This window comes from Equus przewalskii, chromosome 9 (genome assembly GCF_037783145.1).
Source record: "Equus przewalskii isolate Varuska chromosome 9, EquPr2, whole genome shotgun sequence".
NCBI classification, from domain to species: Eukaryota; Metazoa; Chordata; class Mammalia; order Perissodactyla; family Equidae; genus Equus; species Equus przewalskii.
In genome coordinates this window covers 16,013,185-16,083,033 of record NC_091839.1, presented here as the reverse complement: position 1 = coordinate 16,083,033, position 69,849 = coordinate 16,013,185, and the positions used below count along the sequence as shown (strand labels likewise).

The 69,849-nt window shown below is 49.7% G+C and overlaps 3 protein-coding genes across 5 annotated transcripts; 2 read left to right on the top strand and 1 right to left on the bottom strand.

Moving 5' to 3' along the window:
• Positions 1–24,027: 24,027 nt before the first annotated feature.
• Positions 24,028–25,602, top strand: LOC139073707 (insulin growth factor-like family member 1). 2 transcript variants are annotated; one of them, XM_070559549.1, is made up of 4 exons: positions 24,071–24,134; positions 24,688–24,741; positions 24,846–25,107; positions 25,354–25,602. In XM_070559549.1, exons 1-4 carry the CDS (start codon positions 24,110–24,112, stop codon positions 25,361–25,363), a joined length of 351 nt encoding a protein of 116 aa, XP_070415650.1. In that variant the 5' UTR covers positions 24,071–24,109; the 3' UTR covers positions 25,364–25,602. The 2 variants fall into 2 exon arrangements, with proteins under 2 accessions (XP_070415651.1, XP_070415650.1); XM_070559550.1 differs by lacking the exon at positions 24,688–24,741 and having other exon boundaries at positions 24,028–24,134.
• Positions 25,603–34,408: 8,806 nt separating this feature from the next.
• LOC103544421 (MHC class I-like protein MILL2) lies at positions 34,409–44,056 on the top strand. The gene is given in 8 exon segments (XM_070558045.1): positions 34,409–34,641; positions 34,853–34,945; positions 38,352–38,615; positions 38,865–38,909; positions 38,912–39,139; positions 40,272–40,550; positions 40,669–40,805; positions 41,512–44,056. Coding segments are annotated over 7 exon segments (1,146 nt in total). The 5' UTR covers positions 34,409–34,508; the 3' UTR covers positions 40,773–40,805; positions 41,512–44,056.
• A 7,431-nt stretch (positions 44,057–51,487) lies between these two features.
• LOC103544419 (insulin growth factor-like family member 1) lies at positions 51,488–53,054 on the bottom strand. 2 transcript variants are annotated; one of them, XM_008511263.2, is made up of 4 exons: positions 52,974–53,054; positions 52,369–52,422; positions 52,003–52,264; positions 51,488–51,736 (listed from the first exon to the last, which is right to left on the bottom strand). In XM_008511263.2, exons 1-4 carry the CDS (start codon positions 52,996–52,998, stop codon positions 51,727–51,729), a joined length of 351 nt encoding a protein of 116 aa, XP_008509485.2. In that variant the 5' UTR covers positions 52,999–53,054; the 3' UTR covers positions 51,488–51,726. The 2 variants fall into 2 exon arrangements, with proteins under 2 accessions (XP_008509485.2, XP_070415648.1); XM_070559547.1 differs by lacking the exon at positions 52,369–52,422 and having other exon boundaries at positions 52,974–53,012.
• Positions 53,055–69,849: the final 16,795 nt, after the last annotated feature.

Here is a 69,849-nt window from a genome sequence, read left to right as displayed (position 1 = left end):
TTCATGTGCTTTAGCAGAGGTGACGCATTGGAAGACTCATCACGTATAAAAACACAGCATTCAGTCTGAATGATTGTACACGTGCCACCTTGGGATGCAGTAAGAATATCTAAGACCATTCTGTTTTGAAGGACAGCCCTTCTCATTAAAGACATTTCAGTATTTAAATAAGGGTATTCCTGCTTGACTTTCATTAAGGGCTTCTTGAGTAAATTTACTCAGAGATTCCATATGTAATAATGACATCTTTTAGCCCCAAAGAAGAAGCACATATAGTTGCAAATATAGCCATACCAGTGGAACACTGGACAAGCCCATCTGGCCTTAAAGAGAGGGAGATTGGCAAGAGGTTTTAACTCAGCCTGACTCCTTCTCTGTTTTTAAAGGAAACTCAGGGTGCAGTGTTTTAGCCATCCAGGCAGTAGCCAAGGCCAAAGATTTGTTCCACATAACCATTGAGTTCCATTAGGAGTCACTCGATAAATTCCTGGCCTTCAAGACCAGTGTGTTCCAAATTAATCACTTTAAGCATGATAGTATTCCAAACAAATTATTACAAAGGTTTACAGTTTAAGCATAACAAATGTTTAAATGAGGAGATAGAAGGTTGGGAATACAGGCCTGGTCCGGAGTCTTGGGACAGCTGTCTACAACAGATGTCGTCTTCTTCTCCTCCTGGTATGGTCCTTTCCAACTGGGCTGTACAGAGTCTTATTTGATGTCTCTTTCAATAAATAAATTCTTCAGGTTATAGTCTGTGATCCTTAAGTTCTGGGAGTTCTGTGAAAGAATCAGCTACCAATCTTTCATTTTACTTTAAGTATCTCAATAAGACCGTGACAACAATGTAATACATCCCTTAAGAAAAGCTGGTTCATATATTTCTTCATCTAATTGCATAGGCTGTTTTATTATCATTTCAAAATGAGACAGCCGATGTTTACAAAAAGTATAGATCTAAGATTAAGGAGCACTAGCACAAGAGCTTTTGGCCGTGAGAGAGTAAACGCTTCTGAAAGCTTGCCAATTAAGTTCTAGTTGTGCCATTAGTTTTACCAGTCCTGAGGATCGAGGATGGTAAGCACAGTGGAAATGCTGCAATATTGGCCAAACATTACGAACAGATTTGAGTTCCCCAGTCACTGTGTAACTCGGGAGGCATTCCTCAAACAGGAATTATTCTCTCTAATAGTAATTTACCTACTGTTAAAGCCATTGCTCTTCTGCAAGGAAAGGCCTCAAAACAATGTGAGAACATGCAGATCATTACAAGATATATTTATCCTTGAGATGGTGGCATTGGGACAAAGTCCAATTTTCATGCCTCAAAGGGTCCCTTAGGAAGGGAAAGTGGCCTCATGACTCATGAAGTGGCTTCTCTGGATTATGCTTTGGGCATATAGCACAACAAGTAGATACTACATGAGCCACTGGGAGAAAGTTGCCAAAAGTATTATTTTCCCCTTTTCTTGCAACCTACATATATTATTTTTTCTTCTTCCATGGTGATTTCTTAAGCCTGTAGAAGGAAATCTTTTTACTGGATTAGCAGAGTTAACAGAAAGTAGCAGGCATTCTTGAGGCTGGACAGCATATCCAGCTTGATAACCATCCTTGTTTATCATTTAAGTAAGACCCATTTGTAAACCAAATTAAACAATAGAATGCAGTCGTGGTCTTCTCCCCTTGTGATATTGGAAGCAACATAGGTGATGCGGGGTCAGTGAGCTGAGGAGTCAAAAGAAGAGTTTTTTTGGACTCTCTCAAGGTCTGGCAGTAGTGCTCTCCCATCTGGAGAACAGCGTGGGGACAGGACCCACGGGCAGGAGGAGCTGCCGCTGCAAACATGGGTTGACAGTAGAGATAAATCTAAGGCGTAGGCACGTGAGTCATCTCTTTACAGGACAAAGGAAAGAATATGTAAAAAGTTAAAATGGTATCAGTGCAGGTGGGGTCTGGCTATTGGGTGGTCCTATAACTTTCAGATAAGAATCAAATCGGATTAAGTAAATGCAAGAAGCCACCACCCTAAATACTATCTTTAGCTAAAGACAAAGGAGGATGTTGGTGGTGGGGTGAGTCAGCTACATGAGGTCACCAGACAAGCACAATAAACAATACTTAAGTCCTTGCCACCCCCATTAAGAGTTGCTGGAGATAAGGTCTTCCCCCCATTCCTCCTGGTGCAGAGAGGGAAACACCCACAGATGGAGACTTCCTTCACAAATGCAAATGTCTCTCATCAAAGGGCAAGCAATTTCCACTTCTCAGTCTCCTTCTTGTCTGCAGTTTTAACAGTAACTAGCCAAAAACAATCCTCATCAGTAGCAAGGTTAAAATAGTGAATACTATTTACTTACTCAATATAACCTAAGGTTTATTATCATTTACTTGACAATGCTTCTCACGCAATTTAGCATTCCAAACAAGCCTAACTAATATCCCTCCTTCTTAGGAAGAGAGAATAAATTTCTTTGAGAAGTTTCAGGGGCCCTCTGAAAATCCTCAGAGAAATTCTCTTCCTTCATCCCGGTCAAAGGAAAGCCTTTACTCAGGACTTGACTATTTGTTTGAGGGAGAAGCTTGCCAAAAATATCAAAAGATTTTTAAACTCTTAAATAAGATCAAGAGGTTGCTGACCTTGTCATCGTGAAACGAGGGTCAATGAAACAGTGCTCGTAATATTTAACCAAAGTGACAACAGCAAAAAAACCTTAATAGAGAGACCCCTGTCTTTTTGCACCTGGGAAATTACCTTAACAAAGCATAGATCTTCTGTAAACTTACTCAGAAGGAAAAACCTTTTATAACTTCTTTATCAAGAGCAGACTAAGAGTTTAAGAAAATTATCCTTTTAAAAGAGAAAGTCAAATTTTAATTTCTACACCAGCTTATTTTTAACATTAAAACCCAATCACTTAGTTGGATTTACTTTAATCTTAGCCAACTTGACCAGGCATAAAACTCCTTTCAGAATTTCTCCTTCACAAACCTTCTACAACTTTCTTCTTGCCTTCAGAATTTGTCCCATGTCCTTTTTTTTTTCTCCTAGTACTTTAGGACAAATTTATCTTTCTTAACCCAACAAACAAAATATCCATTCTTTTTATACGTTCTTTACTGAAAACTTACACCTTACTTTCCTTGAATACAGAGCTGTTTTTCTTATTAATTCCTAGCAGCTTTAATCACATATATTAGAACTCTTTAACCTTTAACAAACCGTAGTAAACACTAAAAAGGTAAGCAATTACGAATTGTCTTTTATCCCAGCATTCTAAACACATTTCATAATTTCTAGAAACGTGCCACACTTTACAGTAAGAGACCCAAAGACTTTTAGCCTCTCTGCAAGAAGCCAAAAGTAGATAACTTAGATATGTTTAGCAATGTTTGTGTTCTATCCAATCCAAAATGACCCAGATACTCAGATTTTTGTCATTTAACTTAACTTGGCAAAACTCAAGATTGTTCCAGAAAGAACTTGGAAGCTGTTTTTTCCCCAAGTATACAGACCATAAAAGTTATTTTACTCACTTTTGTCTATTTAAATCGTTTGTTTCCAACAGTTATGTTCAGATTACCTATGAAAACTTCATGAGGCATTAGACAAACAGCTGTCATTTAAAGCTATTATTTGCTGACAAATTTCTAACAGACGACCGTGAACTTATTTGACTAGTAAATCCAGGCTGCATATGTGCATCATATTCAAATACCAACAACTTTTGAAAAGGACATGCCTTTTCAATCAAACCAACGACTTGAACTTTCATTAACCAAAGATCAATCTATATCATGTTAACTTGAAAGATATTTGGGTTAGAACTTTTAGAAAAACTTTTTCTAAGCACTTACTTTAAGTCAATTGAATGGAGCTCTTTAGAAATTGTACCATCCGGAGGTAAAACATGAAAACTTTTGTAACATATATAGACACACACAGACAGACAGACATATAGACAAACATTTTCCTTAGATTTGACTTTGGTGTTCTCATAGCAGACCGCGTTTTTTTTTTTTTTTCTTTTCTCTTTCTTATTCTTTCTTTTGGCCTTAGCAATCTGGCTTGGGATCCCCCTTTGTTAAGCAATTGCAATCACAGCATGAAGCCAACCGGAGTCTGGAGGAAAGGCTGCCCATTCAGGAACTGATCGAGCTGTTTTAGAAGCTCGATTTCCCGCTTCTCTTTTAATATTGTTTTGTTATAAAGTCTGAACAACTTCTAAGGACAGTGTCGTGGGTCAGAAAGTATGCTGCTTGTGAGTGTTACTCCCTATAGAAAGGTCGTAAACACTCTCTTACGTGCCTCGGTTTTTCCCTCTGGCCGCCTAATACCGCCGTGGGGGCTCGGAGCGTGGGAGTGACCAGCCCTATGTGCGCGTCCCCAGATGAGCCTGTAGTTAATTACTGTGAATGAGAGTGGAATTCCCTATGGGACTGCTGACGTCTCGAGGGTTGATCCTCTGAGACTCCCGCTGAGGTCCTTAGTCGCCTAAGGGCGCCTTTTGACAAAGGCCGGGAGGAGCAAGTGTCCCTTTTCTTCGGAGCTGAACACGTTCAGTCTCTCATTTCTCTATCAAGCAGTTTGTTCAGACTTTATAAACACAATTCTTTCCAATTTAAAGCCAAATTAAAAACGTCAGCCTTTCCCATTCACTCCCAAGTTCCTCTAGGCTCCTCTGACCTAGGAACTTCCCTCTAGGCTCCTCTGGCCTAGGAACTGTACCGGTACCCTCAAACCTCTAGTCTTAAGACTTTACCCAGCTCATATAAACTCTTGGACCGTCAATTTAAAATAAGGAGGTCCGGGTTTCAGGAGAACTCACCAGGGTCACCTGAAGAATGCAGTGATCCGGGGGACTCAATGGGCCCTTATTGGTACCGAATGTGGGTTCAGTGTAGATTCCAGGTGGCCTCCAGTGGGTTTCTCTGAAATCCTGCCACAACTACGCCAAGAACTGTCAATGACAATAATCCATAACCAATCTATAAATGAAAATTTGGGAGAGTTTATTCTGAGCTGAAATCTGAGGACCATGGCCTGGGGCCTTTCTTCCCAAAGGAAGAAAGGGCACTGAAGAAGTGAGGTGCACAGAGTGGTTATATACCCCCAAACAGGGTGTTTCACATATGATTGAAATGTCCCTCCCACAATAGTCACAAGATTGCCCTGTCGGCACAGCGCTTGATGGACACAGCAGGTAGTGGGTCTGCTATCTTGGAGGGCATAGCAGGAGGCAAGTCTATTGTCTGGAGCTGGGCGGTCACAGGTGAGTGCAGCAATCAGTTTCTAGCCTAAGGAAAGATGCTTAATCCTTAAGGAGATGCCAACGTTGGGAGGGGGAGGGAAGTTGCACCTTTATTTCAAAGACCTTTGTTCCTGCCATAGGGAACATCTAAAGCAGATATGCAATGCATGCTCAACGGCCTCCGTCAGGCCCTTTTGGAAAGACAAGGTCAGGCCGAATTAGGTTTATACCAAATGGCTTCCTCATATTCTCCAATATATCCTATTGCTTGCCATTTTTATTTGTCAGATAGCAGACCCACTACCTGCTGTGTCCATCAAGCGCTGTGCCAGCAGGGCAATCTTGTGACTATTGTGGGAGGGACATTTCAATCACATGTGAAACGTCCTGTATGGGGGTATATAACCACTCTGTATACCTCACTTCTTTGGTCCTGGCCATGGTCCTCAGATTTCAGCTCAGAATAAACTCTCCCAAATTTTCATTTATAGATTGGTTGTGGATTATTTTTGTCGAGAGGAATCTTTGTGAAGGAGATCCTGAAACAAGCTGAACACAAATCCATGACCAGGAGCTATCAGGGGTTGGAAGGGATCGGGCATAGGGCAGGGTTAGGGTCGGGTCCCAGGAGAAATCTGCTTGATGATTTGTTGACAGAGCTCGGATGTTGGACTAGCCAATATCCTTTTCCATTTGGCCTTTTCATGGCCAGAATGGGAGTGTTGAACAAACTGGAAGTGAGGATTAGAAGTTCGTTGTCTAATAAAACATGGATTCTTGTGCAGAGCCCCCCAGGTCCCTCCAGTTTCAAATGATATTGGGGAATCTTAATGCAGTGCATGGAGGGATCCTATTCTACCTTAAGGAGTCCTGTCTCCCATATACATCCAGCATCTGTGGAGTTTGTTGCCCAGAAAGGAGGAAGATTATTGTCTAGCAATATCTTTAAATTCTTAGGCTAATGGGTACAAGGTTGGAGGGGGCACAGGAACTCAGGGAAGTCAGATGAAGAGCATAGGGGACGTAGATGGAAGGAGGAGTGGAGGACCTTTAGAAGGAGTCTCTTGAGGGCACGAAGAATTTTGATCCCCCCATCCATGAGAAGATCCCTTCCTACCAGGTTTATCAGGAGGTAGAATGGAGAGGGAAGTTGTGCTGGGCTTCACGAGGTCCCATAGGAACGCAAAGAAGTTGAGAAAGGGGCCAATCGTGAGGGAAAGGATCAAATCCCAGTACTGGTAACATCTAGCAACTCCAAGGAAGGGGAGCAGGAAACGAGGCAGCGTTCGGGGAAGACTGTGTCACCCTGGGATTGACAAGAAACGTAGTGGGTGCCCTTCAGTTCGTAGGGTTGAGTCCTCTTGCCAGTTTGGGGGCAGTTGAGGGCCTTGAACGTTTACTTCCTGGGAGGGGAGTCAGTGATTTTCCTCTGGGTGGGGCGGCTCAGGTTTCTTCCCTCCTCGTGAGGGTGGGGCAGTCATGGGCCCAGTGTCCTCTCTCCTTTCAATATGGGCAAGTGTCCAGATGCACAGGAGCCCAGGATTGAGGAGCTTGCCATGCATTAAATTTTTCAGTTTTTTCCCAATTGTTTTAATCACAGTGGCATAAGCATGCCTTGTGTATTGCCTACGTTTTTCGGAAATACCATCTTCATAATATTGGCCTATGTCTTGAGTTCAGACGTGTCTACATTTTGCAAGTTAATATTATTTTTTTGGTCATGGATCCTGAAGCTCCTACTGAAACCACTTCCAAAACGTGTGGCCAAACAGAGGCTGTCTGGGGAGTCACTTCGTGCCCTGAATGCTCCTTGCATGTTGTCTCCATCCACGGCCATAGTTAGCCACGGTTTCACCCTGCTGCTGTTTACAATTTTGAAAATATGACCAATTAATTTTTGTGGGATAGACTTAAGGGATGGCTCCCAGTAATTTTCCTCTTATTTCTCAGTCCCCAACGGGAGGCAGGGGAGTCTGAGACCCCCTGAAGGTCCTCAGGGATCATGGTCCTGTCAACACAAATAATCCATAAGCAACCTATGAATCAAAATTGGGAGGAGTTTATTATGAACCAGAGTGAGGATTACAACCTGCGAAGGCCTCAGAAGGTGTTCCGGAGAAGCATGGGTTTCAGTACAGTCTTATATCTTTTTAGAACAAAGAATGTACGTTAAACACACCCAGGATGCATTTCCATCAAAATTTCAGAGGTATTCAGTTGCAAATTGGCAAGTCAATATGACCCCGAGGTCAGGAAAGCAACCAATCCAGGTGTTTCCCTTAGGGCATAGGAGGGGAAGTCTGCTTTATTATCTTGAGAGAATTGCATTCTTTACTTTGATGACTAAGCGGATGTACAATGTATGTTTGTACTTCAGGGACATGATGTACCTGATGACAGGCAGTAAATCAGGCTTGTTAGTTCAAGCTGAATCAGTTTTGAACTCAAATAGTTACCCCATATAGCTCCATATATGACAATCTCTTGTCAGTCCTGCATTCGTATTCATACTTTTGTCCATTAGATGAGTTTTACATTAAAACTTTTCAATAAACACTTAGAATATTTTCCACAAAATATTCATCGAAAACACTTCACGTTAGAAATGTTCTGTCAAACACTGATGGGAGATTCTGATGTGGGCTCGGCGAGCCGAGGAGTCAAAAGAAAGATTTCTTGGACTCTCAAGGTCTGGCAGTAGTGCTCCTGTGTTCAGAGAATAGCATGGAGTAGCACGGGGACAGGACACATGGGCAGTGAAGGGCTTCAGGCATGGGGACAGGACCCATGGGCAGTAACAGCTGCAGGCATGGGGACAGGACTGTCGGGGAGGAAGACGTTTCCTCTATCCAAAGTGGGTTCATCTGGCTGGAGAATGAATTAAATTCACATGAGACAGAATAGCAAGAGAAAATTAAACAAAGCTTCATGAGGACCATGGCCTGGGGGCCTTTCTTCCAGAAGGAAGGAAGAAAGGACACTGAAGAAGTGGGGTGCACAGAGTGGTTATATACCCCCAAACAGGATATTTCACATATGATTGAAATGTCCCTCCCACAATAGTCACAAGATTGCCCTGTTGGCACAGCGCTTGATGGACACAGCAGGTAGTGGTCTGCTATCTTGGTGGGCGTAGCAGGAGGCAAGTCTATTGTCTCGAGCTGGGTGGCCACAGGTGAGTGCAGCAATCAGTTTCTAGCCTAAGGAAAGATGCTTAATCCTTGAAGAAATGCCAACGCTGGGGGTGGGGGGGCGGGGAGTCAGTTACAGGAGGTTACCAGACAAGAACAATAAACAAATGCATATTTAAGTCCTTGCCTTCCCCATTGATTAAGAGTTTCTAGAGACAAGGTCATCTCCCCTTCTTCCTGGTACAGAGAGGGAGATACCTTTACAGATGGAGAGTTCCTTTACAATGTAAATGTCTCTTACAAAGGGTAAGTAAATTCTACCTTTCAGTTGCTTTCCTGTCTGCCAAGTAACTAGCCTCAAATAATCATCATGCCAAAGAGACATATCTTGGGGTGGCCATTTCCAGGTCCCCACAGGACCCATGGGCAGTGAAGAGCTGCAGGCATGGGGACAGGACCTGTGGGCAGTAAGAGCTGCAAACATGGGTTGAGGGTAGGGCTAAATTTAAGGCATAGGTATGTGAGTTATCTCTTTACAAGACAAAGGAAAGATTAAGTTAAAGAGTTGTTATGATGGTATCAGTGCAGGTGGGGTCTTGTTATTGGGTGGTCCTATAACTAACTTTGGATAAGAGAAACTGGCAAACAGCCATTGATGATTAAGTGTCTAGGTACTAAAATTTTTTCCTTTTGTTGACGAAAATAATCCATAACCAATCTATAAATGAAAATTTGGGTGAGTTTATTCTGAGCTGAAATCTGAGGACCATGGCCCGGGGCCATTCTTCCCGAAGGAAGAAAGGGCACCAAAAAGTGGGGTACACAGGGTGGTTATATACCCCCCACACAGGGTGTTTCACATATGATTGAAATGTCCCTCCCACAATAGTCACAAGATTGCCCTGTCGGCACAGCACTTGATGGACACAGCAGGTAGTGGGTCTGCTATCTTGGTGGGCATAGCAGGACGCAAGTCGATTGTCTGGAGCTGGGCGGTCACAGGTGAGCGCAGCAATCAGTTTCTAGCCTAAGGAAAGATGCTTAATTCTTAAGGAGATGCCAACGTTGGGAGGGGGAGGGAAGTTGCACCTTTATTTCAAGGGCCTTTGTTCTTGCCATAGGGAATATCTAAAGCAGATACACAATGCATGCTCAACAGCCTCGGTCAGGCCCTTTTGGAAAGACAAGGTCAGGCCGAATTAGGTTAAATGGCTTCCTCATATTCTCCAATATATCCTATTTCTTGCCATTTTTATTTGTCAATTTTCGCAATTACTGATTATAGCTTTGAGCTGTTTAACCCATGCATTGTTAACTGTGCTGCTTAGGCAATGTGCTATCTGACTCCCACTACATTCCTATAGATAACATCTTCGTGGAGCCTGGATCACCATGGTAATGGGTGTGGAAGCTGTTTTTCAGGAATTAGAACTCCTTGTCCACTTCAGGCCGGTCGAGACCACCAACTCATCAGCTGGGCCCCTGTAGATGTGTGATAGGTGACCTTATGACGTCAAGAAGCTAAAAACCCCACCCTCAGACCATGCTAATGCCGCCATTTTGTGAACATGGGTCCTATGAAGAGGCATGATGTCTGACTACGCGTGTATCGATCATCAATTGTCTCACCTCGCCTCACCTCGAATCACCTATCTGCACATTGCAGACCACCTTGCCCCCATCCCATAAATATCCCTGAGTCCCTATTTTCGGGGAAGGGAATTTGAGGCTCATGCTCTCGCTTCCTCACGTGGCTGCCTTGTGAGTAAACTCTCTCTCTGCTGCCATCTCGTTGTCTCAGTGTTTGGCTTTCTGGGCAGCGGGCAAAAAGCGAACCTGGTTCGGTAACAGAAGCATCAGATCGGGATCAGGTCAGGACATCCTACGCTTCCCGGAGGATGATATAGATCAACATGTAAGGCAGGACGCCTTGGGCTTTTCTCCCGAGGGCAGCCTTGACTCTCATCAACTCTAGGATCACTGTGATTGCAAATATCGGTTTTCACCCACTGTCGTTGGATTACTCCCTTTTTCCTAAAATAGGAGACTTTGCCATATTGTGGTCAAGAGTTTGCTTATTTTTCTTTCATAATCTTATTTAACATTTTATATTTAATCTTTGTATCTTTTACTTTTACGTTCTTGTTCTCTTGGTACAGCTGAGGTTTTCCATTATTTTACATGTGTGAAACGTGCTCTTTGTAAATCTAAATAGCACAGAAAGAAATCCAAGGGAAAGCAAAGCTCCGCCCCTATTCCTAGCCCTTCTCTTCCTACCCTCAGCAAATCCACTCTAATTTTGGATGTGATCTTCTGGAAGTTTCTGTCTAGGAAAGCATGTCTGCATGGACACGATGGAGGTGGGAAGTGCAGGGGAGCAGGCACTCTGCAGCTGAGGAGCCCGGATGGGGCCCTGACCTTGCCACTCACTGTGTGACCTTGGGTGAGGGATGCCCTCTGTGCCTCAGTTTCCTCACTTGTAAAATGGGGATGAAAACCAGACCAAGGGAATCCTTATTTTTAAAGCATTATGAACGATGCCTGAAATACATTGAATATTTTGTCAGTGCTTGTTGCAAAATGAACTTTTTGCTGTTTTCTCATTCTTTTCCTTTTTTTAACGTAATAATTTGAAATATTTTTGTATGAGAGAATATTATTGCAGTATCTGAGTGCGGCACGATGTACTAGGCCAATGTCCTTATTTTTTTTTATATAGATTTCAAGGATATTTTAAGAGAATGAGAATGAGAATGAGAAAGAGAAAGAGAAAGAGAATGAGAAGAGAAAGAGAAAGAGAGTGATATTTTAAGAGAATAAAAATCAAAGATATTTTATAGAGAATGTTCGAAATATAATTTTAAGGAAAACAAACCAGGATACAAAAATGTACATACACCACGAACCAGGTTTTTAAAAATGTGCTTGTGTGCTCACATTGGTTCAGTTTTCCTTTAGGGCCACTGAGGTGTGGCTGGCCTGTGCTCCAGGAAACTTGGGTGACAGTGTCCTTGAACTCATACATCTGGGGCTGGTCAGAGTTTTTTCAAAGCTCAGTTTTTCTAATTTTTATTTTTCTATTGCTATAACATTCACATTAACATACAATCCACCCTTTCAATATTTTTAGCATTTACAACTCAGTGTTTTAAGGTGGTTGTTTTTTTTTTTTAGAATATTTACAATGTTGCGCAATCATCACCTCTATCTAATTCCAGAAAATTTCCATCATGCCTAAAAGAAATCCCATAACTGTTGCAGTCACTACACATTCTCCCCATCAACACTCCTCTGGCAACCATTAACCTACTTTCTGTCTCAGTGGGTTTGTCTTCTCTGGAAATTACATGTGAGTAGAGTCATACAACATTGGTCTTTTGTCTTACGAGAACAAAATATTCTGGTTTTCATTTACCTGTTATGGCCAGAAAGGTATTGTTATCTAGCCCGTTAGGGGCATAAATTAGTAATGAACATCTTGTCAAAGATGGTCGTATCACTCTTTCTTTGGTGATCCACGATCTCTCCTTGACCTGAATAGTCACTCTAAGGGTGTCAAGTTCTCCGTGATGACCTCGTCTCTCTCCCAGTGACAATCCTGGAGTCCAGCTGTTAGGTCCGGTTCTAGAAACAGCCATTCTTTGCTGTCTTCTTGTCCGGGTTGCACTGCTTCTCTCTCTTCAGTCCTGGTTTGCTGCTATCCAGGCGCCAGGTCAGCTCGGGGCTCACCGGGTGGGGAGTCTTCTGACCATCAGCCTGGCCTCCGCTCCTCTTGCTCTGCGTCATCCACCGCATCTTCCTTTCCCCCAGTGCCTCCCCTTCCGTGGGCACAGGGACCACACTGAGCCTGCCGGTCGCTTTCAGGTCAGGTGCGACTTTTGTGAGTGTAACTTCTTGAATTTCCCGTCCTTTAAAAATTACTGAGGTTCTGTATTAGTGGTCTACTGTCTTGAAATATACTACACCCGTGGGACTGTCTGCGGAATGCACTGAAATTCCAGTGGTGGGACTTAGGTCAATAAGAGCCAAGATTACCTAATGGCTCAAGGGGATTTTTGGTGAAATCTTCTGGTTGTCACGTGCCCCTGTTCCTTAGAGTGACTGTCCACTCCTCGTTGTATTTCTATGTTCCTCTGGGGGGAGGGAGTTGAAACCTCTCTTTACACAGACCAGGTGATGGTGAGAGTGGAGGTCACCTGTGCACAATGTGGCCACTTCAGAGACGTGTCCCCAAGAAAAGGGACACTCAGTCATCCCGGCATGCACACAGGGCGGGTCCTCTGTCTAAGTCTAGTGTCTCATTGAAAACTCTCCTTTCAGATTCGAAGGCAGGATTACTCTTCTACTGAGGGCACTTCTGTATTGTGTATGCTGGAGGGTTTCCACTTGAATTTTTTACTAAAAAAATGTGAGGTTTCCAGTAGAGGTGTTGTTGAGGGTCATTTCTGGGGTCCTGGCATGAATTCATCAATGCTGCCCTTCCACAAGCTGGTCAGACTCCATTCCCTGTACTAAAGCTCCTTCTGTTTATAGTGCTTTGAGTGCATTCTTTTTTCTGCAGCTCTTGCTGCTGCTGGGGTCGCTGCAGAGCGTGTGGAGCAGGAAGGCATTTGGCCTGACCCTCCAGGTGTTGGCGTGTGGTGACCTGTTGCGTGGAGCCGGGACCAACCTTCCAGCTTGCAGTGTGCGGGTGGAGCAAAGAGCACCACCCCACTCACTCAGACGTTGGAAGATGGGCCCTCTGACTCTGTGGAGGCCCAGCCCCTCCTCCTCAGGTTCTTCCTGCAAACTGGGAGTTCCACCAAAGTCCTGCCTGTTCCTGGGCGGGGCTCCCTGAGGCCAGATGGAGGGAACATCCCATGCAACCAGGGGGCAGTGCAGCCTCTTGAGCACCTGGTGCGAAGGGGAAGCCTGTGACATTACAAGATATAGAGTTTGTCCGTTTCACATTCCAGAAGCCCAGATCCCCAGCAGCACCTGGGAGCTGTGGGAATGTCTTACTTGGGGTTTGCTCTGGGGCCTGAATTCAGGGCCTCCTTGCCCTTTCCAGAGGGACTGGGCCTGGCATTGATGGAGGCTCCCCAGCTGGGATTTGGGGTGTGAGGGTCCAGTCTAGACTGTGTCTGTGACCTGCAGAGGGGCCCGTGCCAGCGTGTTCCTTACATTCAGGGCGCTGGGCGGAGAGAATCCAACCAGTGGGGCTCTCAGGACACTCTTATTTACCATGCGATCCTGAGCATCCTTTGCAGTGGGCACAGACAGAGTCCTGAGCAACCGGGAGCGTGGTGGTGACCAGGGCAGCCCCGGTCCCTGTCCTCATGGAACTCTAGGTCCAGTAGAGATGCCAGACTCACCCCCAGACAGAGAAAACCCAGAACGGGCCGCTCAAGGGATGGGGGTGCAGAGGCAGTTGTCTGTGGACTGTTTCTATGGGGTTTTGGGGTCCCCTGCTGCCTACTGTGCAGATGCCCATCAGGAAGTGTGATGGATGACAGAATGACACTCAGGGACCACTGGATGTGAGCTCATGCTTTTCTTTCATCCAGGAAACAGCAACAGGACTGTCCCAGGGAGAAGGGCTCAGGCTCAGTGCCGTGTGGAGCAGGTATGAAATGGGAATGTTGACTTTGGCTCTTTTTTCTTTTCTGTCTAGGACCTGGGACCAGGGTGAGGGTTCTGCATGTGGGCTGAGGTGGAGGATCTGAACTTCCTTCTGCTGCCAAAGCAGCGAGCACATGACGTGCCCAGAGGTGCAGTGGAAGTGAGTGAGGGGGGCTCAAAAGCTGTCAGATTCAAACACGAAAAATGGAATCTTCCTCTGAGACAGGAAGGTGAATGGTCTCACCTGTAAATGGGCCATCTGGCTTTTTGAGGAAGGATAAAGATTCGAACCCAGGGCTGTCTGACCCCAAACCGTCACCACTGTTGAGTCCGGGGCTCTCGGTGCTCACAGAGCCCTGGGCTGGTCCTCCGTGCCCTCCCACCAGCACAGCCTCCGAGACCCCCGGCCCTGCCCTGATCTCCCTCCACTTTTCCACCCTCATCCTGACTCAGCCCCTGGAGAGAACAGACCCCAGGCCCAGGATGGGGGGCCGGGCCCCTCCCTCCTCAGAGACACCGGCCCCAACCCTGCTCCCAGGGGAACGTGCTTTTCTCTGGAACTGGCTGGTGTCCAGGCGATTTCATCCTCCTTCTGGCAAGGATTCTGGCCTGGGTCCTGAGCCTCCTTTTGGCTTCCCCAGGGCGCACCTGCGGCAGAGGACATGAGAGCTCAACCCATTTTTTGGAGGACGTGACAGGACAGCTGAGTCAGTGGCTCTCAGGAGGGGAAGGTGAACTCCTGCCTGGAGCCTTTCCTGTCCCCTGTTTACGAGCCATTTATCTGTGACTCACTAGGAAAAATAGATGTGACATCATCCCGTGGCTTACACACAGCCCCAACAAGGTGTACTTACCCAGGAATGCTGGAGAGTCTGTGCAGTGCACACGATTCTGTTTTCAACCAATTCTATTTTAATTTTAAAGTACCCATCGTGACAAACTCATTGGTTTTACAATCTGAAAGAGCGCCAGATGCCCAGTTTGGAGAATTTTCCTCTGCCTGCAGCTGGAAGGGAGCGAGGCCTGAGGAGCAGGGAGAAGTGGTCCTGGGAGGGAGCGTGCTGTCCTCCACCCCTCGGGAGAGAGCGACGGGCGGGCGGGACTCCGAAATCACAGGATTGCTTCTGCATCGGAGGCTGCCTCCCTGGTGTCCTGCCTCCTGTCTCGCCCCCGTGACTCCTCGCAGCAGACAGCACCTTCCACAGTCGCAAATCTCACCACTTCCATCCCCTGCTTAGGGCCCATCCGTGGCTCCCAGTGCACTCAGGTCAGCCCAGAATCCTCACCGAGGCCCATAAGGTGGCCGGCCCAGCCCTGCCCTCTGCCCTCTGATCTCTGCCTCCCAGGACTGAGCTGCACGGAAATACTCACAGTTCTTGCCCATTCTTTCTTTCTTTTTTTAGTTTTTTTTTTGAGGAAGATTAGCCATGAGCTAACTACTGCAATGCTCCTCCTTTTGCTGAGGAAGACTGGCCCTGAGCTAACATCCGTGCCCATCTTCATCACTTTATGTTGGGATGCCTACCACAGCATGATGTGCCAAGCAGTGCCGTGTCTGCATCTGGGTTCCAAACTGGTGAACCCCGGGCCGCCGAGAAGCAGAACGTGCAAACTTAACCACTGTGCAACCGGGCCAGCCCCTCTTGCTCATCTTAAAACCATAATTGCGATGTCCCCTCCTCCAGGAAGCCATCCCTGATACCCTTGGCCCTCCTTCCCAGGCCTCCTCACTCTGAGTCATGATTGTCTGGGGTGGTCTGTGTCTCCCACTGGATGTAAGAACCAGAAGGACAGGGTGGGAGTAAGTCACCACTGTGTCCCCTCATCAACTAACAAGGGTCTGGTGACAGAGCAGGTGCTCAGGAATATTGAATGAATGAATGAATAAAATAATGAGTGGATGAGTGGGTGGGTCGCTGACTGAGTGAAAGCACTGGGTTCAGAGTGTATTGAACTCAACATGACTGTCCTCACTTCTGACCTTCAGCGAATTGGTGCCTGACGGTCACACCTCTCCCCCTCCAGGCAGCCTCCCTGTCATCCTGTTGGGCTGTGGCTCAGTGGGGCCCTGGGGGAGCCCATGCCCTGGGGAAGGGCAAAGGACTCTCCAGCCACCTCTCCCCTGCTCCCGCCCCACACAGGACCCAGCACCATGTCAGAGGCTGGGATCCAGGCTATCACAGCATCCGGGCCCTGCCAGGAGTGGGCAAGTCGGGCCGGGCTCAGAGTCTTCTCTGTCCCTGATTTTACTCATCCCTTGGCTGCGTCTACTAGGAAATCTACATGTTACATCATCGTGCAGCTTAGACACAGCCGCAAAGAACATGAAGAGAAAAACAGGCAGGAAAGTGCAGTCAGCCTCCCTCAGGGGAGCGGCTCCCTCACCTTCTGATCCCCAGTGGCTTCTCTCAGAGGAGACTCTACCCGCCCTTCCTCAGATCAGGCGTGTTCAAGCACAAGGGGGATGGATTCCTATGAAGGAGACACGGGCACACCTTTCATGGTCCTGTTGCCTTAACTCTGATGGGGTCATGATCCACTTGAGGGTCTGGGGATTTTCGTCCAGAATGTCAGTGAGACAAAGAAATGTGACAAGGACAAGGTCCCATCGGTCACCTCTAAGCTCATCAATTTCTTACCCAGAGCCCGGCACAGCTGCTCCCACTCTCTCATTCACAATCTTCTCTCCTCTTCCCTCCTTTCCCCTCCCCTCTCCCCCACTCTCTCCTTTGCTCCCTTCCTCTCTTCCTCTCCACTCTCCTCACCTCCTCTCACTCCAGGGACCAAAGGAAAACTGTGGCTTTGGCAGGGCGGCCTCAGCAGTGACTCTCAGAGGCTGCAACAGCGCCTGGGACATGCCAGGTATGTGTCCTTGAAAGAGTGACGACTATACAGAAGAAACAGAAGGAGACACATGTCCTTGTGGCATTGGACTTCCTGTCTTGGCTTCATGAGTGACCCCGGAGACCTAGAAAATATCCCATTTTGCCAGCTTGTTCAAATTATTGTTTCCAAATCTGTAAATAAAAGGCCACTGCCCATCACAGTCACTGTCATTAGCTCTGGTTAGGTGAGCAGGTACCAGGCTCTCCTCCTTGGGCTGGGGTGTGAGGTCAGGGTGTGACCAGCCCCCTCATGTGGGTTTCAAATGTACAAAGGAATGCAGGGAAAGTGGAAGACTTGTAGGGTCACGTGGATCGGGCATTGTTAGCTGTTTTGACTTGGGAGAGTGGGGATGGCCCCTCGGTATATCCTATGCCTTCCTTTTTGCTAAGTGGCCTGATTACTGGGGAAGGAGATGGAGGCACTGGGGGAAGGAAAGGTGAAAGGAGCCTCGGTCCTCTCCCGGCTCTTAGAGGATCTGACATCAGCTTCCAAGGTGACAGATACCCAGTGTGATGCCTGTCCCAGCTCCAGGACCAAACAATGCCCCAAGGCCCAGGACAAGGACTGGAGATCCTCTGACATCCCCATCCTCTCTAGAGATCAAAGGACCTGCCAAATCGGCTGCTTTCCCATCGACTGAACCAAAACCAGCCCCTGAGACATGGCACCCCGATCGCCCCCCAGGGTGAGGAGGAAGAACCCCATCTCTCATCTCGCTGCAACCCCACCCCCTAGGGAGCCTCAGCCTCCATCCATCCCTTTCCTCCCCCGCCCTCAGCTCCTTGCATAGCAGTGTCCCAACCACATCCCCCAAGTCAGTTCCCTCCATATTGTTAAGACGGTTACTTCCCAAAGCAGCCTACAGAGCCAACGCAATCCCTGGCAAGACCATCATGGCCTTTTTTTCTTCTTCCAGAAGTGTAAAAGTTCGTTCTCAAATTCATATGCAATTGCAAGGGACTCTGAATAGCTAAAAGACTCTCGAAAAAGAAGAACAAAGTTGGAAGACTCACATGTCCTGAGTTTAAATTTGCTATAAAGCTACAGTAATCAAAACAGTATGGTACTGACATAAGGACAGACAGACAGATCAAAGGGATGGAATTGAGGTTGCAGAAATAGGCCCACACATTTATGGCCAATTGATTTTTTATTAGGATGCCGAGACCATCCAATGTGGAAGGAAGATTGCAACATGTGGCGCTCCGTCAAATGGATCTCCACAGGCAAAAGGATGGAGGTTGACCTCTACTTCACACCAGGCACAAAAACTCACTCAGAGTGAGTGAAAGGCCCAAATGCAAGAGTTAAAGCCGTAAAAGTGCTAGGAGAAAACAGAGGAGTAATTCTTCATGACATTGGATTTGAAAATGTTTTCTTAGATATGACACCAAAAGCACAGAAAAAGAATAAAAAAGGATGAATTAGGCTTTACAAAAAATTAAAAGTTTTGTGTCTCAAAGACACTATCAAGAAAGTGAAAATACAACCCATGGAACAGCAGAAAATGTTTTCAAACCATATATCTAAGAATGATCTAGAATAGTGTATCCAAAAATGTAAAGAACTCTTCCAACTGAATAACAAAAAGACAAAGAACACAATTTAAAAATTGGCAAAGGACTTGAATAAATATTTCTCCAGAGAAGATATCCATTTGTCCAACAATCACACTAAAAGACACTCAAAGTCATTTTTCAAGGGAAATTCTGATCAAAAAGACTAAGGATTGCACTTCAGATCCATTAGAATGGTGATAATTTTTTTAAATGGAAAAAAAGTGTTAGCAAGTGTGTGGAGAAATAGCAATCCTCCTACTTTGCTAGTGGGAAGATAAAATGGTGCAACCGTATGGAAAACTGTTTATCTGTTCCTCAGTAAGGTACACAAAAAATGACCATGTGAACAAGCAATTCTACTCCGGGGTGTGTCCTCAAAAGAATTGAACAGCTGTTCACACAATCACTGTACACAAACGTTCAGAGTAGCATTATTCACAGGAGTCAAAAGGTGGAACCATCACAGATGTCCCTCCATTGATGAATGGACAAACCACATGTGGTGCATCCATGTAATGACATACTGCTTCTCAGAAGCAATGAATTTCAGATACACGCGACGACATGGATGGAACCTGAAAACATTGTGATTAGTGAAAGAAGCCAGACACAAAACACCACATATTATATCATCCTATTTATATGCAAAATTTGAAATAGGTAAATACATTGAGACAGAAAGCAGATTAGCGGTTTCCAGGGCCTGGGAGGAGGGTGGAATGGGCAGGGATTGCTGAATGAGGATGGGGTTCCATACGGGGTGATGACAACATTCTGTGACGGTTACAGAACATCTTGAATGTACTAGGTGCCACTGAACTCTACAACTCACAGTGGTTAAAATGATACATGTCATGTTATGTGTATTATGTCACACACACAAAAGAAAAGGAAAGACATTTGAATGGGGGGTGGGGGAGGGGTGTCCGGAGAGCAGAAGGAACTGTCCACACCGCTGGTGCTGACCAGTTCCGTCTGTTCCACTATTTCTGTTGCTGGAATGAGACTTGCCCTGAGGATCTTCACTTTCTCGTGGGATTCTGGTTCCCGTCTGCTTGTGCAGAGTGGAGGCGGGTCTGGTTCAACTAAATCTAAAACCCTTGACCTAGTCGGTCCCTGAAACAACTCGTTTCCTTCTCACTGATGATCAAACACCACAACTGGGTCTGCTTCTCAAGTGTCTTTCTTGAGAGCAGAGCCCCAAAGAGCTGTGATCAGTGCTCAGCAGATGTCCAAGGTGCTGCCAGGATGCAATGGGGGGACTGACCTCAGCTTCGGGGTTCAGAGAAGTTTTGGGGACGGTGACATTTAAACTGAAAGGCAGAGAGCGAATAGAATGTACGTGAAGAGAGTGTGGAGACAGTCAGTAAGAACCATGATGCGTGAACTCTGCAACATGTGTACGTGGGAGGAGCATAGACCCTGCAGTTGAGGCACAGAAAGTGGGGGGAGGGTGGGGCCTGCGGCTGGGGGACATGGGGATTGAGCCTTGGGACACACTTCAGGTTGTAATAAGGAGCTGCCCTAAGCCGAGGGTGGTGGGGAGCCATGAAGGGCGTATGGACAGTTGACATCCATTCCCCACTCAGGGCCTCCCTGTCTGCAGAGGCTGCACAGCTTCAGACGGCCGTTCCCAGAAGGCCTTGCGGCTGGGGTGCCAGATGCCTTTGAAGCTCGGAGCTGCACAGCCATGGGGTCACCAGGTTTCTCCCCAGCAGCAGCCACAAGTCCGGGCAACAGCCTCGAGGCGCAGGAGGCTACTGGGCTGCAGAGGTGATGCTGGATCCCTGAGTGCCACCAGCCGTGCTGTTCTGGGCCTCGTTCCTGGAGACACAGCCCAGAGCCTGCTCCTGCAGCTCCCGCTATGGCAAGTAGGCTCTTAACTCACTTTTCCACTTGAAGGATCCAATCAGAGCTGGGATCAGGCCAGACCGTCCATGCTTTGGTCACCAGAGTCCCTTGCAGGGAAGTGGGGTAAGTTCCTGAAATCCTGGTGATGTGATTGGAGCACAAGAGTGACACAGCCTCCTCCTGAGCCAGCAGAGCACAACCTTCTGGCTCTGGGGAGCCCCAGCCCCACCTCCTGCATGCCTGATATTCTCTCTGTACACCTGAAATTCCACTGCATTCCCACCTGTCCCCTGGGAGGGGCTCCTTGAGGCCAGAGGGAAATAACACCCAGATGCTAAGAGAGGGATATTCAGATAATTCATTCCTGGGGAAAAGGAGAAAGCTGTGGGGAACCCAGCAAGAGCAGGAAATTCCAGCACCCTCCTGGGTTTCATGCCCAGGAGCCCAGCTCTGCCAGTCTCACCAGGAGCCGTGGGAACATCAAGCTGGGTCTTGTCCAGGGGAGTCTGAGAGCAGAGCCTGCCCATCCTTCTTGGAGGGCTGGGCCAGGGGGGTTGGAGGCCTCAGGACTGGGACTCAGGCATCCTGAGCTCTGTTCCGGCCTGTGTCTCGGACCTGCAGTAAGACCTTGGCTCAGTGTCTTGCTTGGATCCTGGGAACAGGATGAGCGAATGAAACAAATGTCTGTTTGGGGTCTTACACCTACTGCCAAAGGAGCCAGAACCTTCTCTAGCCATAAGTAGAGGCAGAGTCCCAACACCTGATGATGGCTTCAACCAAGACGGGCCGGTCCTGCCTCGCAGATCCGGGCTCTCACGCAGAAGAGAGAGCAGTCCCTAGACAGAGAGTTCCCACGGTGGACACAAAGGGATGGGGGTCACTGAGCGAGCTGGTGGTGGGATGGGACCGGACTGTGTCAAAGGCTTTTTGACACCTTGAGAAGAGACAGAAGCAGGATGCAAACCCAGGGCTGTCTGACCCCAGTCCCTCAATACTGTTGAGTTAGTGTCTCTGAGTGTCCACACATCTCAGGACTGGCCACTGCCCTCCCACCAGCACAGCCTCTGTCCCCCTGCCCCATCCTGATCTCCCCCCTCCTTCCTGTCCTTGGTCCCTCAGCTGCCTTGAGAGATGAGGTTCCAGGCCCAGGAGTGTGGGCTGGACTCGCCCCTCCTAAGAGACAAACCCCCATCCCCACCCCTGGGGAAAGTGCTTTCTCCCTCCCGCTGGCTGGCGTCCAGGCATCTACCGCACCCCAGATTTTGGAAGAGGCACCTGGTCTGTGTCTAGACCTGCCTGGAGCCATCCCAGAAAGTGAATGGAATGCAGCTCATGAGAGATGAGCCCTGAAGTGGAAACCTGATGAGGCAGCTAAGTCTGTAGCAGTCGGCGCAGGAGGGACACAGCCCTGACCTCAGCCCCCTCCGTTTATGAGTTACTGAGCAATAAGTGAGCACCACCTCATCCTGGGGCCTCCAGTCTTCTCAAAAGAAGGTTTCAGTAAGCAACATTTGACAAGAGTCTACGCAGCACACACTCATCCATTTCCTAGTCTGTTTTTTTCAATTAAAGAAATAATATAGTTTACGACCCACTCAAGTGTTTATTGAACCTGTAAAATGTTGTAATCCACAGTTGGGAAAACACTCCTTTGCTCTGCAGCTGCCAGAGAAGAGAGGCCGGGACGCAGGGGGACATATGGGGCTGAGGGACGTGCTGTCCCCCTGCCCCAGGGGAGAAGAAGACGTTTAGGACTCTGGTCTGGCAGGATGTCCCCTGGTCTCCTGCTCCAGTCTCTGCCCTCCTGTTCGCCCTCCTCATGGCATACAGATCCAGGGACGTTCACAGACATAACCGGAACTCCTCTCCCCCATCAGGACCAGAGGTGGTGCCCGGTGCTCTCAGGATAAGGTCCCGAGTCCTCCCTGAGGCTCACAAGGGACCCACCTGCCACCCCTCCACCCCCTCCATCTGCCCTGCCCTCCACTCTCTCTGGGCTCAGCCTCACTGAGACAGTCACAGTTCTGGCTCATCCTTGAAACCTTAGCTCAGACATCCCCTCCTCCAGGAAGCTCTCCTTCAACTCCCAAGATGAGTGACGACGCCCCTCAGGCTCCCACAGCTCCTGAGGTTCCCCAACCCCAACCTGACCTCTCTGAGTCGTGATGGTCTGTGGACACTGTGTGATCCCCAACGATAGGACAGGAACTGCTGCTCAGTCATCGCTGTGTCCTCAGTGTCATCCAGCACCTGGCACACAGCTCACCCTCAGCCATGATGTATTGCCAAGCCCTTCACTGCATCATCTCTGCTGGACCAAAGACAATGGGTCAGCTGGACCTCGTTGTCCCCATTTCACCAGGAAGGACACCGAGGATCACAGAGGCAACGTTATTTCCCCACGTGCATCCTGGGAAACCCGGCGTGTGGGCACCAGTGCCAACCCCCACACCATCACCAGAGCTGGGCTGTGACGACACCTCTGCCCCCAGCAGGAAACACCAGAGCCGGCACCGAGGACATCAGCCCTGGCGGGAGCTGACCTGGATATTTCTCTGAATCCTCCACTTCTGCTGGGTCTGAACACAGATACAGTTCCCGCTTCACAGGGAAGGACACGCTGCGTTCCTCTTTCACTGGGGCCTCGCCCTGGTTTCTGTCTGGAATGGGTGCATTTCACAGAGGAGCTGAGTCTGCGCCTGGTGTGAGGTGGAGGGGAGCTGGGGGGATTGTTGACAGCCCCTCAGGGAAGCAGAGACGCAGAAGGAGGCACTTTCCAAACACAGGGAGGGGGTAGAGGGACACGCTGCCTACATGAGGGACAGGTCACCCTTCCCAGGCCCTGGAGAGAACCTTGTCCATGTCGGGGTGATCTGTGCGCCCCCAGACATGGACTCCTGCAAGGGCTGGGGGAGGGGCCTCCCAGTCCTCAGTGCACAGGGTGACCGGGACCCACAGACCTGACCCCACAGTGTCCCTCAGGGAGGGGCAGCCCTCCCCTTATGTCCTCACAGGCCGACCCCAAGATGGCTCTTCTCGGGGACATTCCACCCGTCTCCCTCTGAACATGCATGTTAGGGGGTAAAGCCTTTGAGGGCATCCTCAGGTGGTGGAATTTCTCCCACAGAGCGTCACAGGCGGCTAATGTTGACAATGACATTGACCCAACAACCAAACTAAAACTGACTGTCTTACCATTCTCTCTCTCTCTCTTTTTCTCTCGTGAGCTCAGTGAAAACTGTGACTCTGGAATGCCCTGCTCACCGCTCCCTCCCCCGTGTCTGACACAAGCCTGGGGCACAGGAGGTGCTAAGGGGACAGGTGCTCCTGGAGAGACCATCATTGGAGAAGACCCAGAGGGCAGGTGGGAAGAGAGGCCTGGGGGCCGTGAGCCTTGGGGGCCACCAGGGCCTTTTCCATGTTCATCCCACGAGCCGCTCAGCGTCCTCCCCACACATTTCCCTTTCCCCGCCCTTGTTCAGCCTGGAATTTTCAAGTGTGTACAAACTGGTCTCGTTCACCTGAGTGCCTTGACTGCTGTTTAGTGAGCCCTGGGCAGGGGGTGTGAGGTCAGGGAGCTGACAGGCCCCCTGGAGGGACGGAAGATGTTAGTGTTCAGGGAGAGTGAGGACCAGGCCATCGTGCTGGGCCTGGGAGGGAGGCATTTGGGGAGAGGATGCTGGCGGGGCAGCTGCTCCTGCCAAGGGCCCAGCGTGTCTCTGCAGGCCAGCCAGGGCTTCCAATGACATCACCAGCTTTTCCATAGGAATAAAAGCACCTGCTCTGATCACTGATCTCCCCTCTGCTCCACTGCAGCCAGCCCACAGCCATGGCTCCCCGAGGTCGCATCCTGGGTAAGGAGGACCCCACCCAACTCCCACCAAGCCCATCTCCCATCTCCACCACCGCCCCATCCTTACCTCCACCCAATTTCCCCCCCTGAGCCCCAGGCCCTACAGATGACCCCATCAGAGGGGTGTCCCTTCCACATCCCCACCATCGGCCCTTCCGCATCCCTGATTCAGTTTCCAGAGTCTCGCCCAATGCCGTACGCATCCTGGGTTCCCACTCCACCAACGCCGGTGTCAGCTCAGCCCCTTTATGGCCTGACTGTATCTGAGCCTCCTGCTCTGAACACCTCCCACCCAGGACATACTCACATTCTCCAGGACCCCAAACTGAGTTCTTCCAGGACTCCTGCCTGCGTCCGCTCAGCTTCCCCAGGCCCACAAGCCCAGGACACCTGAACACGGTGACCGGGTCCCACGCTGGACTGCTCCTAACCTTCCCCTGCGCCTCACACAGGGCAGACACCCCCTCAGACCCTCCCCTGCCCCAGCCTGGGCTCCCCGAGGTGGACCCGTGGCTGCCCCGTCAGCCCCACCTCATCCCTCTGCTCTCCCTCAGCTGTCTCGGCCGCTGTCTGCATCCTCACGCTCCTCTGCTCACACGGAGCCCCAGGTGAGCCCAGGACAGACACTCAGGGCTGCGGTGCGGCTCCCAGAGGGCCCCAGGCTGGCACCCCTGCCCTGCTGCCTGGGCCACACCAGCTCTGTGTCTTCCAGTGTCCCCCATGGGCGCCCACCTGATGCTGTGCCAGCCGCACCTGACCTGTGGGGACAAGTTCTATGACCCTCTGCAGCACTGTTGCTATGACGACGCTGTGGTGCCCTTGGGCAGGACCCAAAAGTGTGGCAACTGCACCTTCAGGGTCTGCTTCGAGCAGTGCTGCTTCTGGTCACTCAGATCCCAGGAGTCCTTCATGGTGAAGGTGAAAGGCCAGAGTTGCTCCTTGGCCCTGTCCCCGGATGACAGGCTTTGTCGCAGGTGAGGTCCCTCCCCTCCCGGGGATCAGGGGCTGCAGGGGGCTCTGGATGCCTGTTCTGTCCCTGATGCAGCCCCCCTGGCCCTGTCCACCTGCTCCATTCAGTCCTCCTCTCCCTTTTTTTCTCTCAGCCTCTTTGCTGTCCCTCTTGTGTCTCTCTGTTCCACTCCTCTGCCCACGTTCCGTCCGTCCCTCCATCTCTGTCCATCTGTCTCTTGCTCACTCTCTCTCTCTGTCTCTCTCTTCAGTGTCGGCTGACAGAGGACCAGATGACCGGGTGACCGCTGGATTCTGCTTCCTGAATGAGCCTGGGGAGATGGGCCTGGTGTAGACTAAGATCTGGGACGCGGAGGGGTTCTCTCGGGACTTGAGACGCTCGGACTCAGTGCTGTCTTCTCGTTCTTTCTCCTCTTTAACGCTCAGCCTGAATCCGTCCTAAGCAGGGGGACTGGTATCCTCTAGGATCCATGATTAATAAAGCTTGTTCCTCACATTTCCCTGATGGTGTGGCTGACGTGCATCCTGCGATCATAATAGAGCCACAAGGGCCGGTCCAGCCACAGCGTTGGCCCCGTTGGGGAAGCATCTGTGGGACTCTCCATGGTTTTGTCGGCCCAGGAGAGCGTCTCAGGCTTCCTGCCCTGCAGCATCGCTATCGATAGGCTGAGACCCACACAACACTGTGCATCAGTTGGAAGACGTTTGGGTGGTTTCCAATTTGGGGCTGTTATGAGTAGTTCTGCTATGAATATCCCTGTGCAAGTGGGTGTGGAGGGGTGTTTCACTGTGGATTGTTTTTTTTTCCTGGGAAAGTTTTGCCCTGAGCTAACATCTGGTGCCAATCTTCCCCTCTCTCATTTTTTCCTTTCCCGAAGCCCCAGTACACAGTTGTAAATCTCAATAAGTCCTTCTAGGTCTTCTGTGTGAGCCGCCACCACAGTGTGGCTACTGACAGGTGTGTGGCGTGGTGGGAACCCAGGCCACCGAAGCAGAACCCGCCAAACTCTAACCATTGGACCGTCAGGCCTGGCTCTCACTGTGGATTTGATTTGCATTTCCCTAATCACTAAACACGTTAATTGTCTCGTCATGGGCTTATTGGCTGTGTGTATATCATCTTTGGAGAAATGTCTTTAAATCCTTTGTCCATTTTCTAATTGGTTATTTCACTTTTTATTGTTGACCAGTAAAAATTTTTATTATATTCTGGATACAATTCCCTCTTCAGGTATATGATTTGCAATTATTTTCTTTCACTTTGATGACTTTTCACTTTCTTCATGATGTTCTTTTAAGTAGAAAGTTTTTAATTTTAGTGAAGTCCAATTTATCTATTTCTCTCTGGTCTTGGTGTCTTCTAAGGAGCCATTGTCCATCTCCAGGTCTTGAAGGTTTAATCCTTTGTTTCTTCTACGAGTTTTGTAGTTTCAGTTCTTTTATTTCTTTGATCCATTTCGAGTTAAGTTTTTTTTTTTTTTAAAGATTTTATTTTTTCCTCTTTCTCCCCAAAGCCCCCCGGTACATAGTTGTATATTCTTCATTGTGGGTCCTTCTACTTGTGGCGTGTGGGACACTGCCTCAGCGTGGTTTGGTGAGCAGCGCCATGTCCGCGCCCAGGATTCGAACCAACGAAACACTGGACCACCTGCAGTGGAGCGCGCGAACTTAACCACTTGGCCACGGGGCCAGCCCCTCGAGTTAAGTTTTAACATCATGTGAGGGACCAGTCCACATCACCGTTTTGCGTGTGGATATCCAGTTGTAGGAAACCCTGTTCCTTCCTCTATTGAATTGTCTGGGCGCCCTTGACCATCAGTCCACCATAAAAGTAAGAGTTTGTTCTTGGAGTCTCAGTTACGTTCCATTGAAATGTGTGTCATCCTCATGCCAGACTACACTGTCCCGATTCTTGTGGCTTAGTCCTAAGTTCTGAAATCAGGACGTGTGAGTCCTCCAAGTGTTTCCTTCTTTGTCGAGATTGTGTTGGCTATCCCGGGTCCCTAGCCTATCGTGAGTTTTAGGTTCTGGTTGTCAATTTCTGCAAAAAGGCTGGTCGGGTTGTTATAAGGATTATGTGAGTCTTTAGATCCACTTGGGAGAGTATTGCCGTCTAAACAATAATAAACGTTCTAATCTATCCCCGTGGGAGGTCTTCCCATTTATTTAGTTCTTCTGGAAGAGTAGCTTTGTTTCATTAAAAAGTCGCTCGATATTGTCTAAATAGTTCTTCGTGCTGGAAGAATAAAATAAACGATTCTGTCTTCTATTTTCGTGTTATGGCTGAGAAAGCGTTGCTGTGTAACCCATTGGTGATGTCAGTCGGTCATGATTGACTTGCCCACGTCTGTCCTATCACCTGAGCTCCAGTCTCCAACGTGCTCTGTGGTCCCCTGGACGTTCACTCGAAGGTGAGGCGGTTCTCCGTGATGGCCTCCTCTCTCCCAGTGAGGAAGCCTGCAGCCGGCTGTCGGGCTGAGTTCTGGAGGCTGGACTGTTTTCGGCTCCTCTTTCTCGTGCAGTCTGCACTTCTGCACTCTAGTCATGGTCATCCTGGTTTGTTGATGCCCAGGCTGTCGAGCGACTGTAGATCCCACTGGGGGTGAGGCTTTTGACCATCAGCCCTCGTCTCCATTTCTCTGACTCTGTATCTGGTGTGTCTACAGCACTCCATGCCCTCTGCTCCCCAGGCTTCCCCCCCCTCCACCAGCTCCTCCCTTTCTGAGGGGACAAGCACCACACTGCTCCTGCCAGTCCTTTTCCAGCCAGGTGCAATTTTTATGGGTATAACTCCCTGAATTTTCTCTCTTTTAAAATTATCAGGGACAAGCCGACAATCTGCATTGGCAGTATACTCTTTCATAAACCATAGTATGCCCTTGGATTGTAAGGGAAATGTGGCTGAAGTCCAGACATGGAACTTAGGATGGTAAGTCCCAAACTTGCCTACACCTGTGAGAGGGCTTTGTGTGAAATCTCCAAGGTCATCATCTGCCTGTGTTTGCCTGCACCACTCTTGCCTCCTAGTTGCATTTTCTTAAGTTCTTCTGGGAGAAGGCATTGGAATCTCTCTTTGCACAGACCTGGGGCTGAGTTCAGGTCACAGAGATAGTGGCCATCATCTGAACTTGCGCGTAATGTGGCTCCTTCCATGACATGTGCCCAATGGCAGGACACCCAATCACTCCAGCGCCCCCTGGTGGGCTCGGATTGTGATTGTCCCATCCTGCACCGGCAGGTGCGATGACTCAAGGACTTGAATTCCATGCTACATCTTTGTTGGGTAGATTCTAGTTTTTTAAAATCACAAATGTTGAAGTTTCCTGGTTCATCAGTGTTGTATTGGGCATGTCTGGTGTCCCAGCATAGAGCATGTCCAGCCCTGCCAGAGACTTTTTCAGCCTCCTATTCCCTGCACTAAAGCCCTTTCTACTTATATTGGGTTGAGTGGTTCCTGTTTGCTGTGAGCACTGCTGCTGAGCATTTTAAGCAAGGGAACCATCTGGTGTGACCATCCAGGTGGTGGCACTTAAAGCCCTGCTGCAGGTAACAGGAATCAGACCTGAAACCCCCAAAGAACGGAGGTGGAGCCGAAGAGCAACCTGCCATCACCCAATCAGCAGGCATAGGACAGGGCGTGGCACCCGGGGGGCCCCATCCTTCATACCTGACCTCCTCACTGCACAGCTGAAATCCCTTCATGTCCCTGCCCATCCCCTGGGAGGGGCTCCTGGAGGCCAGATGGAAATCACTCCGCAGTGCTGCCAGGAGCCAGTTTCAGCCTATTTAGCTCCTGGGGCAGAGGGGAAGCCAGTGGGAGAGCCTGTGATGGGAGGAAATGCAATTTCCTTCTCTCTTTCACTTTCCAGAACACATATTTCCCAGCACCACCCAGGAGGCATGGGAATGTCCTACTTGGGGTTTGTCCCCAGGGGTGCATGACATCAGGGACTGCTCATCCTTTCCAGAGGGTTGGTCCCAGGATGGATGGAGGCCTCTGGCTGGGTGCTGGGTGTCTGTGATCCGCAGAGGGGCCTTGTGCCAGGGTCTTCCCTACATAGAGGAAACTGGGCGGAGGGAATACAACCAATGGGATTTCTGTGTCTCTTATTTCCAGTGAGAAACTGAGTATCCTTTGGTCTCTGGAGGAGACAGTCTCCAACAGCTGAGCACATGGCTGTGGCCATGGCAGGGCTAGTCCCTGACATCACAGGGCTTTGAGTCCAGCAGAGGTGGCGGGCTGGTCCCCAGACAGTGACAAGGAGATTGGGCAGTGCAGAGGCAAATGGCTTTAGGATTTTGTTATTGATGGTTGTGGTTTGGGGTGCCAAATGCAGAAGAGCCCCTCAAGCAGGAATGTATGTGGCTATCAGGAGGAATGACACACAGGCACTAATGTACATGGAATGAAGTTTATTAGACGCACAGCAGAGGACAATAGGATTTCCCAAGGAGAAAGCTCAGGTTTCATCCAGAGCGAGGTGAGAGGAAAGTGGGGCACTTATTGTTGTGGGGTCGGTGAGCCGAGGAGTCGAAAGAAAGATTTCTTAGACTCTCAAGATCTGGCAGTAGGGCTCTTTTATTTAGAGAATAGTGTGGAATAGCATGGGGACAGGACCCATGGGCAGTCAGAGCTTCTGCTGCCGCCACTTCTGCTGCCCCCGCTGACATGGGGACAGGGCCCATGGGCAAGCAGAGCAGGTGCAGCTGCCCCCGCTGGCATGGGGACAGGACCCATGGGCAGTCAGAGCTCCTGCTGCTGCCCCGAGTTGAGGGTTAGGGCTAATTTTATAAGGCATGGGTACGTGACTTATTTTTACTGGAGAAAAGAAAAGATGATGTAAATAGTCATTAAATGATTTCAGTGCAGATGGGGTCTGGTTATCGTGCGGTCATATAACTTTAGATACGAATCTGGCCATATAGATCGGCATGTAGGTGAGGATGCCCTGGGCTTCTCTCCCTGGGGCGGTTCTAATTCATACCATAAAAAAAGTCCACTGGGTCGTATAGTTTGGCATGCAGGCCAGGTCACCTTGGGCTTCTCTAGCTGGGGCAGCCTTAATCCACATCACTTATCTCGGGCTTTTATTTTGGCCAGGAGTTGGGGCAGGGCGTGTTTTTCCCAGTTGGAACTTCCTGAGGGCTGAAGGGAAGGTGCGGGCTGGAAAGCTGTTAGATGCAAATGTTCTAAAGGGCATCTCCCTCTTGGTTATTGAGTTGAACAGGATTTCTGTAAAAGGCACTTTTAACACGTTGAGAAGGGGCAGAGGCAGGATTCCAACCCAGGGCTGTCTGACTGCAAGGGCTCAGTGCTGTGGAGTTAGTGGCACTCAGTGTCCACTCATCTCAGGACCGGCCACTGCCCTCTCCAGCATGGCTGTTACAGGCTCTTCATTAATACCAGCCCTGATATCAGGTCCCCTACCTTGAACCCAGCATATATGGGTTAAAACCAAAAGCTTTCATTGCAGTTCCCTGCTTCTGTAGTTACACTCATTTGTAAATATCTGTTTGTTTAACCTCTGTCTCCCTGAGCTTTACAACGGAAATAGAATTTCAGTTTCATCTTCTTAAAGCCCAGGTGGCCTCAGCTGGGCTCCCACTAAAGTGGTGGCTGATCACGGGTTCTTGAAGTTTATCACAGGGAAGCTGATGTCCAGAGACATCAATAAACCCCAGCTTCCCAGACGCCAACTCCTCAGCTTCCTGGCGCCAGAGTCCATCACAGAGACAAACAGCCGAGGCCATTCACCGGTGAAATTCCTTATCTCCTCCTGCAAGCAGCCAGCAAGGCCACAGGTTTCCGCCTCCCCACATTCCTCCCAAACGTTTAAAACCCTTCCCCTCACTTCTTAATAGGAAGCTAGCAATTCTTAAGGCACTAGCCATTGCTTGCTCCCTCTGCCTGGAAAAGAAAGGAAAGCTGTTTTTCCTTTCTCATTATTTGGATTGGCACCGGGTTCAGAGACCGAACTTTCCGTTACACAGCCGCTGACCCCCCTGCCCTGTCCTGATCTCCCTCTGCTTTCCTGCCCCCGGGCCTGATTCAGCCACCCTGACAGACCAGCCAGGCTCCAGCTGGGCTCCTCGTTTCCCACAGACACCAATTTCAACCTTGCCCCAGGTAACGGGTTCCCCTCTCTCACCCTGGCTCCAGGCTCCACCTCACCCTATTCACAGCAGAGACAACCAGGCTGGGTACCAAGCCCACCTGCAACCTCCCCAGGAAACACCTGGAACCAAGGAAATGACAGCAGGACCCCATCCTGGATGGGTAGTTTAAGTCAGTGACTCTTAGGAAAGAAGGCAGTGAGGCCATGGCTAGAGCTATCTCCATCCCTGGGCTTGAACCGATATTACAACTTTATGTGGCTCGCATGCAATCTAAAGGAAAATTTTTAAGGGGCTGGCCCTGTGGCCGAGTGGTTAAGCTCACACTCTCTGCTTCGTCAGCCCAGGCTTTCACAGGTTCAGATCCTGGGCTCGGACATGGCACCACTCGTCAGGCCACACTGAGGCGGCGTCCCACACACCACAACTAGAAGGACCCACAACTAAAAATATATACAATTATGCACCAGGGGGTTTGGAGAGAAGAAGGAAAAGTAAAATCTTTAAAGAAAAAAACAGAAAAAGTTTCTTTAAACGATAATTGATAAGATTCTGTGTCGTGCACACACGATTCTATTTTCTAATCCTTTTTTTTTTCCAGATTTTAAAAACCGGACAGTTAAGCACTACTCAGTTTGTTTGTTTGTTTTTTTAACAACCTACTAGAGGTTTGGAAACCACTGCTTTACTCCCAGCTACAGAGACAGGAGGCTCAAAAAGCAGGCAGAGATATGGTGCTGGAAGGGGCGTGTGCTGCCCCCACTCCCCATTGAGAGAACTCAGACATGCAGTGCCGGGGGCCGAGGCAGCATTTGATCGGCTGTTTGACAGGGTCCAGCCGATCAAGAAGAGCCGAGGGGTGCGTGGCGCCCCTCCGTGAGAATATGAAGAGCCGGCCTTTCCCCAAGCTATGCTGAACTTTAAAAACTTGTTTTTCTTCCCTTTGTCTTATACCCCATTTTCCTACTCATGCTGTAATTTTCCAGATGGCCGCTTTAGAGAAAAGAGCATGCTCCCCCCGCGGGGTTGGTACTGAGAAAAATATGTGACCACTTGCATAAGCCTTCAGAATATCACAAGGGGCTAGCTCCCCCTGATGCACATAGATAGTGGGAGAACTCTTTTCCCTAATGAGGGGTTTGTACTGAAGAGAGTATTTGGATCAAAGCAGCTGCCTCCTTCTGGTTGATGTTTTGCTCTTCCCCCAGTTTCCCTGGTGGGAGTGGATGTACCTCTTCCTCTGTGGTTGATTGGAGTGTTCCTCCATGTGTTAGTTGTTGAAAAGTGTATTGTTTCCCTGCATGTGTTTGGCAGAACATTGTAGAGGTCTTTTCTTAATTGCTGAAGTCGCTTTTGTGCAGGAAAAGATAGTTAACCTCTGCCCCACTAAAAGTTAACTCTGTTCCCTGTAAGATTATGCTTAATCAATGATTGCTTTTTGGTTTACTCTGCAAGAACATCTGTACTGCTATATTTATCCCCTGCTAAAAAAGATATAAAAATGCTGTAAAAAACCAGTCAAGACAGACTTGCTTTGTACTTCCTTATCTCTCTGAGAGTATTTGTAGAGATGTTTCTGTACTAATCCTGAAAAATATAGAAACGACACTTGTGCACAGTAAAGACAGACTTGATTGCACCGACTCAAGTCTCACGTCCCCTCCTTCACTGCGCTGACTCCGTCTCTCCCTCAGGAACCTGGACTCTGCTGGAGCTGGACTCCAGCAATGCATGGCTCTGGTAATTGCACGGTTATTTCTGCTACAGCAGCCTCCTGTCTGACCTCCTGCCTCCTGCCTCCACCCTCCCGTCCACCCCCTCACAGCAGAAAGACACGGGGATGGTCCACGAATCCAACCACTTCTGTTTCCTGCTTATGACCCATTTGTGACTCCCAGTCCACTGAGGATAAGACCCACAGGCCTCAAGGAGGCCCACAAAGTGACCGCCCCTGCTGCCCCCTCCCCCTGCCTGCCCTCTGTTCCCCCAGTGCCCAACCTCTCTGAAATAGTCATGGTTCTCTTTCTTAAAATCTCAGCTCAGATGTTCTCTCCTCCAGCTAGACATCCCTGACCCCCTGTGTACTCCATCCAGCCCTGCTCACTCTAGGTCATCAGGGTCTGGAGTGGCCTGTGTTCTCCACTGGACACTAAGACTCAGAAAGACAGGGCCTGAGCATAAGTCACCATGTGACACTGATGCGGGGTCAGCGAGCCGAAGAGTCGAAAGAAAGATTTCTTGGACTCTCAAGGTCTGGCAGTAGGCCTCTTTTATTTAGAGAATAGTATGGAATAGCATGGGGACAGGACCCACGGGCAGTGAAGGGCAGCTGCGTGGGGACAGGACCCATGGGCAGTCAGAGCTCCTGCTGCTGCCCTGAGTTGAGGGTTAGGGCTAAATTTAGAAGGCACGGGTACGTGACTTATTTTTACTGGAAAAAGAAAAGATGATGTAAAAAGTCGTTAAATGATTTCAGTGCAGTTGGGGTCTGGTTATTGTGTGGTCGTATAACTTCAGATACGAATCTGGCCATACAGATCGGCACGTAGGTGAGGATGCCCTGGGCTTCTCTCCCTGGGACAGCCCTAATTCATACCATAAAAATCCACCGGGTCATATAGTTCAGCATGTAGGCCAGGTCACCTTAGGCTTCTCTACCTGGGGCAGACTTAATCCACATCAACACCAGCATCACATATCCTGCACTGCTTGCCCAACTGGGCAAGTGGCTAGACAAGTGATAAGCTAGCAAATCGGAAGATGTTGAACTATTGTCCTAAAGAAACCCATCTTAAAGGAGAACCAATTTGGAAATGATATATATAAGGCAAACGGAGTTGGGAGGGGGCTCAGAAATGTCAGATGATGGATGACCGCAGAAAATTCAGGCCCCCTCTGTGGCAGATCTGCTGAATGTCACATTCCTGAGGAATCTAAGAAAACCTGTGACCTCTTTATCTGGGACAGAAGGAAGGGTTTGCGCAGAGGACATAGATTTTCTGCTAACAAGTTATTCTTTTTTCCTGGTGACAGGTTGGCTTGCTTACCTGGCGTTTTAAGCATTTTCCCAAAGAATACTGTGAGAAGAAGACGGGGAGGGGAGCATGTGGCCTTGGGGGCTACAGTTCTGAGTCCTCTGCACAGGGGTGACTGTCTTTCATATTTCATCATGGGTTGCGTGTGCAAATTCGGCGGTGGGGCACGTGCAATGTGTTGCATGCGGTGGATTTTTAGTCTGTGACCCGTAAAGTTTAGGATTAGTCACTTTGTCTTCTCAAAGCTCCTGCGCCAGATGCTCAGCCAAGGGAGAGCTGTCAGCAAGTTCCTCTCTCACCAGCAGCGCAGCTGCTGCAGCTCCGAAACTTTGGTTGCTTTGTTTCCTATCACAACCTTGTGGGCGCAGGCACGGATTCATCCTAATCCGGGTAAATTTTTAAGTCCTTCGTCCTCGGTTTCCCTTTGAGGTACATAGTTGGGATCCTGGACCGAGCTTATGGCCTTCTAGATGAGGTGGGGGTCCTTGGAAAGTGTTCCGAGGGAGGTGACGTGGGCCGTTCGTTAGTCTTTACAAAACCAAAAGTGAAAGGGGACGTCCGGAAAACAGGGTTTCAAATTGTGTGCCGAACCTCTGGACAGGGACGGGGATGGGGGCCCCGGGAGTCCTCAGACCCCTGAACCACCTGCTTCTGCTGTTGCTGCTACTGGAGGAGTCGCGGGGGTCTCACGCTGGTGAGCCCCTGGGCGGTGCTGGGGGGACAGGGAGTCTGGGCTTCAGAGGGGGGCCCAGGCTTTGTGTGGGGCTGGCGGGAGAGAGAGCGGGAGCCCACCGATGGCAGAGGGGGAGCGTGCAGGGAGCTCTGCCGAACAGGGCAGGAGTGTTCGAGCCGCGCAGCGGAGCGGAGAGGGGGAGATGCAGGCGGGGAGAGGGGTCTGCCGGGCATCCGCAGGGTGATGGTGTGGGTGCGGTGTTTCCCGGGGCACCTCTGCTGCTGAAGGCAAGTGAGTGTCTGGGGTCCGAGCCAAGGCGCAGGCGGGAAGGACGGTGATGGACCCCCAGAGACACGTGGAGAGAGGGGCGGTGAGTGTCCGAGGCACTCCGTTGGGGGACGACGTGTGGATGGGTGTCCGCAGGGAGCCAGGTGAGTACCTGGGGGGCCGTGGTGGGAGACGGTGAGGGTCTCTGGGGATGGCAGGGAGGCAGGTGAGAGTCTGGGGGAGGCAACGTGGGAGCTGCGATAAAACGCGCAGCGAGTGTGGGAAGAAGCAAGGAGTCTGTGGGCGGCCACGGAAAGGGATGGGAGGGTGGGGGGGGGATCCTCGTGAAGGGGCAGTGTCTTGGGGGAAGGAGAACCGCGGGGAAGCACGTTTTTTGGAGCCGCGGTAGGGGAGGGGGAGTATTTGGGGTCCACGCAATGGGGCGGGCGCCCGAGGGGCCGCAGGGTGGGTAGGGTCTGCTAACATCAGATGCTCTGAGCAACGTCAGCCTGCTTAGTCAGAGCTTACATTTGCATCAATTTTCCATCCTCTCCGTTTCAGGCTTCCGAGGTCTTTGTGTTAAAAGCGTGACTCTTATAAGCAACATGATTTAATTTTGTGGGCTTTTCTTTTAAACATATCTGATAACCTTGTACTTTTAGTGGGGTTTTTAGGGCACTCACATTAACGTAATCCCTGATATGTTTGGGTTTATATCTACCATCTGCTCTGTGCTTTCTGTTTAGTCCACCTATTTGTTCCTTTTTTTCTCCTTTTTTGTCCTTCTTTTGGATATCTAGCTTTTTCAATACTCCATTTTTTTCCTCTATTAATTTGTTAATGGTACATCTCTTACTCTTCTCACAGCAGTCATTTTAGAGATTAGAATATGAATTCGAATTTTAGTCAAGTACTAATGATTACTTTTAACAATTCCCATATATCACTATACCTTTAAACTCCGTTTCCCGCCCCGCTAAACTCTCACATTATTACTGTCATAAATTTTACTTGTACATATGTTTTAAATTCCACAGAACATGAGAATGATGATTCTATAACTTCAGTATCCATCGCATCTACTCACATAATTTTTCTTTGGTGTTCCCACCTGCGTTTGATTCTGTCAATCTGGGATAATACCTCCTCTGCCTGAGGAGTGCCCATTGGTTTTTCCTTTAGTGAAGACCTGATAGCAGTGACTATGCACAGTTTTTTTTCTTAGACTGTCTTTTTTTTTTCTTTTTTTTTTTTAAGGATTGGCACCTGGGCTAACAACTGTTGCCAATCTTTTTTTTTTTCCTGCTTTATCTCCCCAAACCCCCCCTGTACACAGTTGTATATCTTAGTTGCAGGTCCTTCTAGTTGTGGGATGTGGGACACTGCCTCAACGTGGCCTGATGAGCGGTGCCATGTCCACGCCCAGGATCCAAACCCTGGGCCACCGCAGTGGAGTGCGCAAACTTAACCACTCGGCTACGGAGCCGGCCCTAGACTGTCTTTTTTTGAGGAAGATTAGCCCTGAGCTAACATCTGCCGCCAAGCCTCCTCTTTTTTTTTGCCGAGGAAGACTGGCCCTGAGCTGACATCCGTGCCCGTCTTCCTCTACTTTATATGTGGGACGCCTGCCACAGCATGGCTTGCCAAGCGGTGCCATGTCCACACCCGGGATCCGAGCCAGTGAACCCCGGGCCGCCTAAGGGGAACGTGCGAACTTAACTGCTGCGCCACCGGACCAGCCCCTTAAACTGTCTTTGCTTTGCCTTCCTTTTGAAAGTGTAGTATTTTTACTAGCTATAGATTTCCAAGTTGGCGATGATTTTATTTCAACGCTTGGACGATGTCTTTTCATTGTGTTCTGCTTTCCATCATTTCTGTTGAGAAGTCAGCTCTCACAGTCTTATAAAATGCTCCCTAAAAGTAGGGTGTCTTATTTTCTCTGGGTGTTTTTATTTTCAGTGTTTCTCTTTGTGTCGGCTGTTCAATATTTTGGCCGTGATGTTCTCAGGGGGCTTTGTTGCTGTTTTCCTGCTTGAAGCCTGCCGAGCTTCCTGAATCTGGGCTTCATGTCTTTCATCTGTTCTGGAACATTCTTGGCTGTTATCCCTTTGAATAATGCCGGGGTTGCATTTTCTCTCTTCCGTCTTGAAACTCCAATTAGATAGATGAGAGGGTCGCCCGTGTGACCCTCTTAGCCTTGCCTTTTTCTCCATTCATATTTCTCTGAGCTTCTGTCCTTGTATATTCCATTTCCCGCCCTCCAGCTCTAATCCTGTTTTCCTCTGTCCATTCTACTGCTAATCCCATCCAGGGAATTCAAAACTTCAGCTATTGTGTATTTTGTTTGTAGAATTCCCATTTTATTTTTATACATTTCAATTCTCTGGTGAAATCCTCTTTCAAATATTTTTCCCATTTTCTTCTATTTTCTTAAACATATTAACATTAAATTTTTTTTTCTGCGAATACCAACATCGGAGTCATTTACAGGCTGGCTCCAATTCTCTGGGATCTTCTCCCGTTCCTGTTTACCAGTCTTGTGTTCCTGCCTCTTTGGGGGGCTCCCGATTCTCATTGTATCCTGGACGTTGCATGCGATACACCCGTCTTGGCTTCCGTTGATGTTTTCTTCCGCCCAGGAAAGGTTTATTCTTTGCCTCAGTTCAGCAGACGATACAAGGGCCTTATTGCCTCAATTCAATCAGGGTGGACCTGGGTCAGCACAAGGTCACAGTTCTGGCAAGATCCGTAATTGGCAGTGTGACCTTCAGAGGTTTCAGCTGACAGCCTGGCCGTTCTTCTCTTCTCAGTCCTGAAGGATCACGGGAGGTTTCTATTCTGCCTCTCAGAGGTTCCCAGCCTCCTGCCTTGAGCAGCCGTAATCACTCAGTCATTTCTGCTTCTGGCTCTCTGCTCAAATATACTTTTGTTTCCTCTTTCACCTCTGAATGCCTCTCTTATCTCTTTCCACCCTACCCTTTTTGTCTGACCTTCTCTTTCACTCATCCTGTCCAACACACAACACTCTGTTTGGTTCCTCGCACGCACCTCTGGGATGGGTCAGGACAGAATAGCCTGATTTAAATATCTCAAGACGGAGGCAGCTGTTAGAAAGCTTGAGCTTGGTGGGGCGAGTCACCCACGTGTCCTTCTCCCTCAGGAACCCACACTCTCCGCTACGACCTCGTGGCCCTGGCCCCGGGCGGGCCTGGGAAGGCCCAGTTCCTGGCGCTGGGATACTTTGATGATGAGCTCTTCATGCGCTATGATGACGAGAGTCACAGGGCGGAACCCCGGGGTCTTGGGATCAGAACAGAGCTGCGAGCTGAGACCTGGGAGAGAGAGACTGAGGGCCTGATAGAGAAGGAACGGCAACTCAGACTGACGCTGGCAGAGATCATGGGCCAGCAGGGCCAGGGCCAGGGTGAGTGGGGGCAGGACCAGGGGCACATGGGTCTGAGGCTGGTCCCTGACCTGTTCATCCTGCAGCTAGGGGAGGGGAGGGTACCCCAAGGCTGGAATTGTGCAGAGAGGCGAGGCACCCCACCCCAAGACCACACCAGGTACCTCATGTTTGGGTGGAGGAGATGACATACCCCTCTGGGCTGGACTCCTTTTGGGTGAAAAGGGCCAGGGCCAGTGAGGTGACAGGTCACTGCCTGGGGTGGGCCAGGCCTTCATTCCCTCCAGGCCACACTGGGCTGTGAGCTCCAGAGAGACCCAGCACTAGAGGCTTCTGGCGCTTGGGCTACAATGGGCAAGACATCCTCACCTTCGACTCAGAGACCCTCACATGGACGGTGGATGCACATTCAGCCCAGCACATCAAGAAGCTGTGGGAGACCCGAGGCCCCAGGGCTGACCTGGCTAAGATTTTCCTGTATGTGACTTGTCCTGCCCAACTCTGGAGGTACCTGGCCTCCTGGAGGGGCCTCCTGGAGAAAACAGGTAGTGACCCTGGGCGGGAGGGTCCACGAACTGAGTCTGCCCCTGGCTCCTACAAGGAAAAGAACTTTCCTGCTGTTCTCTGAGTGGCTGTCCTGCCCTGGCCTTGGGTTAGGTGCAGAGTTCTGACTGAATTGTGGGAGAATGCCACAGCCTATTGCCACATCCATGTGGGTGGGTGAGTGGTCTGGACCCATTGCTGGTCCACCAGCTGGAGAAACAGAGAGTTGCCTGGTGAGGGCCTGGGGCTTAGACCTCAGACCACAGGCAGGCCAGAGGGGGAAACTTCTTCTTTCCAAGATCTTCATTCTCTGGGATGTTGACTTTGAGGAGAGGAGACATCTAGGTTTGAACTCCTTGGTGGAGGCCCTAAGATGGGGCCAACCCGGCTGGGAGCTAAGATAGAACAGAATATTCCAGCCTTGGAGCGAGGGTCACGCATTCAAACCCAAACCACCCAGAATCATATGACCAGGGTCATTCCACTTTTGTTCCTCTTCTGCTTTTAGAAAAGTCCAGTGTGAAGGTCCCTATTTGTCTAAGTCTTGTGGCAGCAAATAAGAAGGAAGAGTGGATACTGGTGTGTGTGTCGGGGGTCGGGGGAGTTTGGGGATAATCAACCAGAGGTCCCCAGAGGAATGTAAGGCCCAGGACAAAAGAATCAGGCTGCAGGGCCAGCTGGCCGTCCTTGGGGACTGCCCCTGCGTCACCCCCTGGAGCATGGGGAGCCGATTTTGTTGGAGAAGGAGGTACATCACACGTAGGGCAGCTTCTCACCCGCTGTAGACCAGAGCAGCCCCTTGGTCCCATCAGTGCCTATAAATTCTTCAGAACTGTGTGCCGAGCATCCTCGGGTGGACCCGCTGGCCCCCGAGAGCAGGGAGTTCCTCTCCTCTCAGGTTCTCCAGGTGGGCAAGGGCCTGACACCCTTGTAGGGTCCTGGGGCTGTTGGAGCAGCGTGGGGGGCCTCCCACAGTCCTCTCTCCACTGGGGACACAGCCTCTCTGCAGGGGGGCCTGGGGGCGAATGTGCACAGATGATTTCTAAGGGTTGGCCAGTTCCTGCCCTTGGTTTCCCCACATCACAAGGAGGGAACATCCTCGGCCTCACTGCCCTCTGCTTCGTCTCTCCCCAGCTCCCCCGTCCGTGACTGTGACCCACAGTAAAAACCTGGTGGGCAGGATCATCCTGAGGTGCCGGGCTTTTGGCTTCTATCCTCAAGATGCCACTCTGACCTGGCTTCTGGATGGGGAGCCCATGCACCAGGGCACCTTTGGGCCTAGGGCCATCCTGCCCAGTGGGGACGGGACCTACCAGACCTGGGTGGCCACTCGGATCTCCCCCAGAGAGGAGCAGAATTTCGCCTGCCATGTGGGACACCACAAGCTGAACATCACGGTCCCTGTAGTCATTGGTGAGGAACTGGGGGAGCCCTCGGGGTCCAGGGGTCTGGAGGCAGAGTCGGTGTAGGAGCCTCGTATCAAGAAGGGCCCACCCGGTGTAACCACAGCCCATTTCATGGTGACCTCCAGGGCCTCAAGGTCGGAGGGCTGTCCATGATGCTGCTTCTGCTGCTGCTCCTCTCACTGTGTCCGCTGTCGTTGCTGCATTGTGTTTGGTGGTGCTCGAAGCCTAGACAAGGAAGGACACGGAGGATGTGAGAGCCCAGGTGAGAGGCACATGGGACAGCGAGGAGGATGGACCTGAGTTTTCTCTGGGTCGTGAGTGGAGACAGCTCTCTTCCCTCTTTTTTTTTTTCTTTTTTAGATTGTTTTTTTTTTTCCTTTTTCTCCCCAAAGCCCCCTGGTACATAGTTGTATATTCTTTGTTGTGGGTCCTTCTAGTTGTGGCATGTGGGACGCTGCCTCAGCGTGGTTTGATGAGCGGTGCCATGTCCGCGCCCAGGATTCAAACCAATGAAACACTGGGCCACCTGCAGCGGAGCACACGAACTTAACCACTTGGCCACCGGGCCAGCCCACTCTCTTCTCTTAAAAACAAGACAACAGGCCCCAAATAGAGTCGCTCATGCTACGCCCCACATCGTCACCAAAGCAAGGCTTCACTTAATGACAGTTTCGGCTCTCCCAGAAATGGAATCTTAAACTGGTCAATCAGGACTCTCCTGCTCAGCACTAGTCAGGCCGTCTGCCTGATAGGCCGCTGCCATCCTCTGAGCAGTGACCTTGTAGTAACAACCTGCCTTTGCCTAACTTCCCCGTCCTGCTCCCTGCTGCCTCCAGAGTCTCTTGCCTTGGACAGCTTTCTATCTGCTAGACTGGATACTGTGGGGTTCACGAATCGTCGAATGAAGCCAGTAAGATCTTTAAAATGTTCTCAGTTGGATTTTGTTTTTCAACGTTTCTTTCCTCCAGGAACAGGAGAAGAATAGACAAGCCCTCTTTCCTGCTTACAGGATGAAGGGACCGGGTGTGCATTATGAAAACTGGCTAAAAAAAAAAAAGAAGAAGAAAAAAGAATCAACCTTTTATCCTGACTTTTGCAAAAGAATCGGACCTCAGGATGTACACTTAGTTGAGAAACAGAGATGTTTCTTTACAGAAGTAGTTCAAATAATAAAGATAAAGATAGAAAATAAAGATAATAAAGATAGAATTCTGCCCTTTTTTCTAATAAAGATAGGAAAAAGGACAGAATTACTTTATTACTATTTTGTGACCTGAGTGAATGAATGGATCTCACCCACGTGGCCACTTGAGAGACACTTGCATGTTGTGCGCCTGCTGGTGGAAGGACAGAGTACCAGCCCTGACGTCTCTCCATCGATTTCCTGGAAATGGGAGGCAATTCATTGGAAACAGAGTATCTTGTTCAACCACGTGGTGGACAGGCCCCCGGCAAAGGCACTGTCTTTGTGGAAAACTACAGGACAAACCACCTTATTCCTTCACTAAATAAACTGCCAGGAAATGCACAAACAAGAAAGATGGAGAGGGAATCCGTATGAAGCCGTCTACCTGAGGGTTGCTGTAAACATTCAATAAGATTGCCTTTCCACCTTGTGATGAAAAGAAGTGAATCTTGCCCATTTGCTGTTTTCTCATTTAACCTGAGGGGTGACTCAAGGGTCGCAAGGATTTATGAGCTTGTTTTGTAGAAGAAAGAGAATGGCTTCCAGGAAGTTGCCATCACCAGATAACCAGCCCCCAGCTGCCCTTGACACCCGGCCCAAAAGTCAGATTGCCCAGGGCCTAATTGGGAATGAAGTATGGGTTACCCTTTTGTTTCTCTAAAACTCCTCCTCCCACGCCCCTTAGCTCTATAGAACCTCCTGCTTTCTTCTTTCTCAAGGCAGATTTGAGAGAACCTATCCTCCCACCATCTTTTTTGGCCAATTCGAATAAACCTTTCTCCATCTCCAAGCACTGGATGTCTCAGTGTTTGGCTCATTGTGCATTGGGCATGGGAACTTGAGATGAAGAGGTTTGGTATCAATTTTGGCGAGCCAGCCAGGAGTCTCGTGCCCATGGCTGCATGGCCTCAGTGAGGATTTGAGCAGTCAGTGGTTCCCAGAAGCTGCCCGGGTCTCTCTGCTGTAGGGACTCCCCCTGCCGCTCTCTCCTTCCCACTGGTGTTAGTCACCCTTGGTGAAATACTCGCTTGGAGCGGAGAAACACATTTGGTCTACTTTCAGTTTTGTATTTTTCAGAAGTTGAATTTTGTGTGGGTGCATTCTTATGTGTGCAATCTTATGTATGCAATCTTATGTGTGACTCACTCTGGGGAACGGTAATTTGACCCCCACCTATATTCTCCAAAATTAGGTAACTTTTAGCTTCGAGCCCATGGAAAAGGGAAAAGATGATATTCTTTTATAAAAACCACATGGCCACAACATTCTTTAGACTCTAGAGAAAATGGCCAGATGATGGATCCATAGTTGGAAAAACTTATAAATTGGAAAAATTTTTATTTTTATTTATTTTATTTTTTTTTTGAGGAAGATTAGCTCTGAGCTAACTGCTGCCATTCCTCCTCTAAGGAGCCCCGGACCACCAAAGTGGAATGTGTGCACTCAACTGCTGTACCACCAGGCCGACCCCTAGAAGAATTTTCAGAGAGCTCTCATCGTAATTGTTTTATTGGTACCTATGAAAAGACCAAACTAAAAAGGAAATACAAATAAATAATGACTAGCTTTAAGACCCAGACTCAGGCTACAATTAAATTGAAAAAAATGTAAAAGTATAAGTATTGATAAGATTATAAAGGTTGAAAGGTTTCAACTAATTTTATTAAGGAGATTATATCAATTTTGCCTGAGTCTTTTTTTAAAATGGATGTTATGTCTGGCTGGGAATGCTTCCCCTACCCAATATTATAAGACTTAAGACTTGATGATGATGAAGTCCTCGTGAAAGCTATGATTAGAGGTATTAGAGTTGATGGAATTAAGTGATTACATGTCTTTTTCATGATTGTGTTATAAATTGAATTATGGGGATAGACATCTGTCTCCCTGGGGGAAACATTCCCCCAGTGTTGATATTGTAAAGCAGCATATAAGTCTACCCTTCAGACAATGTTAATTAAATGTACTAAAGGAAGTCAATAGAGTTGCCTGAACCTGTACAATGTGAGATATTTTTCTACCTCCAGATGGTGTGGCCAAAATTAAGAGCTCTGTTTAACAGCCTTAAAGTAAGTGATCTTTGGTAAGTGAAAGCTTGTTTAAGTTTGTTGGTTTGATTGAAATGGGCATGCCTCATCTTCAGAGAGATTCATGGAAAGGACTCTGACATTTTCTCTAGAATACTGCCTTCTGATGAACTTCCAAACCATAAAACAAAGAAAGAAATTACGCACAACTAGAAGGACCCACAACTAAGAATATACAACTATGTACCAGGGGGCTTTGGGGAGAAAAAGGAAAAGTGAAATCTTTAAAAAAAAAAGAAATTACAGATGAAACTTCAGAAAGAAAGAAATTACAGAACTCTAATGGAAAAACTGAAGACTTCTTGAAACTTCTAAGAAAAGATAAAGTGTTGATTCCATGGAACTAAATGAACTGATGAGAATGGTTTTAATTTTTGTGACTTTTTCCTTTGAAATATTGCTGATTTTTTAATGTTTTGTTTTTCAGATTTAAGAAAACCTTTTTTGGGGGCTGGTTGGTGGCATAGCAGTTAAGTGTGCATGTTCTGCTTCAGTGGCCCACGGTTCACGGGTTCACATCCTGGGTGTGGACACGGCACCACTTGTCAAGCCATGCTGTGGCAGACGTCTCACATATAAAGTGGAGGAAGATGGGCACGGATGCTAGGTTAGGGCCAGTCTTCCTCAGCAAAAGAGGAGGATTGGCAGCAGAAGTTAGCTCAGGGCTAATCTTCTCAAAAAATAAAAAGAAAGAAAGAAAGAAAGAAAGAAAACTTTTTTCTCTTTTCTCTTAACCTAACTATGACTCATAGCAGTTTGGTAAGTTATACTGTTGTAAGCATAATTGAAACATTTATCTTTTTCTCCCTACCTGATCCTTCCAGAATTTAGAAACTCTTAGTGAGTGAATATTCTTATTCTCATGGCAATATAGTTATTTGCATAAATTCAGTAAGAATGTGTTCTCCTTATAATGGTACACAAATGGAAACATTGGTTATATTACCAAGGCTTTGACTGGAATGCCATATTTGAGAGAAACATGCATAGACTCAGATATGCTCAGATGACCAAGGGAAAAGATTGACGTTATGAAATAAAGCCACCTAGAAATCTTGGCCTGGCACCTTGCTTACAGGGTTCCCATGGGAGTAAAAAAGGTCACTTCCTTGGGAGCTCAAAGAACCTCACGATATTTTGGGGCACCTCAAGAGAAGAGAAGGATTCACTCAAACACATAGGTATTGCAGGCAGAGTTTGATGACAAGTCCTTAGCTTGGCCTGGCCTCAAGAGGACTTATGAGTTCAATTGGAGATTCCTTATAAAAAGTTCCAGCAAAGCAGGTTTAAAACAGCCTGTATGATCAATGGCTATTCTTGCTGTACTTATGTAAACAATTGGCACAAACCAACCAATTATTCTTAATTTGGCTATCTTTGGTCATAATGAGGGTGATTTTAGAGAGAAAAATTAGGTTTCAGTAGAAACTAAAAGACACACTTGTGGATATTAGATATTAGATCCTAGTTGTGTGAATTGCCTTTGAGGTTTTTCTTTTCCATCTGTAAACTGGCTATTATGCTTCCTTGTTGACTTTGACCCCCAAGCCTGGAAGAAAATTGGGATTATTAGAATTTCTCAGATGTTGGCAAAGGCAGGTAATCTTTCTGGAGGTTGGATATGTCATCCCAAACCTTATTCAGTGCATGACCATGAGGACCCCTTGATAATTCTGGTTTATAATGTCTAGACTGGTTTTCAGGACTGTTCTCTTGGATTCCCCAAGAGATTAGATCTATTCTTCAAGGACTATTAAAATTTGAGTTGTCTATATTCTTAGCCTTCCAGCTGGATATTTGATGATAACCTGTGCTTTTAGATGTCGTGCTAAAACTGTTGAATGAGATGCAAAAATTCTAATCATGCAAAATACAACTCAGTGCCCAAGAGTATTTTCAATCTCAGGTTGAAAAATTTCATTCCCCAGTTTCCTCCTCTTTGCTCCCTTTCAGCAGGAAGTAGGCAGAATGGTCAATGCCCCGCTTCCTACAAGAATGAGGAAGGGAGAAAAGACAGCGGGGATTTGCTGGATGCCGTCCTGCAGCTGCCGCAGCCCAGTGACACACTCAGGGCACACAAAGCACGAGAGTTGCAAAGCCACCCCTGCAGGAATGGTCGAGGGTCCTCCTTGCTCAACCTGCTGTCACCAGTTGCTGTATTGGCTCTCTTCATGACGCTTGTGCTTACCCAGGGGAATCTGCTGGGAAAGGGGAATCTCACTGTAACAGACAAGAAAGACCCTCTTCTGACTAACACTCTTTCAACATGCCCAGGGCCCTGCCGAAGAAAGAGGATTCAAAGGTCAGATGTCTCAGTGTGGGAGTTATATAAGAGGATGTGGGGACCTGTATGTGCCTGATCTAGACGTACCTTGGCTCACTTTTACCCCAAGGCTTGTTCCATTCAGCATAAACCGAGTCTCGCCCCCTGCATTAGAAATTGTTGATGACTCAAATAAATTAAGGAATTAAAATGATATCATGGAGAAAAACCAAGCTTCTTTAGGGGAGAAAATAGATGTACCCCAGACACTTATGTAATCCTCAAAATATATATAAACGCATGCTTGACAATAAAGACTTCAGACTTGCTTTCACCAACTTGGTGTGCAGTCTCATTCCCTTCCCTTCACCAACGCCGTTCATCCCTCAGGAACCTGGACTCTGTTGGAGCTGGACTCAGGCAGGGATTGAAGTTGGGTACCTGGAGGTTGCTGTAAATATCCCATAAGATGGCCTTTCCACCTTGTTATGAAAAGAAGTTAATCTTGTCCATTTGCTGTTTTCTTGTTTAACCTGAGGGGTGACTCTAGGGTCACCAGGACTTATGAGCTTGTTTTGCAGAAGAAAGAGAATGCCTTCAAGGATCACTAGATAACCACCCCCGCCCCCCAGCTGCCATTGATGCCCAGAAGTCAGATGGCCCAGGGGCTTATGGGGAGCGAAACAGACTTCCACTGTTTCTCTGAAACTCCTCCTCCCAAGCCGCTCTATAAAATCTTCTACTTTCTTCTCCTGTTAAGGTGGATTTGAGAGAACCTATCCTCCCACCTCCTCACTTTGGCCAATGCAAATAAAACTTTCTTCATCTCCAAGCACCAATGTCTCAGTGTTTGACTTCCTGTGGATTGGGCACACACACTTGAGATTAAGAGTTTTGGTATCAGGGCCAGCCAGGTGGCACAGTGGTTAAGTTTGCACATTCCACTTCTCGGCAGCCCAGGGTTCACCGGTTCGGATCCCGGGTGCGGACATGGCACCGCTTGGCATGCCATGCTGTGGTAGGCGTCCCACATATAAAGTAGAGGAAGATGGGCGCGGATGTTAGCTCAGGGCCAGTCTTCCTCAGCAAAAAGAGGAGGATTGCCAGTAGTTAGCTCAGGGTTAATCTTCCTCAAAAAAAAAGCAAGAGTTGGTATCAGATAGACTAAAAGGTATTTAAGAGACGTATCAACCAATTGCAATGTCTGGACCTAATTCGGGTTTTTTGTTTTTTTCTTTTTACCTTTTTTGCTTTTATTGAGGTATAATTGACATACAGCACTGTGTAAGTTTATGATGTACAGCATAATGATTTGACTTACATATATTTTGAAATGATTACCACAATAAGCTTAGTTAACATCCGTCTCATATAGATATCAAAAAAAGAAAAAAATTTTTTTTCCTCGTGACGAGAACTCTTAGGATCCACTTCTTCTCTTAGCAACCTTCAAACAGGCCATCAGCATGTTCACTATGGTCATCCTGTTGCGTGTTACAGCCCCAGGACTAATCTGTCATAACTGGAAGTGTGTACCTTTTGGCCACCTTCATCCAATTCCCCCACCGCCCTGTTTGGACCCAATTTGGATTTTGATTCAAACAAATAGACTGCCAAGGAGAGAAGCTTTAGGGAAAACCAGCCCTGTTAGCACCTTATCTTAGACTTCCAGCCTCCAGAACTGTAAGGAAATAGATTTCTGTTGTGTGGGCCGCCCAGCCTGTGGTATTTTGTTATGGCTGCCCTAGAAAACTAACACAAAAGGGAAAGTGGAAAAGAGAAAGGGGAACCATGAACAGGAGTGGGGACAGGACGCTGGGTCCAGCACTGCGGGCTGGGGGAGGCGACAGTGTCTCATGCAGAATGGGGCCAGCTTGAGACTTGCCAAAATACCACAGGACACGGAGTCTGCCGGCGCCCTAGAGACGTGTGGGAGCCCCCCACACACACACACACACTGGGCAGGGTCCTGGGGAAGAGCAGACTCTGCAGAGAGGCCTCTGGTCTGGATCCCAGAAGAGTGAGTGACTTCCTTGTGCCCCAGTTTCCTCCTCTATAAATCAGGGATTGCGTGGTCCCCACCTCACAGGACTAATGTGAGAATTAAAGAATTCAAAGTGAATGGCACTTAGTACATAATCGCTCCCTAAACGTGTGTGATAAATGTGTCCACTCCCTCGAGAGGATGGAGGGTGACAGGCAGCTCGGGACTCAGGAAGACCACCACCCGAAAACTTGACCGGAGACAAGATCCTCCCACAATTGTCAGGCCTGAGGGCACTGTCACGGTCGGAAGCCATGTTGACAGTGACCGCAGTGGAGCCCCTGGTGTATGCCAGACACTGGGTCTAACCTGGGGAAAGAGCAGTGGACTGAAGAGACGTCAATAATGACACCTCGATGGTGTCTCGTTACCTCCTGCTGCATAGCAATCCACCCCACACTTAGTGCTAACAAACGGCCACTTTGGTTGTTTCCCAGTGAGTCACAGCCACGTGGTTAGTGACCTCGGGGATGGAGAAGGCTTTGCCCCAGGGCTCACTGGCGCATTTACTAAGAGCCACTGATGTACACTCCAGTCTTCCCAAGAGAATAGTTCAGCTCTTAGAACCTCAGTCCCAGGCATTTCCTGGGGAGGCTGCGGGTGGGCTGGGCCCCAGATCTGGTTGTCTCTGTCAAAAAGGGTGGTAAGGTCAGGGTGCAAAGAGGGAAGCGCGTTCCCCAGGGCAGGGTTGGGGTTGGTGTCTCTGAGGAGGGGGGAGCCCAGCTGGAGCCTGGAGCCTGGTCTCTCAGGGCAGTTAAGCAAGGCCCTGGGGCAGGAAAGAGGAGGGAGAGCAGGACAGGGCAGGGTGGGGTAGGGGGTCTTGGAGGCTGTGCTGGTGGGAGGGCAGCGGGGGCTGGGCCAGGCTCCGTGGACACTGAGAGCCACTAAGCTGATAGCTATGAGGCTTTGGAATCAGACAGTCCTGAGTCTGGATCCTTTTCCTGCACCTTCCTCGAGGCTCCCAGAAGCCATTTGCAGGTAGTATTTTCCATCTCCATGTAATAAAGACAAGACTCTTTTTGACAGTAGACCCTGACGGCTTCAGCCCCTGACCTCCCATTTCTATCCCACCTGGGCAGACCTATAAGAGAGCCGACACGCTTCCTCCCTGGACACCAGGAGGAGGTTCCAACCATGTGAACCCATCCCACACCCAGGAACTTCGCTCTGACCCCGAGAGTCCTAGCCCAAAGGCCGCCCACCTCACTGCACTTGGACCTCCCTCCAGACGGATCAGGAGCCCTGCTCCTTGGGGAGTCCTGTTGCTGTTTCCTGCATGCGTGATCAACTTTGTTTCATACATGGTGGTGCCTGAGTGTCGTCCATCGCACATCAATATAAATCCCAAGTAAGGGCTGCCCAGCCTCCAACAGGAGATGCTAGACCCCCAAATGAAAATTCCCACAACCAGCTGCCTCTTTGTTCCCCATCCCAGCCCTGTCCATTCTGATGTCACCATCCAGGGACAAGTTGGCCATCCGTACTGGTTCCAGAGCTCTACGAGGACAAGGATCAGGGCTGCCATGGCCACCACTACGTGCCCACTTGTCTCTTCCCCCACATAGGATGCTCAGGGGCTCACAGGAAATCAGAGTATCTCCAACCCCTGCTGGGCCTATTCCCCCCCCTACATTCCAGGGTCCAAGGAAGACCCGGACAGAAGGCCCCACTGCAGGTCATAGACATGGTCTGGACTGGCTCCCTTAGTCCCAGCCCGTTCTCCATCAGCACCTGGCCAGCCCCTCCCCCACCCCAGAAGGGGCAGGAAGGCCCTGACCGCAGACATTCCTGGAGAGGCCCCAGGCACTACGTTCCCACAGCCTCTGCATGATGCAAGCAGATCTATGCTTCCAGAGTGTGAAACAGAGAAGGAAATTGATGTTTCCTCCTGTCACCGGCTTCCGCACTGGCTCCCTCTTTTGTCCCAGGCTGAATGTCCCTCCTGGCAGCATGAGGTCTCTGAAGGCCCTCCCAGGAAAGAAGCAGGAATGCAATGGAGTATCAGGGTGGAGTATCAGCCGAATAGGAAAAGAGTCAGATATGTAGGATGTCATCACTCAGGACGGGCTGGGACTCCCAGAGCCAGGGGGCCTGCCTGCGCACGCTGCCTGGGGAGGGTCCCAGTCATGCTTCAGGTTGCAGGCCTGATCTCTGCCACCCGCAACAGGGCGTTAGGTGACCACTACGAGGATGGGCATGCCAGATCCCTTCTTTGCATGTTAGGAGGAGGAACTGGCAAGTTCTCTTGCAGGGCTGGACGTGCTCCATGCTGGGACTCCAGACATGCCCCAGAACAATACTGCTGAACTGGGAAAATTTAAAATTTTCAATTAAAAAAACTGGAATCTACCAGCAAAAACATACAGCAATACCCAAGTCCATGAGTCATCCTACCTTCCCATAGGGACAGGGCAACCACCAACAGATACTAGATGGGGGGGGGGGGGTGTGCACCACACGGGGACGCTGGGGTGACTGTGTGTTGTGCCTTTGGGCACATGTCATGGAAGGGGCCACATTATGCACAAGTTCAGATGAACTCCACTCTCTCTGTAAACTGAACTCAGCCCCGGGTCTGTGCAAAGAGAGATTCCAACGCCTTCTCCCAGAAGAACCTAAGAAAATACATCTAGGAGGCAAGAGTGGTGCAGGCAAACACAGGCAGATGATGACCTTGGAGATTTCACAAGTTTGGGACTTACCACCCTAAGTTCCATGTCTGGACTTCCGGCACATTTCCCTTACAATCCAAGGGCATATTACAGTTTATGAAAGAGTATACTGCCAATGCAGATTGTCGGCAGGTCCCTGATAATTTTAAAAGAGAGAAAATTCAGGGAGTTATACTCATAAAAATTGCACCTGGCTGGAAAAGGACTGGCAGGAGCAGTGTGGTCCTTGTCCCCTCAGAAAGGGAGGAGCTGGTGGAGGGGGGGGAGCCTGGGGAGCGGAGGGCATGGAGTGCTGTAGACACACCAGATACAGAGCCAGAGAAATGGAGACGAGGGCTGATGGTCAAAAGCCTCACCCCCAGTGGGATCTACAGTCGCTCAACAGCCTGGGCATCAGCAAACCAGGACGACCATGACTAGACTGCAGGAGTGCAGACTGCACGAGAAAGAAGAGCCGAAAACAGTCCCCAAATTGGAAACCACCCAAACGTCTTCCAACTGATGCACGGTGTTGTGTGGGTCTCAGCCTATCGATAGCGATGCTGCAGGGCAGGAAGCCTGAGACGCTCTCCTGGGCCGACAAAACCATGGAGAGTCCCACAGATGCTTCCCCAACGGGGCCAACGCTGTGGCTGGACCGGCCCTTGTGGCTCTATTATGATCGCAGGACGCACGTCAGCCACACCATCAGGGAAATGTGAGGAACAAGCTTTATTAATCATGGATCCTAGAGGATACCAGTCCCCCTGCTTAGGACGGATTCAGGCTGAGCGTTAAAGAGGAGAAAGAACGAGAAGACAGCACTGAGTCCGAGCGTCTCAAGTCCCGAGAGAACCCCTCCGCGTCCCAGATCTTAGTCTACACCAGGCCCGTCTCCCCAGGCTCATTCAGGAAGCAGAATCCAGCGGTCACCCGGTCATCTGGTCCTCTGTCAGCCGACACTGAAGAGAGAGACAGAGAGAGAGAGTGAGCAAGAGACAGATGGACAGAGATGGAGGGACGGATGGAACCTGGGCAGAGGAGTGGAACAGAGAGACACAAGAGGGACAGCAAAGAGGCTGAGAGAAATAAAGACAATAGGAGAGAGGAAAAGGGAGAGGTGGATTGATTGGAGCAGGTGGACAGGGCCAGGGGGGCTGCATCAGGGACAGAACAGGCATCCAGAGCCCCCTGCAGCCCCTGATCCCCGGGAGGGGAGGGACCTCACCTGCGACAAAGCCTGTCATCCGGGGACAGGGCCAAGAAGCAACTCTGACCTTTCACCTTCACCACGAAGGACTCCAGGGGTCTGAGTGACCAGAAGCAGCACTGCTCGAAGCAGACCCTGAAGGTGCAGTTGCCACACTTTTGGGTCCTGCCCAAGGGCACCACAGCGTCATCATAGCAACAGTGCTGCAGAGGGTCATAGAACTTGTCCCCACAGGTCAGGTGCGGCTGGCACAGCATCAGGTGGGCGCCCATGGGGGACACTGGAAGACACAGAGCTGGTGTGGCCCAGGCAGCAGGGCAGGGGTGCCAGTCTGGGGCCCTCTGGGAGCCGCACCGCAGCCCTGAGTGTCTGTCCTGGGCTCACCTGGGGCTCCGTGTGAGCAGAGGAGCGTGAGGATGCAGACAGCGGCCAAGACAGCTGAGGGAGAGCAGAGGGACGAGGTGGGGCTGACGGGGCAGCCACGGGTCCACCTCGGGGAGCCCAGGCTGGGGCAGGGGAGGGTCTGAGGGGGTGTCTGCCCTGTGTGAGGCGCAGGGGAAGGTTAGGAGCAGTCCAGTGTGGGACCCGGTCACCGTGTTCAGGTGTCCTGGGCTTGTGGGCCTGGGGAAGCTGAGCGGACGCAGGCAGGAGTCCTGGAAGAACTCAGTTTGGGGTCCTGGAGAATGTGAGTATGTCCTGGGTGGGAGGCGTTCAGAGCAGAAGGCTCAGATACAGTCAGGCCATAAAGGGGCTGAGCTGACACCGGCGTTGTTGGAGTGGGAACCCAGGATGCGTACGGCATTGGGCAAGACTCTGGAAACTGAATAAGGGATGTGGAAGGGCCGATGGTGGGATATGGAACAGGCACCCCTCTGATGGGGTCATCTGTAGGGCCTGGGGCTCGGGGGGGAAATTGGGTGGAGGTAAGGATGGGGTGGTGGTGGACATGGGAGATGGGCTTGGTGGGAGTTGGGTGGGGTCCTCCTTACCCAGGATGCGGCCTCGGGGAGCCATGGCTGTGGGCTGGCTGCAGTGGAGCAGAGGGGAGATCAGTGATCAGAGTAGGTGCTTTTATTCCTACGGAAAAGCTGGTGATGTCATTGGAAGCCCTGTCTGGCCTGCAGAGACACGCTGGGCCCTTGGCAGGAGCAGCTGCCCCGCCAGCATCCTCTCCCCAAATGCCTCCCTCCCAGGCCCAGCACGATGGCCTGGTCCTCACTCTCCCTGAATGCTAACATCTTCCGTCCCTCCAGGGGGCCTGTCAGCTCCCTGACCTCACACCCCCTGCCCAGGGCTCACTAAACAGCAGTCAAGGCACTCAGGTGAACGAGACCAGTTTGTACACACTTGAAAATTCCAGGCTGAACAAGGGCGGGGAAAGGGAAATGTATGGGGAGGACGCTGAGCGGCTCGTGGGATGAACATGGAAAAGGCCCTGGTGGCCCCCAGGCTCACAGCCCCCAGGCCTCTCTTCCCACCTGCCCTCTGGGTCTTGTCCAATGGTGGTGTCTCCAGGAGCACCTGTCCCCTTAGCACCTCCTGTGCCCCAGGCTTGTGTCAGACACGGGGGAGGGAGCGGTGAGCAGGGCATTCCAGAGTCACAGTTTTCACTGAGCTCACGAGAGAAAAAGAGAGAGAGAGAGAATGGTAAGACAGTCAGTTTTAGTTTGGTTGTTGGGTCAATGTCATTGTCAACATTACTCGCCTGTGACGCTCTGTGGGAGAAATTCCACCACCTGAGGATGCCCTCAAAGGCTTTACCCCCTAACGCGCATGTTCAGAGGGAGACGGGTGGAATGTCCCCGAGAAGAGCCATCTTGGGGTCGGCCTGTGAGGACAGGAGGGGAGGGCTGCCCCTCCCTGAGGGACACTGTGGGGTCAGGTCTGCGGGTCCCGGTCACCCCGTGCACTGAGGACTGGGAGGCCCCTCCCCCAGCCCTTGCAGGAGTCCATGTCTGGGGGCGCACAGATCACCCCGACATGGACAAGGTTCTCTCCAGGGCCTGGGAAGGGTGACCTGTCCCTCATGTAGGCAGCGTGTCCCTCTACCCCCTCCCTCTGTTTGGAAAGTGCCTCCTTCTGCGTCTCTGCTTCCCTGAGGGGCTGTCAACACTCCCCCCAGCTCCCCTCCACCTCACACCAGGCGCAGACTCAGCTCCTCTGTGAAATGCACCCATTCCAGACAGAAACCAGGGCGAGGCCCCAGTGAAAGAGGAACGCAGCGTGTCCTTCCCTGTGAAGCGGGAACCGCATCCGTGCCCAGACCCAGCAGAAGTGGAGGGTTCAGAGAAACATCCAGGTCAGCTCCCGCAGGGGCTGGTGTCCTCGGTGCCGGCTCTGGTGTTTCCTGCTGGGGGCAGAGGTGTCGTCACAGCCCAGCTCTGGTGATGGTGTGGGGGTTGACACTGGTGCCCACACGCCGGGTTTCCCAGGATGCACGTGGGGAGATAACCTTGCCTCTGTGATCCTCGGTGTCCTTCCTGGTGAAATGGGGACAACGAGGTCCAGCTGACCCATTGTCTTTTGGTCCAGCAGAGATGATGCAGTGAAGGGCTTGGCAGTAAATCATGGCTGAGGGTGAGCTGTGTGCCACGTGCTGGATGACACTGAGGACACAGCGATGACTGAGCAGCAGTTCCTGTCCCATCGTGGGGGGCCACACAGTGTCCACAGACCATCAAGCCTCAGAGAGGTCAGATTGGGGTTGGGGAACCCCAGGAGCTGTGGGAGCCTGAGGGGCATCGTCACTCATCTTGGGAGTTGAAGGAGAGCTTCCTGGAGGAGGGGATGTCTGAGCTAAGGTTTCAAGGATGAGCCAGAACTGTGACTGTCTCAGTGAGGCTGAGCCCAGAGAGAGTGGAGGGCAGGGCAGATGGAGGGGGTGGAGGGGTGGCAGGTGGGTCCCTTGTGAGCCTCGGGGAGGACTCGGGACCTTATCCTGAGAGCACCGGGCACCACGGCTGGTCCTGACCGGGGAGAGGAGTTCCGGTTACGTCTGTGAACGTCCCTGGATCTGTATGCCGTGAGGAGGGCGAACAGGAGGGCAGAGACTGGAGCAGGAGACCAGGGGGCATCCTGCCAGAGCAGAGATATTTGTGCAAAGACCAGAGTCCTAAACGTCCTCTTCTCCCCTGGGGCAGGGGCACAGCACGTCCCTCAGCTTCACGTGTCCCTCTGCGTCCCGGCCTCTCTTCTCTGGCAGCTGCAGAGCAAAGCAGTGTTTTCCCAACTGTGGATTACAACATTTTACAGGTTTGATAAACACTTGAGTGGGTCGTAAACTATGTTATTCCTTTAAATGAAAAAAACAGACTAGGAAACGGGTGAGTGTGTGCTGCACAGACTCTTGTCAAATGTTGCTTACTGAAACCTTCTTTCAAGAAGGTTGGAGGCCCTGTGATGAGGTGATACTTACTTATTGCTCAGTGAACTCATGAACAGAGGGGGCTGAGGCCACGGCTGCGTCCCTCCTGCGCCGACTGCTACAGACTTAGCTGCCTCATCATGTTTTCCACTTCAGGGCTCATCTCTCATGACCTGGATTCCATTCACTTTCTGGGATGGCTCCAGGCAGGTCAAGACACAGACCAGGTGCCTCTGCCAAAATCAGGGGTGTGGTAGAGGCCTGGACGCCAGCCAGCAGGAGGGAGAAAGCACTTTCCCCAGGGACGGGGTTGGGGGTTTGTCTCTTAGGAGGGGCGAGTCCAGCCCACACTCCTGGGCCTGGAGCCTCATCTCTCAAGGCAGCTGAGGGACCAAGGACAGGAAGGAGGGGGGAGATCAGGATGGGGCAGGGGGTCAGAGGCTGTGCTGGTGGGAGGGCAGTGGCCAGTCCTGAGATGTGTGGACACTCAGAGACACTAACTCATCAGCATTGAGGGACTGGGGTCAGACAGCCCTGGGTTTGCATCCTGCTTCTGTCCGTTCTAAAGGTGTCAAAAAGCCTTTGACACAGTCCGGTCCCATCCCACCACCAGCTCCCTCAGTGACCCCCATCCTTTTGTGTCCACCGTGGGACCTCACTGTCTGGGGATGGCTCTGTCATCTGCGTGAGAGCCTGGATCTGTGAGGCAACCCGGCCTGTCCTGGTTGAAGCCATCATCAGGTGTTGGGACTCTGCCTCTACTTATGGCTAGAGAAGGTTCTGGCTCCTTTGGCAGTAGGTGTAAGACCCCAAACAGACATTTGTTTCATTCGCTCATCCTGTTCCCAGGATCCAAGCAAGACACTGAGCCAAGGTCTTACTGCAGGTCCGAGACACAGGCCGGAACAGAGCCCAGGACGCCTGAGTCCCAGTCCAGAGGCCTCCAACCCCCCTGGCCCAGCCCCCCAAAAAGGATGGGCAGACTCTGCTCTCAGACTCCTCTGGACATGACCCAGCTTGATGTTCCCACAGCTCCTGGTGGGACTGCCAGAGCTGGGCTCCTGGGCATGAAACCCAGGAGGATGCTGGCATTTCCTGCTCTTGCTGGGTTCCCCACAGCTTTCTCCTTTTCCCCAGGAATGAATTGTCTGAATATCCCTCTTAGCATCTGGGTGTTATTTCCCTCTGGCCTCAAGGAGCCCCTCCCAGGGGACAGGTGGGAATGCAGTGGAATTTCAGGTGTACAGAGAGAATGTCAGGCAGGCAGGAGGTGGGGCTGGGGCTCCCCAGAGCCAGAAGGTTGTGCTCTGCTGGCTCAGGAGGAGGCTGTGTCACTCTTGTGCTCCAATCACATCACCAGGATTTCAGGAACTGACCCCACTTCCCTGCAAAGGGACTCTGGTGACCAAAGCATGGACGGTCTGGCCTGATCCCAGCTCTGATTGGATCCTTCAAGTGGAAAAGTGAGTTAAGAGCCTACTTGCCATAGGGGAGCTGCAGGAGCAGGCTCTGGGCTGTGTCTCCAGGAACGAGGCCCAGAACAGCACGGCTGGTGGCACTCAGGGATCCAGCATCACCTCTGCAGCCCCAGCAGCCTCCTGGCACCTCGAGGCCTGGACTTGTGGCTGCTGCTGGGGAAACACCTGGTGACTCCATGGCTGTGCAGCTCCGAGCTTCAAAGGCATCCGGCACCCCAGCCGCAAGGCCTTCTGGGAACGGCCGTCTGAAGCTGTGCAGCCTCTGCAGACAGGGAGGCCCTGAGTGGGGGATGGATGTCAACTGTCCGTACGCCCTTCATGGCTCCCCACCACCCTCGGCTTAGGGCAAGTCCTTATTACAACCTGAAGTGTGTCCCATGGCTCAATCCCCATGTCCCCCAGCCGCAGGCCCCACCCTCCCCCCACTTTCTGTGACTCAACTGCAGGGTCTATGCTCCTCCCACGTACACATGTTCCAGAGTTTATGCATCATGGTTCTTACTGACTCTCTCCACACTCTCTTCACGTGCATTCAATTCGCTCTCTGCCTTTCAGTTTAAATGTCACCGTCCCCAAAACCTCTCTGAACCCCGAGGCTGAGGTCAGTCCCCCCATTGCATCCTGGCAGCACCTTGGACATCTGCTGAGCACTGATCACAGCTCTTTGGGGCTCTGCTCTCAAGAAAGACACTTGAGAAGCAGACCCAGTTGTGGTGTTTGATCATCAATGAGAAGGGAACGAGTTGTTTCAGGGACCGACTAGGTCAAGGGTTTTAGATTTAGTTGAACCAGACCCGCCTCCACTCTGCACAAGCAGACGGGAACCAGAATCCCACGAGAAAGTGAAGATCCTCCCGGCGAGTCTCATTCCCACAACAGAAATAGTGGAACAGACGGAACTGGTCAGCACCAGCGGTGTGGACAGTTCCTTCTGCTCTCCGGACACCCCTCCCCCACCCCGCCATTCAAATGTCTTTCCTTTTCTTTTGTGTGTGTGACATAATACACATAACATGACATGTATCATTTTAACCACTGTGAGTTGTAGAGTTCAGTGGCACCTAGTACATTCAAGATGTTCTGTAACCGTCACAGAATGTTGTCATCACCCCGTATGGAACCCCATCCTCGTTCAGCAATCCCTGCCCATTCCACCCTCCTCCCAGCCCCTGGAAACCGCTAATCTGCTTTCTGTCTCAATGTATTTACCTATTTCAGATTTTGCATATAAATAGGATTATACACTATGTGGGGCTTTGTGTCTGGCTTCTTTCACTAATCACATTGTTTTCAAGATCCATCCGCGTTGTGGCATGTATCTGAACTTCATTTCTTATGAGAAGCAGTATGTCATTACATGGATGCACCACATGTGATTTGTCCATTCATCAGTGGACGGACATCTGTGATGGTTCCACCTTTTGACTCCTGCGAAAAACGCTACTCTGAACGTTTGTGAACAGTGATTGTGTGAACAGCTGTTCAGTTCTTTTGAGCATACACCCCAGAGTAGAATTGCTTGTTCACATGGTCATTTTATGTCTAACTTATTGAGGAAAAATGAAAGTTTTCCACAGTGGTTGCACTATTTTACATTCCCACTAGCAATGTGTAAGGCTTGCAATTCTTCCGTACTCTCACTAACACTTTTTTTTCCATTTAAAAAAATTATGACCGTTCTAATGGATGTGAAGTGTAACTCTTAGTACTTTTGATTTGAATTTCCCTGAAAAAATGACTTTGAGCATCTTTTCATGTGATTGTCGGATATATGGATATCTTCTCTGGAGAAATATCTATTCAAGCCCTTTGCCAATTTTTAAATTGTATTCTTTGTCTTTCTGTTATTCAGTTGGAAGAATTCTTTATATATTCTGGATGCACTATTCTAGATCATTCTTAGATATATGGTTTGAAAACATTTTCTCCTGTTCCATGGGTTGTATTTTCACTTTCTTGATAGTGTCTTTGAGACACAAAACTTTTAATTTTTTGTAAAGCCTAATTCATCCTTTTTTATTCTTTTTCTGTGCTTTTGGTGTCATATCTAAGAAAACATTTTCAAATCCAAGGTCATGAAGAATTACTCCTCTGTTTTCTCCTAGCACTTTTATGGCTTTAACTCTTGCATTTGGGCGTTTCACGCACTCTGAGTGAGTTTTTGTGCCTGGTGTGAAGTAGAGGTCAACCTCCATCCTTTTGCCTGTGGAGATCCATTTGACGGAGCGCCACATGTTGCAAACTTCCTTCCGCATTGGATGGTCTTGGCATCCTAATAAAAACTCAATTGGCCATAAATGTATGGGCCTATTTCTGCAACCTCAATTCCATCCCTTTGATCTGTCTGTCTGTCCCTATGTCAGTACCATACTGTTTTGATTACTGTAGCTTTATAGCAAATTTAAAATGAGGACATGTGATTCTTCCAACTTTGTTCTTCTTTTTCGAGAGTCTTTTAGCTATTCAGAGTCCCTTGCAATTGCATATGAATTTGAGAACGAACTTTTACACTTCTGGAAGAAGAAAAAAAGGCCATGATGATCTTGCCAGGGATTGCGTTGGCTCTGTAGGCTGCTTTGGGAAGTAACCATCTTAACAATATGGAGGGAACTGACTTGGGGGATGTGGTTGGGACACTGCTATGCAAGGAGCTGAGGGCGGGGGAGGAAAGGGATGGATGGAGGCTGAGGCTCCCTAGGTGGTGGGGTTGCAGCGAGATGGGAGATGGGGTTCTTCCTCCTCACCCTGGGGGCGATTGGGGTGCCATGTCTCAGGGGCTGGTTTTGGTTCAGTCGATCGGAAAGCTTCATATTCGGCAGGTCCTTTGATCTCTAGAGAGGACGGGGATGTCAGAGGATCTCCAGTCCTTGTCCCGGGCCTTGGGGCATTGTTTGGTCCTGGAGCTGGGACAGGCATCACACTGGGTATCTGTCACCTTGGAAGCTGATGTCAGATCCTCTAAGAGCCGGGAGAGGACCAAGGCTCCTTTCACCTTTCCTTCCCCCAGTGCCTCCATCTCCTTCCCCAGTAATAAGGCCACTTAGCAAAAAGGAAGGCATAGGATATACCGAGGGGCCATCCCCACTCTCCCAAGTCAAAACAGCTAACAATGCCCGATCCACGTGACCCTACAAGTCTTCCACTTTCCCTGCATTCCTTTGTACATTTGAAACCCACGTGAGGGGGCTGGTCACACCCTGACCTCACACCCCAGCCCAAGGAGGAGAGCCTGGTACCTGCTCACCTAACCAGAGCTAATGACAGTGACTGTGATGGGCAATGGCCTTTTATTTATGGATTAGGAAATAATAATTTGAATAAGTTGGCAAAATGGGATATTTTCCAGGTCTCTGGGGTCACTCATGAAGCCAAGACAGGAAGTCCAATGCCACAAGGACACGTGTCTCCTTCTGTTTCTTCTTTATACTCGTCACTCTTTCAAGGACACATACCTGGCATGTCCCAGGCGCTGTTGCAGCCTCTGAGAGTCACTGCTGAGGCCGCCCTGCCAAAGCCACAGTTTTCCTTTGGTCCCTGGAGTGAGAGGAGGTGAGGAGAGTGGAGAGGAAGAGAGGAAGGGAGGAAAGGAGAGAGTGGGGGAGACGGGAGGGGAAAGGAGGGAAGAGGAGAGAAGATTGTGAATGAGAGAGTGGGAGCAGCTGTGCCGGGCTCTGGGTAAGAAATTGATGAGCTTAGAGGTGACCGATGGGACCTTGTCCTTGTCACATTTCTTTGTCTCACTGACATTCTGGACGAAAATCCCCAGACCCTCAAGTGGATCATGACCCCATCAGAGTTAAGGCAACAGGACCATGAAAGGTGTGCCCGTGTCTCCTTCATAGGAATCCATCCCCCTTGTGCTTGAACACGCCTGATCTGAGGAAGGGCGGGTAGAGTCTCCTCTGAGAGAAGCCACTGGGGATCAGAAGGTGAGGGAGCCGCTCCCCTGAGGGAGGCTGACTGCACTTTCCTGCCTGTTTTTCTCTTCATGTTCTTTGCGGCTGTGTCTAAGCTGCACGATGATGTAACATGTAGATTTCCTAGTAGACGCAGCCAAGGGATGAGTAAAATCAGGGACAGAGAAGACTCTGAGCCCGGCCCGACTTGCCCACTCCTGGCAGGGCCCGGATGCTGTGATAGCCTGGATCCCAGCCTCTGACATGGTGCTGGGTCCTGTGTGGGGCGGGAGCAGGGGAGAGGTGGCTGCAGGGAAGTCCTTCACCCTTCCCCAGGGTCTGGGCTCCCCCAGGGCCCCGCTGAGCCACACACAGCATGACAGGATGACAGGGAGGCTGCCTGGAGGGGGAGAGGTGTGACGGTCAGGCACCAATTTGACGAAGGTCAGAAGTGAGGACAGTCATGTTGAGTTCAATACACTCTGAACCCAGTGCTTTCACTCAGTCAGCGACCCACCCACTCATCCACTCATTATTTTACTCATTCATTCATTCAATATTCCCGAGCACCTGCTCTGTCACCAGCCCCTTGTTAGTCGATGAGGGGACACAGTGGTGAATTAGTCCCACCCTGTTCTTCTGGTTCTTATGCCTGGTGGGGGACAAAGACCACCCCAGACAATCATGACTCAGAGTGAGGAGGCCTGGGAAGGAGAGCCAGGGGTATCAGGGATGGCTTCCTGGAGGAGGGGACATCAGAACTGTGGCTTTAAGGATGAGCAAGACCTGTGAGTATTTCCGTGCAGCTCAGTGCTGGGAGGCAGAGGGCAGAGGGCAGAAGGCAGGGCTGGGCCAGTCACCCTGTGGGTTCGGTGAGGATTCTGGGCTGACCTGAGTGCACTGGGAGCCACGGATGGGCCCTAAGCAGGGGATGGAAGTGGTGAGATTTGCGACTGTGGAAGGTGCTGTCTTCTCAGAGGAGTCAGGGAGTCGAGACAGGAGGCAGGACACCAGGGAGGCGGCCTCCGATGCAGAAGCAATCCTGTGATTTCGGAGTCCCGCCCGCCCGTCGCTCTCTCCCGAGGGGTGGAGGACAGCACGCTCCCTCCCAGGACCACTTCTCCCTGCTCCTCAGGCCTCCCTCCCTTCCAGCTGCAGGCAGAGGAAAATTCTCCAAACTGGGCATCTGGTGCTCCTTCAGATTGTAAAACCAATGAGTTTGTCACGATGGGTACTTTAAAATTAAAATAGAATTGGTTGAAAACAGAATCGTGTGCACTGCACAGACTCTCCAGCATTCCTGGGTAAGTACACCTTGTTGGGGCTGTGTGTAAGCCACGGGATGATGTCGCATCTATTTTTCCTAGTGAGTCACAGGTAAATGGTTTGTAAACAGGGGACAGGGAAGAATCCAGGCAGGAGTTCACCTTCCCCTCCTGAGAGCCACTGACTCAGCTGTCCTGTCACGTCCTCCAAAACGTGGGTTGAGCTCCCATGTCCTCTGCCGCAGGTGCGCCCTGGGGACGCCAAGAAGAGGCTCAGGACCCAGGCCAGAATCTCTGCCAGAAGGAGGATGAAGTTGCCTGCACACCAGCCAGTTCCAGAGAAAAGCACGTTCCCCTGGGAGCAGGGTTGGGGCCGGTGTCTCTGAGGAGGGAGGGGCCCGGCCCCCCATCCTGGGCCTGGGGTCTGTTCTCTCCAGGGGCTGAGTCAGGACGAGGGTGGAAAAGTGGAGGGAGATCAGGGCAGGGCCGGGGGTCTCGGAGGCTGTGCTGGTGGGAGGGCACGGAGGACCAGCCCAGGGCTCTGTGAGCACCGAGAGCCCCGGACTCAACAGTGGTGACGGTTTGGGGTCAGACAGCCCTGGGTTCGAATCTTTATCCTTCCTCAAAAGCCAGATGGGCCATTTACAGGTGAGACCATTCACCTTCCTGTCTCAGAGGAAGATTCCATTTTTCGTGTTTGACTCTGACAGCTTTTGAGCCCCCCTCACTCACTTCCACTGCACCTCTGGGCACGTCATGTGCTCGCTGCTTTGGCAGCAGAAGGAAGTTCAGATCCTCCACCTCAGCCCACATGCAGAACCCTCGCCCTGGTCCCAGGTCCTAGACAGAGAAGAAAAAAGAGCCAAAGTCAACATTCCCATTTCATACCTGCTCCACACGGCACTGAGCCTGAGCCCTTCTCCCTGGGACAGTCCTGTTGCTGTTTCCTGGATGAAAGAAAAGCATTAGCTCACATCCCGTGGTCCCTGAGTGTCATTCTGTCATCCATCACTCTTCCTGGTGGGCATCTGCATGGTAGGCAGCAGGGGACCCCAAAACCCCATAGAAACAGTCCACAGACAACTGCCTCTGCACCCCCATCCCTTGAGCGGCCAGTTCTGGGTTTTCTCTGTCTGGGGGTGAGTCTGGCATCTCTACTGGACCTAGAGTTCCACGAGGACAGGGACCGGGGCTGCCCTGGTCACCACCACGCTCCCGGTTGCTCAGAACTCTGTCTGTGCCCACTGCAAAGGATGCTCAGGATCGCATGGTAAATAAGAGTGTCCTGGGAACCCCACTGGTTGGATTCTCTCCGCCCAGCGCCCTGGATGTAAGGAAGACGCTGGCACGGGCCCCTCTGCAGGTCACAGACACAGTCTAGACTGGACCCTCACACCCCAAATCCCAGCTGGGGAGCCTCCATCAATGCCAGGCCCAGTCCCTCTGGAAAGGGCAAGTAGGCCCTGAATTCAGGCCCCAGAGCAAACCCCAAGTAAGACATTCCCACAGCTCCCGGGTGCTGCTGGGGATCTGGGCTTCTGGAATGTGAAACGGACAAACTCTATATCTTGTAATGTCACAGGCTTCCCCTTCGCACCAGGTGCTCAAGAGGCTGCACTGCCCCCTGGTTGCATGGGATGTTCCCTCCATCTGGCCTCAGGGAGCCCCGCCCAGGAACAGGCAGGACTTTGGTGGAACTCCCAGTTTGCAGGAAGAATGTCCGGCATGTGGGGGACCCCTGAGGAGGAGGGGCTGGGCCTCCACAGAGTCAGAGGGCCCATCTGCCAACGTCTGAGTGAGTGGGGCGGTGCTCTTTGCTCCACCCGCACACTGCAAGCTGGAAGGTTGGTCCCGGCTCCACGCAACAGGTCACCACACGCCAACACCTGGAGGGTCAGGCCAAATGCATTCCTGCTCCACACGCTCTGCAGCGACCCCAGCAGCAGCAAGAGCTGCAGAAAAAAGAATGCACTCAAAGCACTATAAACAGAAGGAGCTTTAGTACAGGGAATGGAGTCTGACCAGCTTGTGGAAGGGCAGCATTGATGAATTCATGCCAGGACCCCAGAAATGACCCTCAACAACACCTCTACTGGAAACCTCACATTTTTTTAGTAAAAAATTCAAGTGGAAACCCTCCAGCATACACAATACAGAAGTGCCCTCAGTAGAAGAGTAATCCTGCCTTCGAATCTGAAAGGAGAGTTTTCAATGAGACACTAGACTTAGACAGAGGACCCGCCCTGTGTGCATGCCGGGATGACTGAGTGTCCCTTTTCTTGGGGACACGTCTCTGAAGTGGCCACATTGTGCACAGGTGACCTCCACTCTCACCATCACCCGGTCTGTGTAAAGAGAGGTTTCAACTCCCTCCCCCCAGAGGGACATAGAAATACAACGAGGAGTGGACTGGCACGCTAAGGAACAGGGGCACGTGACGACCAGAAGATTTCACCAAAAATCCCCTTGAGCCATTAGGTAATCTTGGCTCTTATTGACCTAAGTCCCACCACTGGAATTTCAGTGCATTCCGCAGACAGTCCCACGGGTGTAGTATATTTCAAGAGAGTAGACCACTAATACAGAACCTCAGTAATTTTTAAAGGACAGAAAATTCAAGAAGTTACACTCACAAAAGTCACACTTGACCTGAAAGCGACCGGCAGGCTCAGTGTGGTCCCTGTGCCCACGGAAGGGGAGGCACTGGGGGAAAGGAAGATGCGGTGGATGACGCAGAGCAAGAGGAGCAGAGGCCAGGCCGATGGTCAGAAGACTCCCCACCCGGTGAGCCCCGAGCTGACCTGGCGCCTGGATAGCAGGAAACCAGGACTGAAGAGAGAGAAGCAGTGCGACCCGGATAAGAAGACGAGCAAAGAATGGCTGTTTCTAGAACTGGACCTAACAGCTGGACTCCAGGATTGTCACTGGGAGAGAGACGAGGTCATCACGGAGAACTTGACACCCTTAGAGTGACTATTCAGGTCAAGGAGAGATCGTGGATCACCAAAGAAAGAGTGATACGACCATCTTTGACAAGATGTTCATTACTAATTTATGCCCCTAACAGGCTAGATAACAATACCTTTCTGGCCATAACAGGTAAATGAAAACCAGAATATTTTATTCCTGTAAGACAAAAGACCAATGTTTTATGACTCTACTCACAGGTGATCCCCAGAGGACAAATCCACTGAGACAGAAAGTAGGTTAATGATTTCCAGAGGAGTGTTGATGGGGAGAATTTATACTGACTGCTAAGAGTTAGAGGATTTCTTTTTATGATGATGGAAATTTTCTGGAATTAGATAGAGGTGATGATTACACAACATTGTAAATATACTGAAAAAGAAAACCCACCTTGAAACATTGAGTTGTAAACATTAAAAAGATTGACAGAGTAGATTGCATGTTATGTGGAAGTTATAGCAATAGAAAAATAAAAATTAAAACATCTGAGCTATGAAAAAAAAACAGCCCCAGATGTACGAGTTAAATGGCACTGTCATCCAAGTTTCTTGGGGTGAGACAAGCACGCTTCACACCTCAGTGGCCCTAAAGGAAAACTGAATCAATGTGAGCACATGTCAACATTTTTAAAAACCTGGTTCACGTGTCTGTACATTTTTGTATCCTGGTTTGCTTTCTTTAACATTATATTGTGAGCAATGTTTTTTGCTGCTTTTTTGCCCCAAATCCCCCCAGTACATAGTTGTATATTTTAGTTGTGGGTCCTTCTAGTTGTGGCGTGTGGGACGCCAACTCAGCGTGGCCTGACAAGTGGTGCCATGTATGGGCCCAGGATCCGAACCGGCGAGACACTGGGCCACCACAGCAGAGCATGCGAACTTAACCACTATGCCACAGGGTGACCCTGTGAACATTTTTTATATCACTAAAATATCTTTGAAATCTATAAAAAAAACATAAAGACAATGGCTAAATAAATCTCAGTACATCCAGGCCCTGCAATAATACTCTGCCATTAGAAAGTTTAAGATGATCTATGGGCTCTCATAAAAAATATTTCAGGGGCCGGCCTGGTGGCACAGCAGTTAAGTTTGCACATTCCGCTTCGGTGGCCTGGGGTTCACCAGTTCGGATCCCGGGTGTGGACATGGCACCGCTTGGCACACCATGCTGTGGCAGGCGTCCCACATATAAAGTAGAGGAAGATGGGCATGGATGTTAGCTCAGGGCCAGTCTTCCTCAGCAAAAAAGAGGAGGATTGGCAGCAGATGTTAGCTCAGGGCTAATCTTCCTCAAAAAAAAATTTCAGAGCTGACATCAGCATCGTGGTGGAGCAAGTTGTTCCCTCTGTCTCTCCACTCTAAGTTGCAACCAGTAACCAACAAAGGATTCCTTGCAGAGCACACCAGAACGCCTGAGAGATCCATGCATCTGTACATCTTCAGGGGGGTGGACTGGGCCTTTGGGAGGCAGTGGAACTGGGGGAGCAGCCCCCTGCCCCTCCCCCTGAAGTGGTGATGCAAAATGCTGATACCCTCCCCCGCCAACCGAGATTTCAAAAAACACACTGGCTGCAGGAGCAGGTGCGGCAGGCATGGCTTAGCCCCTGCCCCTCCCCTAGTGGTGGTGGGGTGGTGCCCACAGCCTGACACTTCAGGAAACATAGCTGTGCAAACAACCCAGCCCCCCACCCCCTAAACAGTAGCAAGTCTGGTTCCAGTCTTCTCTGCAGCAAGGTCTGCATCCAAAACACAGATGCTCTTGGCAGAGACAGTGTTGCCCTGACCTGAGGTTTCAAAAAGCACAACAGAGCTGGAGGCAAGAGGTTGCAGGAGCAACAGTGGTGCTCACAGCTCAGTCCCTACCCCTCCCCCAGCAGTGGCAGGTAGGTGGCACCTGTGACCTGAGGCTTGAGGAGCCACGGCACAACCCCTGACTCAGCCCCAGTGGAGTGGGCTCAGCCCTCAGCACCCCAAACACCAGCCCTACCAGCAGCAAAGGCTTCATGCAAGACCCAGAGCCCCTGGCAGGAGTGCGGCCAGCACTGCCAGATAACCCAGAAGCAGCAGCACAGGTGGTACACAGGGTAGCAGCACCCAAGCCTGTGGAGACCCCGCAGAAAACCACTGGGGGGACACAAGACCCAGGTGACCCTGGAAGTAGCAGAGGTCCTCACAGCGTGGTGACCCCAGAGGTGACACCCACAACTGCAGTGACATTGTAAGCCACACAGCACCAGCAACCTCAGAGGCACAAGGAGCACAAGGAGGGGCACTGACAACGCTTCTAGTAGAAGCAGAGGAGGGTGGAAAGAGCAGGCTCTCAGATGCAACTAGAAGCAGCTCAGAAACAAAGTAACTGAAACCTTAGTCAAATAAGAAATTGCCATGAAGAACCACAGTAACAGTCAGAACAGAAAGTGACAGCTCTTCAAAACCAAACTTGAAGTCACAGAAGATTATAGTCTAACTGACAGAGAATTCAAAATAGCTGTCAGGAAGAAACTTAAACAAGTTACTAGAAAACTCAGAATGACAGTTCAATGAGCTCAGGAATAAAATTAATGAACAGAAGGAGTACATCACCAAAGAGATTGAAACTCTAAGAAAAACCCAGGAAAACCCCAGCAGAAATTCTGGAGATGAAGAATACAATTAATGAGGGGAAATATAAAGTAGAAAGCACTGGAAATAAAGCAGACCATATGGAAGAGAGAATTAGCAACCGTGAAGATAGAAATCTAGAAAAGATTCTGGTGGAAGGGGAGAGAGAACTAAGATTTTTTTAAAATGAAGAAACTCTTCAAGAAATATCTGACTCAATTAGGAAAGGTAACATAAGGATAATGAGTATCTCAGAAGGAAAAGAGAGGGAGAAAGGAGTCAAGACTTTATTTAAAGAAATAATAGCTGAGGGGCTGGCCCCATGGCTGAGTGGTTAAGTTCATGCCCTCCACTTTGGCAGCCCAGGGCTTTGCCAGTTCAGATCCTGGGCACAGACATGGCACTGATCATCAAGTCGTGTTGAGGTGGCATCCCACATAGCACAACCAGAAGGACCTATAACTAGAGTATACAATTGTGTACTGGGGGGCTTTGGGGAGAAGAAGAAGAAGAAAAGAAAGAAAGAAGAAAAGAAGGAAAGAAGGAAGCAAGGAAGGAAGGAAGAAAGAAAGAAAGAAGACTGGCAACAGATGTTAGCTCAGGCACCAATCTTTAAAAAAAAAGAAAGAAAGAATAGCTGAGAAATTCCCAAACCTGAGGAAGGAATGAGACATACAAGTACATGAAGCTAATAGAAGTCCTAATTATCTCAAAGGAAAAAGACTTTCTCCAAGGCACATTATATTAAAACTGTCAAAAGTCAATGACGGGGCTGGCCTGGTGGTGCAGTGGTTAAGTTCGTGTGCTCCACTTAAGCAGCCTTGGGTTCATGGGTTCAGATCCTGGGTGCAGACCTGCACATCGCTCATCAAGCCATGCTGTGGCGGTGACCCACACAAAATAGAGGAAGATTGGCACAGGTATTAACTCAGGGCCAATCTCCCTCACCAAAAAAGACAAAAAAATTCAATGATCAAAGAAGAATATTAAGGGCAGCTGGGCAGAAGAAAATAACTTACAAAGGAACCTCCATCAGGCTTTCAGCAGATTTCTCAGCAGAAACTCTATGGGCTAGGAGAGGGTGGAATGATATATTCAAAATACTGAAAGACAAAAACTATCAGCCAAGAATACTCTACTCAGCAAAGTAATCCTTCAGATACAAAGGAGAAATAAGGGCTTTCCCAGACAAACAAAAGCTGAAGGAGTTCATCACTGCTAGATTTGCCTTCCAAGAAATGATGAAAGGAGTTTTCTACCTGAGACAAAAAAGCAAAGGTTTACAAAGCCTTGAGCAAGGTGATAGACAGAATCAGAAAATTGCAAGTCTATATCAGAATAGGTTAGTAAACACTAAATTATAACATAAAGGTTAAAGGGAAAGAAAGCATCAAAAATAAATATAACCATTTCTAGGATAACTAGAAGAAATGGATAAATTCTTGGATTCATACAACCTCCCAAAACTGAATCAAGAGGAAATAGAGAATCTGAATAGACCCATCACAAGTAAAGAGATTGAAACACTAATCAAAAACCTACCAAAAAACAAAGGTCCAAGACTAGTCTTCTTTTCTGGTGAATTCTACCAAACATTTGGAGGACACTTAACACCTATCCTTCTCAAACTCTTCCAAAAAATTGAAGAGGAGAGGTCACTTCCTAACTCATTTTACGAGGCCAACATTACCCTGATACCAAAACCAGACAAGGACAACACAAAAAGGAAAATTACAGGCCAATATCACGGATGAACATAGATGCAAAAATCTTCAGCAAAATATTAGCAAATCGAATACAACAATACATTAAAAGGATCATCCACCATGATCAAGTGGGATTCACACCAGGGATGCACAGACGGTTCAACATCCACAAATCAACCAAGGTGATACACCACAGTAACAAAATGAATAATAAAAATAATATGATCATCTCCATAGACGCAGAGAAAGCATTCGATAAGCTACAGCATCCATTTATGATAAAACAACTCCAAATAAAATGGGTATAGAAGGAAAGTACCTCAACATATTAAAGGCCATATATGACAAACCCACACCTAACATCGTACTCAGTGGTGAAAAACTGAAAGCTATCCGTCTAAGAACAGGAACAAGACAAGGATGCCCACTTTCACCACGCTTATTTAACATAGTATTAGAAGTACTAGCCAGAGCAATTAATCAAGAAAAAGAAATAAAAGGGATCCAAATTGGAAAGGAAGAAGTGAAACTGTCTCTATTTACAGATGACATGATTTTATATATAGAAAACCCCAAAGAATTCACA

What these genes read in the sequence shown, in the direction of transcription:
- LOC139073707 (XM_070559549.1), top strand. Translation starts at nt 24,110, where the DNA reads ATGGCTCCCCGAGGTCGCATCCTGG. An exon ending in TCCCCGAGGTCGCATCCTGG is followed by an intron (nt 24,135 to 24,687) that starts GTAAGGAGGACC and finishes GCTCTCCCTCAG; the next exon opens with CTGTCTCGGCCGCTGTCTGC. An exon ending in CTGCTCACACGGAGCCCCAG is followed by an intron (nt 24,742 to 24,845) that starts GTGAGCCCAGGA and finishes TGTGTCTTCCAG; the next exon opens with TGTCCCCCATGGGCGCCCAC.
- LOC103544419 (XM_008511263.2), bottom strand. Translation starts at nt 52,998, where the DNA reads ATGGCTCCCCGAGGCCGCATCCTGG. An exon ending in TCCCCGAGGCCGCATCCTGG is followed by an intron (nt 52,423 to 52,973) that starts GTAAGGAGGACC and finishes GCTCTCCCTCAG; the next exon opens with CTGTCTTGGCCGCTGTCTGC. An exon ending in CTGCTCACACGGAGCCCCAG is followed by an intron (nt 52,265 to 52,368) that starts GTGAGCCCAGGA and finishes TGTGTCTTCCAG; the next exon opens with TGTCCCCCATGGGCGCCCAC.